At 39.3% G+C, this 72,089-nt stretch overlaps 3 protein-coding genes across 3 annotated transcripts; 1 reads left to right on the top strand and 2 right to left on the bottom strand.

Moving 5' to 3' along the window:
- Positions 1–18,525: 18,525 nt before the first annotated feature.
- Positions 18,526–18,927, top strand: LOC108510830 (uncharacterized mitochondrial protein AtMg00820-like). The gene has a single exon (XM_017840982.2). It carries the CDS (start codon positions 18,526–18,528, stop codon positions 18,925–18,927), a length of 402 nt encoding a protein of 133 aa, XP_017696471.2.
- A 12,986-nt stretch (positions 18,928–31,913) lies between these two features.
- Positions 31,914–32,825, bottom strand: LOC120105444. The gene has a single exon (XM_039117920.1). It carries the CDS (start codon positions 32,823–32,825, stop codon positions 31,914–31,916), a length of 912 nt encoding a protein of 303 aa, XP_038973848.1.
- A 10,118-nt stretch (positions 32,826–42,943) lies between these two features.
- Positions 42,944–48,589, bottom strand: LOC103714424. Its single transcript, XM_008801665.4, has 4 exons — positions 47,911–48,589; positions 45,707–45,859; positions 44,697–45,389; positions 42,944–44,357 (listed from the first exon to the last, which is right to left on the bottom strand). Exons 1-4 carry the CDS (start codon positions 48,223–48,225, stop codon positions 43,281–43,283), a joined length of 2,238 nt encoding a protein of 745 aa, XP_008799887.2. The 5' UTR covers positions 48,226–48,589; the 3' UTR covers positions 42,944–43,280.
- Between the last annotated feature and the right edge of the window lie 23,500 nt (positions 48,590–72,089).

The following is a 72,089-nucleotide window of genomic DNA, read 5'->3' as shown; positions in this document are numbered from 1 at the left end:
CAATCAAATAGAAGGCATATGTGGGTCGCGGAGAAGAGAGAGAGAGAGAGGGGTGTAAGAGATAGACCCTCAAAGAGTGTATACATAGACCATTTGATTTCTGTTTTCCCTCGAAGCTCAGCACAAAAGCCCAATATAAGCCACAATCTATTGAAACCAAAGCAAAACACGAGAAAGGAAAACCATTTCCAGAATCCATTTTTAAAGAAAGAAATGTAAAAAAAAAGGATAAACCCCATCATCAGCAACCAAGAACACATATATTAGATGGGAAAAAGATCAAAATTAAAAGGCCGAAAAAGGATGGAAGGATTAGCAACGGTAGATCTCACTTCACGTTAGGGCATTCCCTAGCGAAGTGGCCCAGCACCGGCCGGAATGGCGGCCGCCCCGGGCGGTGATCGGGATGGAAGCCCCTCCTCATACGCCGGCCCGGATTGGGCGCAACGAAACCCTAAAAATTCTCTTAGGGATTTCGCGAAGAAAGATGGAAGCCAAGAGAGAGAGAGGTCACGACGAGTGGGACTGAAGAGGGAGAGACGGTGGAAGGAACGAAACACGAGGGCTAGCGTTTTACTTGCCGAAAGCGGGAGGGAAACGGTTGAACAGAAACGGTGGGGAGCAGAACAAGCGAGAAGGAGGGAGAGGAGGGAGGAGAAGAAAACTACCTCGGGAGGGCGGAGCGGGTTGGGGTCGGTCGGTCGACGCCGGAGAGGAGGGAGGAGGAGGAGGTAGGAGTCGGACGATCCGCACCAGAGAGGAGGAAGATGGGGGCTAAGGCAACGCCGAGAGGAGGAAGACGAAGGCCGCTGGGTTCGGTGGCTTCAGCGCCGGAGAGGAGGAGAAAGAGGGGGCTCGGGAGTAGCTAGGGCAAGTCTGCGGGACGGTGGGTTTTAAGGTGCCTTCGGCGACGCTTATAAGCGTCGTTTTACCGTTTGGATTAACCACGCATATACGCGTCGTCTTAGGCCATCAACAACGACGCTTTAAAGCGTCGTTTGGCTTCAGTCTACGACGACGCTTTTAAGCGTCGTCTAATCCCTCAATTTTCCCACACACACTAAAAGCGTCGGTAAAATTTAGCGCGGGAGAAGAATTTACCGACGCTTTTCAATAGCGTCGGCATTTAAGCGTCGGCGTTTCCCCCTTTTACTGTAGTGATTGCATTTATCCAATTTACATCTTTTTCAGCTTCTTCTATGTGTTTAGGTTCAAAATGTGAGACAAATGCTAGATGATTATTTAAGTTCCTAAGAGATGCTCTAGTCCTAACAGGTTGAGATGGATCATCTAAAATTAATTCCTTAGGATGCCCATGAGCATACCTCCAAGCCTTAGTCAGCCCATGATCCACAATTGCCTCTTGGCTTGATGATGCATTTCCAATTAATTTTTGTTCATCTTCTTGTAATGTCATCTCATCAATCTTTTCTTCAAGAATTTCAGCATCATCATCAAGATCAACTCTCTTGCTAGAAGAGATATCACTAGAATCATCAAAAACAACATGTATAGACTCTTCAATAACAAGGGTTCTTTTATTAAAAACTCTATAGGCTTTACTAGTTGTAGAATACCCCAAAAATATACCCTCATCAGATTTTGAATCAAATTTACCTAGGTTATCCTTCCCATTATTATGAACGAAACACCTACATCCAAAAACATGAAAATAGTTTATTTTGGGCTTTCTATTTTTCCAAAGTTCATAAGGTGTTTTCTTTATAATGGGTCTCAATAAAACTCTATTTAATATATGACATGAGGTATTAATGGCTTCTCCCCAAAAGTACTTAGGGAGGTTACTTTCACATAGCATGGTTCTAGCCATTTCCTTAAGGGTTCTATTTTTTCTTTCTACAACTCCATTTTGTTGTGGTGTCCTAGGTGCAGAAAAATTATGAGATATTTCCTTTTTACTACAAAATTCATCAAATAGATGATTTTCAAATTCCGTTCCGTGGTCACTTCTAATAGCTATGACTGAAGTATCTCTAGCATTTGCTACTTCCTTATGAAATTTCTTAAATACTGAAAATGCTTGATCTTTATGAGCTAAAAACATGACCCAAGTATATCTAGAAAAATCATCTACAATAATAAGACCATATTTATTTCCACCTAGACTTGTGGTTCTAGTTGATCCGAATAGATCCATGTGTAGGAGTTCAAGAGGTCTAGAGGTAGAGATACAATTTATGGATTTAAAGGAGTTCCTTGATTGTTTGCCATATTGACAAGCTTCACATATTTTATTCTTTTCAAACTTTAGTTTTGGTAAACCTATCACGGAATCTCTTTTAACTAGTTTTGATATTGTATCCATACTTGCATGACCTAACTTACGGTGCCATAACCAACTTGCATCAATATCCTTAGTTTCATTAACAACTAAACAGGGGTTATGTTTGGCAAGATCCTCAAGGTCTACTACATACACATTGTCACGTCTTATTCCTTTAAAAACTAAACTGTTATCATTTGAGTTGGTTATGATGCATAAAAAAGGTTTGAACAAAACATCAAAACCTCTATCACACAATTAACTAATGCTAAGTAGATTATGCTTAAGACCATCAACAGATCGAACATTATCAATAAAGGTTGAAGGGGTGATTTGTACTTTACCTATACCAATGATGTGACCCTGGTTATTGTCTCCAAATGTCACAGCACCTTCCTTCTTAGGCTCAAGGGTGAAGAATTGGTCTTTGTCACCCGTCATGTATCTTGAGCAGCCACTATCCAAGTACCAATAATTTTTGTTGACCTTGGCTGCAAGACACTCCTACACAAGCAAATCATACAATTTTAGGTACCTAAGTTTTCTTGGGTCCTTCATGCTTAGTAATGTTGGTTCCTTTTGGAACCCAAACCCTTTTTATTTTTTTTTTTAGTTTTTTCTTTTTCTATAATCACACACATTTGCTTTATGTCCTAATGTTCTACAGCAAAAACATGTTATTTTCTTAGTTTTGCTTTCCCCTGCTTTTACAAAGAAATTACTAAGGAGCTTTTATTTATTTTTAGGTTTATACCCTAAACCAGCTCTATTGAACACAGCTCGTTGACTATTAAGTATCATTTTCAATTTTTCAGAGCTATATGTAAACTTTTCTACAAAAGGCTTGTACTTTTCAAGTTCTAGTGCCAACTTTTGTTTTTCTGTTTTTAGTCCATTTAGGTCTTTTGTGAGACTCTCTTTTATGATTTGTTTATTGTTTTTAAGTTCTAATATTTCTTTGGTCAGTCTTTCATTATCTTTAATTAAGGTATTAGTCTTTTGAATTAACATTTGGTTGCTTGTCTTAAGTTCTGAATTTTCTTTAATGATAACATCTTTATCCTTAACTAATGTATCATACTTACGGAGGTGAGTTTGGTTAGTTAGTTTCAATTCTTTGTTCTTAAGGTTTATTGTCTTATACTCGTCCATTAATTTATTGAAAGCATCATATAATTCATCGAAGGTAAAGTCTAAATATGTTTCGGATGTTACCTCATTGTCGTTAGCCATAAAACATAGGTTGGCCTTTTCTTCTTGTTCCTCATCCGATGATGATGATGATGTATCGGAGTCCGATAGGGTGGAGACGAGGACTTTCTTTTTCTTGTGCTTGCTCCCCTTCTTCAACAAAGGACAATCAACTCTGAAATGCCCGGCTTCTTACACTCATAACATCCGATCCCCTCATTTTCCCTTTTCTTACCTTTATCCTTGTGATAGGAACTTGAGGGGCCTCTCCTTTAATGAGAGGACTTCTTCCGGTTGATGAATCTACGGAATTTTCTTACAAGAAGAGCCTCATCATCATCTCCCTCATTGTCTTCCTCTTCACTGCTACTGCTGCAAGACAAATGTTTGTTAGTAGAAACAGATTTTAGGGCTATTACCTTTTTCTTGTGAGAGGACTCTTCTTCATTGTGTTGTTTCATTGTTAGCTCATGCGTCATGAGGGATCCAAGTAGCTCCTCGAGTGGCAGCTTGTTCAAGTACTTGCCTTCTTGGATTGCCGTTACCTTGGCTTTCCATGACCTTGGTAGACAACGAAGAATCTTCCTGACAAGTTCACTGTTAGTATAATTTTTGCCAAGGCTTTTTAGGCCATTGACAATGTCAGTAAATCTAGTGAACATGCAAGTGATTGTTTCATTAGAATCCATCTTAAATAATTCATACTTATGAACTAATATATTTATTTTAGATTCTTTTACTTGATTTGTGCCCTCGTGGGTCACTTCAAGTCGATCCCAAATCTCTTTTGCAGAAATGCAAGTAGAGACTCTATTGAATTCATTTCTATCTAAAGCACAATAAAGCAAATTCATTGCTTTGGCATTTAGTTGTGCCTTCCTTATGTCATTGTCATCCCAATCCTTTTCAAGTTTGGGTATAGTGACACCCTCTACAAAAATGGATGGGATGTATGGTCCATTAAGTATGGTGGTCCACATCTCATAGTCTTAGGCTTGGATAAATATTCTCATCCTAGCCTTCCAATATGAGTAGTCGGATCCATTAAAGAATGGAGGTCTATGGGTTGTTGCCCAGTGGATACAACCCAAGAGGGGGGGTGAATTGGGTCTTTTAAAATTTTTAGGCTACTTCTAACACTTTTCAATTAATTATGCTAAGTTGTATAGATGCACAGTGGAATTTAAACTTAGCAACAGTTTGATTTATTGAGTGAGACTTGATTAAGTAAATTGAATATGCTTGCAACTAAAGGATGCGCGGATAAGAGTTAAGCAAGCAATTTATCTAAGTAAGTAAGTGAGCAAGTTAGACAATCACAAACACAACAAACATATAGTGGTTCAGTGCACCCCAGCACCTACATCCACTCCCCAAGACCTCTTGGGAATTTCACTATAATCCTCCAGATTACAGTCCGGTAGTTTTGCGAGTGCACTACCCAACTCATTGTTTTACACCGGGCTAACAACGAACCCTACAATCCGGTAGTTTTTCGAGTGAACTACCCAACTCGTTGTTTTACCCCGGGCTAACAACGAACCCTACAATCCCCCAATTTTAACTTAGGCTTGGGACGCCTATCCCTTGTTCCAAGTCCCTTGACTGAAACAAGCTCAATATTCAAACGTTTTACAAAAGATTTGAAAGCTCTTAAGAAGCAAATATAACAATGAGAAACAATAAAATCGGAAGAACCCTTTTTGCCGTTGGAAGCGTGGATGATGGTGGTTCTTCTGATGTGGATCACGTTGGCTTGAATGCAAGCTTTGATTGCCAAGTGGGAGTGAGTAGATGAGCTCGAAATCAGATGGGAAAGCTTGAATGCACTTGATTTCTCCTCTTGAAAGCTCTAACTCCCTTGAACCTCTTTTTCTTTCTTCTTTCTTGAATGATCTTGTGTTGGGTTGGTTAGAAGTTGTTGAGAAGCACTTAAGAGGTCCCTTTTATAGCCCAAAAAGCAAATATAGCCGTTAGACACAAAGATATGACCGTTTGAAATTCAAATCTACCTGAAAACGTTGTCAGTCGCGTCCCAGGCGCTCCGGGGACGTCTCCGCTTCAACGAGAGACGTCTCGGCTTGTTTGCGCTTTTTGCATGGGGACGACTCCGCTGCTTTGGGGATGACTCCGCGCTCCGGGGACGTCTCCGCGCTTTACGGGGACGTCTCCGCTTGTTTGCGCTTTTTGCATGGGGACGACTCCGCTGCTTCGGGGACGACTCCGCCGTTATATCTCCGAAAAACAAGTCTTCTGGAATTCTCTGAGAGAGTCGACTCCGCTTTTTCAGGGGACGTCTCCGAACGTGCCAGTTCTTCCTGTTTGTGCCAGAGACGTCTCTGAGACAACCCGGAGACGTCTCGGCTGTCCCTGATCTGTTTTCTTCAGCTCAAAAATTCTTCAATAAATTCTTGAAAAATATGGGAACTTGCCTAGACATTTCTTAACAATACTCTTAATTAACCAACTAAAATCCTCAAATAACTTGTTAAGATAAAGGGAATTATGCTCTAGTGTTTTGTATTCATCAAAATCCATTAGAGGATCAACAATCTCCCCCTTTTTGATGATGACAAAACTTGGAGTATGTGCAATATAAAATATATTGTGTTCTAGGACTAATGCATAGCTAAGTTGCATGAATTAGAAAACATATATATTTAAAACATACTTCATGATAATGCTTTCGATTTAACCAGCTTAACACAATCAACATATTTCAATTAACACAATCAACATATTTCAATTTAAGCTGATTTGTATTCAATTCAAAACATACAGCATTATGAGCATATACTTAGATATTTCTCCCCCTTTTTGACAACATCAAAAAGGTTGCAAGATAATGAAACATTAAGCACAAAGATAAGAATACTCAAATATTTCTTTTTCTTTTTGTACTCTGATTTGCATGTCAAATTATTGCAAGAATATGAATCATATAACTCAAGGCAATAATATTAGAAAAAGATTAATGAGCATAAATCAGAGCCAATTATAATGAGAACACATCGAATGTGGTTCCAAAGATAGTTTTCAAATCAAGTGTAGGTGGAATCTTTCTCAAGTTAATTCAAGAAGTACCAAGAATGATATTCAAGGAAAGCACGAATGGAAATTTAACTTTTTTTCAATAATAAGTATGAAAGCTTGTTCATTTAAGATCTTTTGCCCAATATATTAAGTATTTTAGCAACATGAGAGCAATTGAACTAATTTTCAGAATATAAGAACAAAAATATTGTGGCATACATATCAAAATATGAATTCATGAAATTTATGATATATCTTAGAGCATTCATAAAATGCAAGGCTTTGAAAGTTCTTTTAGAGTTCTTTTAAAGACTTTCTTTTATTCCTTAAAAAATAATCACAATTTGATATATAAGAATATGAATTGGCACTAAATTGAAGTTCTAAAGAGCAAGCCAATTAGGACTCATTAGTGAATTCCAAAATAGATTTTCTGAGAGACACTCAAGAAAATTCAACACATTATTCTTCCCCTATTTCATTGAACTAGAGGCTCTTAAGATCAACTGTTTGAATTGTAATTTGGTTCATGATTGATGCATAAGATATACTAACCAAATAACAAGCCTCAAGGTGTATCATAAAGATTTTCAGATTTAAATTTCAAATGATACATATTGGAGAGTATTAGGATCACTTCTCATTTAGTATTCTTTCTCTCTCCTCTAGTTATAGATTTATGCGATTAAGTTCCATAAGATCTCTCCTTCTGAAATTTTCTTTCTCCCCCTCAATTGATCATTCCATTTAAGAGTTTAGAATTTGAAGATAATGTTCAATAAAATTGTCAATCTCAAAAATATATTTTCTATAAGTTTCAGCTTATTTTCATAAGACTCAAGGTTTGAGATAAGACAACCTTTATAGAACTCATCTCAAGGTATAAACTTATTATATAATTAAAGCAAGTCTTGCAATATAAGGAGGTTCATCAAAATCAATCCATAAAAATCAAGGTATGCTTCAAATTAAAGTAACTTTAGGATAGGATACTGAATATCTAAAGCTCTCCCTCAAAAGATGCATTCTTCTTTAATCATTCTTTTCTATTGTTGAATTTCAGATTTTAATGATAAACGTGAATAAAACTGAAATTCTATGATATCGAGAATGTAGAGTAATCTAGCATTATTCAAAATTTGTAGCAATTACTCTTTCTAATCCTTCAAGAACAAGTTATGCTTTCTCTTAATCTTAGAGAAAATGTATAAAAATATTAATCAGAAAATGATTCATTTGAAGCTCAGTTTCTTTCAAAAGCATTTACAATTTCTTTCTTTTAAGAATCATTTGAGTGAGCTGAAATATTTCTAGCTTTAAGATCATTCACTCTATATATAAATTCTGATGGAAGTCTTTAAGAATGTAAGAGAGAAAAATATATAGATGATCATTGAGGTATATATATTTATAGAACTCAATTTCTTAATCATAGTTTTTCAGCAATGTATACATGAAACACAATAAATCTTTTTAATATCTAAATAAAATCATATATTTAGAAACATTTGTTCGCAATCAAGATCGTTGAAAAATACATCACTTAAACCAGTTTTAGTACATTTTAAAGATAAGAAATGATATGTTTCGGATGCGTATCGGAGCAATCAACCAAGGCATCAAAATTAATTCTGTTTTTCTTATGTTAAAGTTTTCATTTAGAAGTCATATTGAGTTATTCTCCTAAATGACACGATCATTGAAGCATATGACTAAGGTTACAAAGATGTAACGATATAAGCATTTTTAAGTTAAGTTTAAGCTTTTATACAAAATCAGATTCTGAATTTTCATAAGAATTTCCAAGAAGGATCTCAAAATTATAATTTGAGACATGTATCTTCTACATTGTAGTTCATCTTAAATTACCAAGATTGAAAACACATATTTCAATAACATTAGATCACTTTCAGAGTCTTTGTATTTAATATTGAGTTTCGATACAAAATGGAGGATATTTTAACAAGTATTAGGATATTATATATCAAAGTTAGGCAAGTTGAGAGATAGATCAAGATCAATTCATTTTGCCTAAATAGAGATATCTTTCTCTTCTTCTTTTTATAGATTTTTTCAACTTTCAGATTTTAAAGATGATTGTGACCGACAAATCTGAAATTTCTTTTCAATAATACCAAAAAAAGAAAAATTTATGCAGTATTTCAAACATTCAATCAAATTATCCAACCATGAAGCATTACAAAATATTCAGAACCCATAATTCAAAACATCATGCCACATGCATTAAAATATTAAGAAAAAGAATGTCAAGGATCAAAATCAATTCTTTTCAAATAAACTTCCCCTATATAATTTTGCACTGATTTCATCCTTAAAGTGTGTTTTCAAGTGATTAAAAATTTGACTTGATTCTTCTTATATACTTTCATTTACTTTGTCTTTCATTTTTAACTTTCTTATGCTCTATACTCTATTTGCTCCCTATCCGGTGGAGTTGGGAAGGGGCACGAGGTACTACCACTAGCCTCCCTCTTGTGCCGTCCCTAATATGCCCTACACCGAATAGTTGGGTCAAATAGTGCCGGGTACTACCACTAGCCTCCCCATTGGCACCATCCCTATGATGAGCAATATAGAAATGTTAAAATGTTTACTTCAAAATCTTCCTGTTTAGGTGTAATTAATTACGAATTTTATCCCTTCCAAAAGAATGCTCACACAAGTCTCACAAATGTGCCGAATATATTATGCTTGTTTTGCTTTTCCTTAAGATTGGAGTAATTGCCTTTACTTATATTTTACTTCTCTTGAATAATATCCATTTTCTTTTCTTTATCTCTCTCTCTTTTTGTTATTCTCAAGTAATTTGCATGAAAGAGCAGAATAAGGAAATAATCTTATGTATCATATAGATGTATATCATGCAAACAACATTTTCATTGTGCTCAAGGATTCATAACTTCTCACAAGTTATTTTAAATCAAAATTTTAAGCATTTACTTGTGTATTTCATGGTTATGATATAGGCAATGAAATATTTTAGTTTGAGCAAACCATGAAACAATTGTCTAAAAGCATAAGTCAATTAATGCATATACAGACATGATGTCTAGAAATTAATATTTAAAGATTTTAATCATGCCACAATAAGATTTAAGTTATTGACTTTGCTTAGCTAATTTATGAGAGAGGTATCTAAAATTACCGATTCATTCTGCATTCTTCAAGTCAAATACCTACTAGATTTCTTATGTATGAACTTTTGGCTGAAGAAGGTCCTCTCTCTTGTTTGCATGTGAATGTTTATTATATCTTATGTGGAGGTGTCCTTCAAGTTGAAATCTCTCATTTTCTTACTCAAGGATCCTGCATTATTAACAAATTCCTTTTCTTTCTTGAAAGAAAGTCTTTAGTTTTTTTAAGATACAAACCATTCATCCAACATATTTTTAACTAGATGACTCAATATAAGATATGACAATAGTTGAATATTGAGTCACTTTACTCAAGAGATTGCCTAAATATAAGCAAGCACATATCACTTGAACTAAAGAGATAGTTTCATTAACCAAGATGGTTCAAGGACAAGCACGTGAAGCAATAGGAAGATTTATCAAGGTCAAATCAATTTCTTATTTTCAAAATCGATTTAGTTTAGATTTTATTTGCTTAAGATAATTATCAATAAGACACGCTAGCTAAGTTTTAATCAACTTATCTTAAACAGTTGTTTCTATCAAAATTCAGATTATGATTTATTTGTTATCAATAAAATATGATTCATTAAAGTTAGATTGAAGTCTTGCACAAGGTCACATAATGAGCATACAATCTGGTCTACTAGCTGTATGATAAAATAATTATTCTATCATGCTTCAATACAGCTTTAAAATAATAGATCTACTTTGCTCATCCTTTTCAAATTCTACAAGATGGGGTCATAGACATACCTTCTTTATGCCAATCTTCTATAAGAGTTTTCTTGTGGACTAACTTTGGTCAATGGAGATCCCCTTTCTTGTTTGTCTTAATTTGGAGTTTGAGAGAAGATGTTAATTCATTCATCATACATATTTCAAACTCACCTTACATGAGCTAAGTAAAATCTTCATATAACTCTTCATTAGTAGAACTAAAAATGTTGTCATCAATGCATACTTTGAGCAAATAAGATATCACAAATTCTTCTTTTTGATGTATAGATTTATCATTATTACTTTCTATCAAAAAGGTTACTTAAGCTTTTATATCATGCTTTTGATGCTTGTTCCAAATTATATATTGCTTTAACATATTTGTAATGAGTGTTTTCAAATATGGTGGTTATTTAACATAGATCTCCTTTTTAATGAAATAACCACATAGGAGTGCATTCTACACATTCATTTGACAGAATATAAAGCTCATGAAGCAAGCAAATGATAATGGTGATCTTTACTTCTAATCATGCAAGGATTTCATCAAGATTTAATTCATCTTTTCTTGATTGAATCTTTTAGTAGTCACCAATTTTTCTTCATTAAGTGCATTTCTGAAAACTCAATTTGGTTCTAATTATTAACAAGTTTTCCGATTTTATCGGCAAGATTTCAAATTCTCTCTCTTTTAAAAAATGATTTAGTTTAACTTGACCAATTATAATCTTGCTCATTCTTCTTAAGGTGTTTTAGTTTTAGATTGTTATATGCAAGCAAAAAGATTAACATATACACATATAATCTGATTTTAGTGACTTGATGAAAGATCATTAGTCTCATAAAGAATAAAATGAATTGATATTTCTACAACTAGGATCTTTTCATTGAATATTCTATATGCATTGCTTGATGAATGATATCCAAAGATAGAAGTATCTTTATCAGATTTGGCATTATTTTCAAAAGAACATATCAAGCATAACGTGTATGACTGAAAAATATGAAAGATATGCAATGGTTCATTTTCTATTTTTCAGAAGATCAAAAGGAGTTTTCATAAAAAAAATAGATCTAATAGAAATCATATGTATGACAAGCAGTGATGATAGCTTTTAAAAATTATTTAAGTAGATAACTATCATACACAATTGTCTTTTTCATTTCTTCAAGAATTCTATTAACCCTATTTTACTTAAGGTGTCCTTGGTGCTGAAATAATTAATTTCTGTATAAACTTTATCAGGATTTTGGTTTTCAACGCTGTGCCATGATACCTTCACAGTTTGGAAACCTTTATCATTTGAAACACTTTTACAAGATTTAGCAAATACAGAAAATATTTCAATTTTATTTGCCAAGAACAAATCCAATGTAAGCTTTTGAAAACCTAGTGATGGAAACAACATCTTTAGATTTAGAAATTGATTCTTGTTTGTTTCCTTAGTTAACATGCATAGCAAACTTTGACCTTTCAGAAGATAATCTAAGTAAGGCAATGGCAAGGTCTTTTGAGATTAAGTACATACTAGCATGAGTTGATTTTATATGCCAAAGATGGTTTCTTTAATCTTGGTATTCATAGTGCATATATTCAAAAGCATACCAAGTACACATTATCATATCTATGATCAATAAACAATAATGCCATGGATAAAAACTCTCAATCAAGCATATAGAGAATTCATAGAGTTATTCTTAATAAATTGATTAATCATTTAGCAACTTATCCAATAGTGAGTAAAGCATACTATAAAATGAAGTGATTTGATTATATTTCCAAAAGTATTTTTTATATCACAAAATTGATCAATACTTGCAATTCAGATTTTAATCAAATACTAAAGCAAAATAATGATGAGATGCAAGGATTACTGATTTCATTATTATTATTTTTTTATTTAAAATTACTTTTCATAAGTATATTTTAAGTTTCATTTTTGACGTGTGTCTAGAGCACCCATTTGTATGAAAGTTCTATTTGTTCCATGGGTATCTTGGTACACCTATGTCTACATCCTCATAATTTCATTTTGGGTACCCAAGCTTGCTTGGGTCCTTGAGAGTTAGGACATATGGTTCCTTTTGGAACCCAAATCTGTTTAATAGTAATAACTTTACCATTTGATTTAATTGTGTTAGAACGATGGAAAAAGTTGTTATGCCCATTCTTTTCATGTTTGAAATAAGTTATCTTATTTAATGGTTTGCTTGATGCATTGATAACCTTTTTCTCTAGAGATTTATTGTTAAGTAAAGGAGTCAAGCCAAGTTTTGATTTATCATAAGCAACATATTGGCTTTCAAACATCAATTTTAATCGTTCTGAACTTACAGTGAATTTGTTAATAAGAGATTTTGATTGGTTAATTTCTTCACTTAAGTTTTGATTTTCTTTAATTAAATTTTGATTTTTCTGAATCAATTGTTCTGAATTTAACCTTAAGCTTTCATTTTCAGAATTCAGTTTGTCATATATTTTAGCAATAGAATTTCTTTCTTTTGAGATTTCCAGATTTAGCTTTTTAAGATTTTTATTTTTGATAGCTAATTTTCTACATTCATCATACAAATCATGAAGAGCATTTAATAGTTCATCATAAGAATATTCTTCATAAAATTTATTTGGTGTAAAATTAGATTCAGATTCTACTTTATCTTCTAATGCCATAAAACATAAGTTAGTTACCTCTTGTAGTTCATTGTTGCTTCTAGCTTTCAATTTTTTGCTTGACTCTTTCTTGGTCAAGGCTTTCTTGCTTTTTATCTCTTTCTTCCTTTCTTCTTGCTTCCTCTTCTTCTTTGTCTTTAGGAAGCTTTTGAATCTTTCGGTGTTCGGAAATGGATCCTTGTTTCCATCACCGTACTCTTTATTTTTTGAACTAATCTGCCTCTGAGTCGACTCGGGCCTTGTTGGAGTCGACTCGGCTATTGTGGAGGATTCTGCAATCTCATTGTTAGTACGCAATTGAAACACATGTGAGCTAATTTGAGATTTGTCATAAATAATTGTTAAAGTATCCCAGATTTCTTTAGCAGATAAGCATGCAGAAATCTTATAAAATATGGATTCATGGATAGCACAATATAGAAAGTTCATAGCATTAGCATTCAATTGTGCTAAGTCTTTTTCATTGACATTTTGAGAAAGTGTGTGAGGTCCATTTATAATAATATTCCACATTTTATAGTTTTGTGATTGAACAAAAATTTTCATTCTAGCTTTCCATTGAATATAGTAAGTTCCATCAAACAGTGGAGGTCTGTTTATGGAAAGTCCCTCGGCAAATAATATGTTATGTGGGGTTGTCATAATCTTTAGCTCTAGTCGGTTAAGACTATAATCAATAGAAGAGCACCTGCTCTGATACCACTTGTTGCCCAGTGGATACAACCCAAGAGGGGGGGTGAATTGGGTCTTTTAAAACTTTTAGGCTACTTCTAACACTTTTCAATTAATTATGCTAAGTTGTATAGATGCACAGTGGAATTTAAACTTAGCAACAGTTTGATTTATTGAGTGAGACTTGATTAAGTAAATTGAATATGCTTGCAACTAAAGGATGCGCGGATAAGAGTTAAGCAAGCAATTTATCTAAGTAAGTAAGTGAGCAAGTTAGACAATCACAAACACAACAAACATATAGTGGTTCAGTGCACCCCAGCACCTACATCCACTCCCCAAGACCTCTTGGAAATTTCACTATAATCCTCCAGATTACAGTCCGGTAGTTTTGCGAGTGCACTACCCAACTCATTGTTTTACACCGGGCTAACAACGAACCCTACAATCCGGTAGTTTTTCGAGTGAACTACCCAACTCGTTGTTTTACCCCGGGCTAACAACGAACCCTACAATCCCCCAATTTTAACTTAGGCTTGGGACGCCTATCCCTTGTTCCAAGTTCCTTGACTGAAACAAGCTCAATATTCAAACGTTTTACAAAAGATTTGAAAGCTCTTAAGAAGCAAATATAACAATGAGAAACAATAAAATCGGAAGAACCCTTTTTGCCGTTGGAAGCGTGGATGATGGTGGTTCTTCTGATGTGGATCACGTTGGCTTGAATGCGAGCTTTGATTGCCAAGTGGGAGTGAGTAGATGAGCTCGAAATCAGATGGGAAAGCTTGAATGCACTTGATTTCTCCTCTTGAAAGCTCTAACTCCCTTGAACCTCTTTTTCCTTCTTCTCTCTTGAATGATCTTGTGTTGGGTTGGTTAGAAGTTGTTGAGAAGCACTTAAGAGGTCCCTTTTATAGCCCAAAAAGCAAATATAGCCGTTAGACACAAAGATATGACTGTTTGAAATTCAAATCTACCTGAAAAAGTTGTCAGTCGCGTCCCAGGCGCTCCGGGGACGTCTCCGCTTCAACGAGAGACGTCTCGGCTTGTTTGCGCTTTTTGCATGGGGACGACTCCGCTGCTTTGGGGACGACTCCGCGCTCCGGGGACGTCTCCGCGCTTTACGGGGACGTCTCCGCTTGTTTGCGCTTTTTGCATGGGGACGACTCCGCTGCTTCGGGGACGACTCCGCCGTTATATCTCCAAAAAACAAGTCTTCTGGAATTCTCTGAGAGAGTCGACTCCGCTTTTTCAGGGGACGTCTCCGGACGTGCCAGTTCTTCCTGTTTGTGCCAGAGACGTCTCTGAGACAACCCGGAGACGTCTCGGCTGTCCCTGATCTGTTTTCTTCAGCTCAAAAATTCTTCAATAAATTCTTGAAAAATATGGGAACTTGCCTAGACATTTCTTAACAATACTCTTAATTAACCAACTAAAATCCTCAAATAACTTGTTAAGATAAAGGAAATTATGCTCTAGTGTTTTGTATTCATCAAAATCCATTAGAGGGTCAACAGAGGTCTATGGGTAGACTGGCCCTCAATATGAGAAGATCCAAATGGGGTTGTCATTTTGATCTTTTACTCTTTGGGTAATAGAGTTCCGGCTCTGATACCACTTGTTGCCCAGATAGAAAACCTAAGAGGGGGGGTGAATTGAGTTTTAAAATAATTATTGCAATTAAAAGGTTTGTGAATAACTAATTAATACTTTTTCTAAGTGGATTAATTAGATGCTATGTGCAGTGAATGAAATGAAAGTAAGAGACAACAAAGCAATCACAAACACAAGAAAATTTATAGTGGTTCGGAGCTAACCCTTGCTCCTACGTCCACTCCCCAAGCCTCACTTGAGAATTCACTATAACTCGTTGGATTACAGCCGGTTGTTTTACAAGCTCACAACCTAACTTGTTGTTTTACGAGATCACAACGAACTCGGTCGGTTTTTCTAGGCTCATCAACTAGAACCACCCGATTGTTTTTCCGGGATCACAATCAAACCCTTACACCATTGGTTTCAACCTAGGCTCACCAACAAACCTTTACACCCTTGATTCAATTCCATGATTGAATCAAGTAAGGAACAAATGGTTTAAACAAAAGCTAATAGAAAAATAAAGCTTCTTAACAAGCAGATATTCAGCGATATAAATAAGAGAGAAGTTAAGAGCCCTCAAACAAATTTATGAAGATGTAGAGGAGGGCTTCTCGAACTCGGGGTCTCCTCTTGAGTGTCTCGAAGACTTGATGACTAAAGGAGACTTCTTTAATGCTGGGAAGAGTTGGTTGGATGGAGTTTAATGCCCCTCTTCCTTCTTTTCCTTTGAAATCCTTTGGTAGGTGAAGATTTTTTGTTTTCTTTGAATGGAATGTCACTTCTCTACCTTGCTATAGTTCTCTGTGGCTATTTAAGCCATTCCCCACGGAAACTAGCCGTTAGACACAATCTCCTAGCCGTTCTGCACATTCTGCACATCCTGACAATGTTTCTGTTGGGATCGGAGTCGACTCACGCGATCTGGAGTCGACTCGTGCTTTTCTGGAGACGGCTCGGCAACTGTTCCAGATTTGAATTAAAGTGCTGTCTCGACTGGGAGTCGACTCGACTTAACCCGGAGTTGACTCCCCAAAGTCTGGAGCTGACCTGGCACTTTTGGAGACGACTCGACGTAAGGAATCCAGGGATGCATTTTTCAAGTTTCCTCACTCGAGTCGACTCAGAAATTCTGGGAGTCGACTCGGCGCTCAGAGTCCGAACTCCCGATCTTCTGTCTTTTGACTCGTGCCGTCTTGGAGTCGACTCGAACTGTTTCGGAGTCGACTCGGCTCTCAGTATCCGAAAAACAGTCTTCTATCTTTTTGGGGTTGCGCTGCCTTGGAGTCGACTCAAACTGTCTTGAAGTCGACTCGCCTCTCAGAGACGAAAATACCGTCTTCTGTCTTTTGGGGTCGCGCTGTCTTGGAGTCGACTCGAACTTTGCGGGAGTCGACTCGGCTCTCAGTATCCGAAATTTGCTCTCTGACTTTTGCCTTGTATCACACTGAGAGTCGATTCTCGCTTCCTTTGGAGTCGACCTGCCAACCATCGGAGTCGACTCGAGTTCCTCGGGAGTCGACTCGGCTCTCAGGGTCCAAAATAACTTCTCTGTCTTTCTGTATGTAACTTCCTGGAGTCGACTCGTACTACCCTGGAGTCGACTCGGCAAGCATCGGAGTCGACTCGCGCTCTTAAGGAGTCCACTCGTTGACAGGTTCTGAGATGGATCTTTCTGTCCGTCTGTCTGTTCTCAGTCAGAGTCGACTCGTAATGTACAGGAGTCGACTCGAGCTTGTGCCAGTGCTTCTGATATGCTTGGAGTCGACTCGTAATCTTTCGGAGTCGACTCGAGTCTCAGACTTTGGTTCAAATTGAGTTCTTTACTTATCCAAAATGTATTGAACCAAATCTAGAGACACTTAACCATAAATTTATAAGTATTTGACTGAAACACTAGATTGAATTCATTAGTACAACATAAGATATACTCAAATGCTTTGAGCTCATCAAAATCAAATAGGATTATAATCAATCACTCCACAACATGTCTGCCCTATATGTCCTTTGGCTAAACACACTCGGTTACCTTTTTCTTCCAGCATGATACGTACTAAATCCCCATTTGAATTAATCCATAGTGATGTTTGGGGACCATATCCCATTCCTGCAAGAGATGGTTCCTGCTATTTCTTATCATTGTTGATGACTTCACCGAAGCACATGGTTATACTTAATGAACGATAAGTCCCAAACAGAACAATTCTTTTGCAATTTTAGCATGCTGGGGCAAACAAAATTCAAATAGCAAAATAAAGGCCATTAGGACAGACAATAGAACCGAATTCATCATGAAAGACTTTTTTCAAAGCCATGGGATAATCCACCAGTTAACATGTGTAACCACTCCACAACAAAACTCAGTCGTTGAACGAAAACATAGACATCTTCTTACGGTGGCTAGAGCTCTTAAGTTTCAAGCTTCTCTGCCTTTAAAATTTTGGGGGAACTATATTTTAACCGCAACATACATCATCAACAGAACTCCTTCTAAAGTTTTAAATGGCAAAACACCGCATGAACTGTTATTCTTATCTCCACCAACCTATGATTGCATGCAGATTTTTGGATGTCTTTGCTATACCTTAGCTCATGATAGAAAAAAATTTGACACTTGGGCTCGGACCTGCATATTCATTAGATATCCTTATGGAACAAAAGATTATCGTCTTTATGATCTACATAATCATTCTGTGTTTGTATCTAGAGATGTGGTCTTCCATGAGCATATCTTCCCATATGCTTCAGATTACTCTCATTTATTCTTCATCTCCGATACATCTCATACTCCTACACATATCATGCCTTCCCCTGTAATTGTTGATACATCAGTACCTACTTCTCCAGCTACAATTCCTCCAGAAAATACTTCAACACAGACTTTCACTTCCACTGAAAGCCTTGATGCAGATTCTCTTTCATCTAAATTTTCATCGTTACCTGACCCTCCAGCATCTCCCACAATCCTTAGGCGATCTGAGAGAGTTAGAAGATAGCCTAGCTATCTTGCTGATTACTACTACCACTTAGCTACCTCCTCCAAGGATCTTCCTGCGGCTATAGGTATAAAATTTCCTCTTCATTCAGTTCTCTCATATCATAGGCTCTCTGCATCTCACAAAGCACATACCTTTGCTATCTCTACATATCTCGAACCAAAAACTTTTGAGCAAGCTTCTCAATCACCCGAGTGGCAAGAGGCAATGAGGCTTGAGATTCAAGCTCTCGAAGAGAACAAGACTTGGTCATTGACTGAATTACCAGTAAGGAAATCAGCAGTTGGTTGTAAATGGGTATATAAAGTGAAGCATCATGGAGATGGGAGCATAGAGAGATTTAAGGCCCGCCTTGCAGCTAAAGGTTACACTCAAATGGAAGGGCTGGACTACTTGGAAACATTCTCTCCAGTTGTCAAAATGGTGACAATCAGAACTATATTGGCTTTGGCATCATATTTGAACTGGCATTTACACCAACTTGACGTGAACAATGCTTTTCTTCATGGGGAGTTGGATGGAGAAGTTCACATGAGCTTTCTACCAGATTTTCAATCCACAAATCTTTCACAGGTTTTGAAGCTACACAAATCACTGTATGGATTATAACAGGCATCAAGGCAATAGTTGTCACGCCCCGAGCCCGAGGCGCGGCAGACGCCGCACGCCCGCACGGCGGGCCGCACAAGCGTGCAAGGCATCGGATCATATCAAAGCAAATACAGATATTCAAAACTGACATAATTATTTGAATTTATTCAAAAGCAGTCTTACACAATTTCAAAATAACATTTGCTAACATAATTCAAATGTCCAAACTAATCTAACTGAAATGCCAACAACTAATGGAATCATCGGAAATCTAACGCACTCCCCAATCCCGTGCGATCAAGCCTCTGAATCTGAAAAACAGAGAAAATAAAATAATGAGCTACACTAGCCCAGTAAGCAATAAAATACCCCAAAGTGGGGTCAGAGCATATCAGATCAAAATACAGGATAATGTCTGGAATAAATCATAAATAACATCGTTTTACTGTTTTCAAAACTTATTATCATTTTTCCAAAAATCTGATACCAGAATCTCAACATGATAGGCTACGGCCACGTAACCCAGTGGCATGGGTTGCACAAGGTGCCAAACACCACTATTATTAAGCACCGGTGGTACGGTGTTCAAATACCACTATTCTAATCACCGGTGGTACGGTGTCCAAATATCACTATTCTAATCACCGATGGTACGGTGTCGAAACCGGTTCCTCACAGATTACAAGTCGACAGGTCCAACGTATAATCCCCATTGGCGGGGCCAGAACAGAACAGAACAGATCATAGCCATGCTGAGAATACATATATATAAAAACAGTTTTCATAAATTTTCCAGTCATAGTTTACGGATTTCAGAGCATAATTTTCAAATGAAATTTAACATGCCAGACCCATTTTACTAAATACAAAACATATTTCAGAATTTAATCTACTAATAATTATTTTAGAAAAATGCACTTTGAAGCATTAAGTTACTTACCTCTTCTCGCTTAATCCCTACTTCAGATAGGCGAATCAGGTTCACCTGTTTAAATTTAATTAATTCCTTGTTAATTTCAGAACTAAGCAAAATCCAAAAATAATTCTATTGGACACGGCCCAACAAGGCCTAGAGTTGGCCCATAATGGGCATGGCCCGATAGGGCCCATATCGGACACGACCCAATGGGCCCACATAGACCCAGCTGAATAGGGCCCAAGGTTGGCTTTTAATTAGTTCATTTATACAATAAAATTTATTGTAGGGACTAATACTTAATTACAGGGTACTGTTCTATAATAAAACTTTAGTGGAGGGACCAATCAAATATATTTGGGGACCCTTATTTAATAATCTTTCTTATAGGGAACAAACATAAATTGCAGAAGGCTCTTTTGTGAAATAATATACTGTCAAGGGCTTAACTGCAAAATTCCATTTATTGGCCAAACGGGTTCGGGTTTCAGGTGTTGGGTTCCGAGTTTCGGGTCGAGTTTCGGATTTTCGGATTTCGGGTTTCGGGTTCTCTCCCTTTTTTTTTTTTTTAACCGGGCCCAATTGGGCCCAAAGTGAACCAGGCCCAAGTCGGGCCCACGATGAACAGGGCCCATGCTTGGCCCCGTTCGGCCCGTAAGGGCCCTCATCTTCCCCAAAACCCCCTCCCCATGGACAGGGGAGTTGGAAACCGAGAGAGGAAGGGGGAAATCGGCGGGGTGGTCGGCCGGCCTAGGCGGCTGGGGGCCGTCGCCCGATCGACGGCCAGCCGATCACAGTGGCGGCCGGCGGCCGCTGCGGCTCCCGGCGTGAAGAAGCAACCGAGAAGATCTCGGTTTGGGGCCAAAGCAAGGGAGGAAAGCATGCTGAATAAAGGGCAAAAGAGGCTTACCGGTGGTGGCAGAGGCGGCAGAAGGAGGATCTCGGCTCGGCCCGGCAGCTAGCAGCGGCGGCGGTGCTCGGAACCGAGGGGACGGATCTCAGAACAGGGGAAGGCTTGCGAAGGGGATTCGGACGGCGCTTGGTCGGAAAGAGGACACCGGTCACTCGGGAGGCAAGAACAAAGAAAGAAGAGGGAGGAGAAGGAGGAGAGGGAGGAGGAAGAAGCTCGGAGGTGGCCCTAGGGGAAGGTAAGATGGGGTTTTATCGTCCCATCGTAACGGCCCTCCGCCGCGAAAATCGCGGCGGTCGAGCGAGATCCGCGGCCGCGGTTGGCCGCGGATTTACCGGAGGGGGGGGTGCCGCGGGTATCCCGCGGCGCCCTTGCCCCGTTTGTCCCCGGAGGAGCCAGAGAGGATCGCCATCGCGATCCTTTGTTCCGGCTCTTCCCAAAAGAAGAGTCGGGCTGAAGTCGGCTGGGGCTGCCGGCTTCAGCCCGTATCTCACATTCTCTCCTCCTTAGAAAAATTTCGTCCTCGAAATTTAACATATCTCAGTTTGCAAAAAGGTCCGGATATTTTTTTTTTTCATCTCGTCCTCTAGTTCCCATATAGCCTCACGTTCTGAGTGATTGCTCCACTGGATCTTGATATAGGGAACTATGCGCCTTCTTAATACTTGTTTCTTTCTATCAATTATCCGTACAGGCTGCTTAATTTGCATAGCAGAGACAACTCGAGGAAAAGTGTAAGTACCACTACCTACGAAGTTAAATTCATTGTCTTTAGGGGTCTGAAATTTTACTTGCTTTTCATGGCAATTAATGGTAGCAAAGTGTGACGCTGACTAGTCTATACCGAGAATTATGCCAAAGTCATGCATATCTATAACTATCAAATCAACAGGCAAGTCTCTACCTACCATCTGAGCTGGACAAATTTTGCAAATCTGATTACCGGTCATCCCATTCCCGACGGGGGTGCTTGTTGGGAACCCGCCCATGCCGCTGATATTTCAAAATTTTTCAGATGGCAGCGGAATCGGCATGCACGAGTTCGACGTTCATCGCATGAACGTTGTTTCGAGACCTTTCGTAATTAGGTAAGAATTAAAACTTTTAAAAATAATAGGAAGATCAAATATTCACCTTGCGCGGGTAGATGATCACCGCGAATCTGAATTCGTGGTTTTAGGGAGAGGGTTCGCTTGAAGCCGTTCAAACGTCCGGCCTCTACGGGTATCCACACGAAGTAGAGAACCGATCAAAGCTTTCTTGTCTTCCCGGGGTGCTAGCTCCCTTGCAAAGACTCCTTTGATGGCTGATCTCTTCTCTTTCTTTCAACTCTTGAAAGTGCTTGAGAAGAGGAAGAAGAAGGATGAAGAAGAGGAAGTAGATGAACCCCTGCACAGCCTTCTTTCTGTTGCTTGCGCAGGATGAAGAAAAGGAAGAGGAGGAGGCCGCCAACACTTGGAGGTTCCTTCTTTCTTGCTTGCGGCTGCAACTAAGAGGGAGGAAGAGGGTGGCCACGGCACAAGGGAAGAGGGCTCCAATACCTAGGGCGCCGGCCTCATGGTGCTTCTTATAGCCATCAAGGGCTCCTCCAAAGTAGGAGCCCTAGATGGTTTTCCAAAGAAAGAAAGGGGGGGTGCGCCGGCCCCTCTCTCTCCTTCAATCCACACCATCCAAGATGAGAGGGGCTGATGCCCCTCTTACTTGGTTAACCTAATCCTCTTCCAAAGAGGATTAGGTGCCTCTCTCATGGTTTAATCCTAATCTAATTAGGATTGGCCAAATTGGGTTCAATCTATACTAGTCCTAATCCAATTAGGACTTGAATGAACCATGACTCAATTGAACTCTTCAATCCTAATCCAATTAGGAGTCATGTTGATTCATTAGATTAATAATTAATTTAGACTTAAGGAATCCTAATCCAATTAGGATTTGTTTAATTTTAGTCCTAATCCAATTAGGACTCTACTTGAATCCGAAGTCCTAATCCAATTAGGATTTCTAGGAATCCTACTCCAAGTAGGAATCCAATTTTTTTAATTCAAAACTCCTAATCTCATTAGGATTGAGGAATCCTATTCCAAGTAGGAATCCCAGTCCTAATCCAATTAGAACTCTAGGTATCCTACCCGAAGTAGGATTCTTGTTTCAAGTCCAATTAATTAATTCCTTTTTCCTTCTTCAACTTCTTATCAATCAAATTGATTTCTTGTGATTCCTAATCACGATTTCAATCATCGGATCGGTCAATACTTCTAGTGTGTGTGACCCCATAGGTTCTATTCTGACTGGTAGTGAGATATATTGTGATCTCTATCACTATATCATTGAAAACTCCTTTCAATGGGTTGGAACGATTCCAACTCAACTCATTAGAGTTTATCGATCATCAAGATAATCCCTATGAGTCCCACCATCCACCAGTGACACCTAGCAGCATGTAGTGGCTACCCAGCAGAATGGAATGATGAACCTCTAGGTGCAGTTAACATGTGATACAGTCCTACTATCGTGGATCCCTACAGGACTGAGGTCATGGACAACTCGTCAAACCCCATCGTCTGTCATATGTCAAGATTTATTCGACTCGAGTTCGATAGTGAAAAAACTCTTTCTCCACTGTGCATACTGCCCCGGTCGAGGTCTTACGAACTCAGTCTTATAAATCACATAGGATCTCTCCTTATCTATCAAGGTCGATAGATTCCATATAGGTGCATACCCTACTCCTACAGTGAACTTACTGCAGCCAATCTACACTGCATGGACCCATATGGCTAGAGACCATGTATGTGTGCAGTCAAACTACAATAACCTCACTGTGAGTAGCCGAAGCACCGCAGGTCAAAGGACCAGTCACACTACTACAACATCAAGCAAGTCACTGACGAGTGGATAGACATCCAAGTGACTTCTTGTATTGGTCACGCTCAGTACCCTTGTTCTCTAACAAGTACCTGCACTATCACTTCAGTGTCCCTACACTGTGGACTCAAGTCTCGTCCATCCAGAAGGAGAGTGATCTGTGCACTGATCGGATCGATCACCGTCCTCGTGATGATCCTTTGATCAGGAGCATTTAGAAATTAATCACCAATGATACATGGCTCAAATTCTCAACTCTTGAGAATATGTATCATCATCTTATTAATTTCTTGGACGATTCATAGACACATAAACAATATGAATGAAAAAGATGCCTTTTATTTATTCAATAATAAATAGTCAAGTACAAAATTATGTCCCTAGAATCAATAATGTGTCAGCCAAATTGGCTTCTAGGGCATACATCTAACAATCTCCCACTTGCACTAAAGCCAATTGGTCATATATCTTAGGCCCATCTTCTCAAGGTGGGCTTCAGTCTTTTGCTGACTCAGCTGCTTAGTGAAAGGGTCTGCCACGTTATCCGCGGAGTCTACTCTCTGCACCTCTACATATTTCTTCTCCACATAGTCGCGTATGAGGTGAAAGCGCCGCTCTATATGCTTAGACTTCTGATGAGACCTTGGCTCCTTAGCAAGGGCTATGGCGCCATTGTTATCGCAGTAGAGTGTTATGGCATCTGATGTCATCACATCCAGCTCTGCAATGAATTTCTTGAACCAGAAGCCTTCCTTAGCAGCTTCAGAGGCGGCGATGTATTCGACTTCCATAGTAGAATCAGCAATGATCGGTTGTTTAGAACTCTTCCAATTCACCGTACCACCATTGCACAAGAACACGTATCCAGATGTTGACTTCCTGTCATCGACATCAGTCATGAAGTCTGAATCTGTGTACCCTTCTACCTTTAACTCTGATGATCCTCCAAAAACCAAGAATAAATCTTTAGTTCTTCTCAAGTACTTAAGAATATTCTTCACAGCTGTCCAGTGTTCTTCACCTGGATTCGACTGATATCTGCTTGTGACACTCACAGCAAGAGCTATATCAGGTCGTGTACATAGCATGGCATACATGAGGCTTCCTATTGCCGATGCATAAGGAATCTTGCTCATGCGTTGAATCTCCTCAGATGTGTTGGGGCACATCTTCTTGGAGAGATGAATTCCATGCCTTAGGGGTAAGAGGCCCCTCTTGGAGTTTTCCATGCTGAACCTCTTCAGCACCTCCTCTATGTACATTTTCTGTGACAGGCCAAGCATCCTTTTAGATCTATCTCTATAGACTTTTATTCCCAAAATATAGGATGCTTCCCCAAGGTCTTTCATGGAGAATTCTTTTGACAACCAGACCTTGACCGAGGTTAGCATGGGAATATCATTCCCAATCAGGAGAATGTCATCTACGTACAGTACGAGAAAAATGACAGCACTCCCACTAACCTTTTTATAAACACATGGTTCCTCCTCGTTTTTGATGAAATCAAACGTTTTGATTGCATCATCGAAACGAGTGTTCCAACTCCGAGAGGCTTGCTTTAGTCCATAGATGGACCTTTGCAGCTTGCAGACCTTGTGATCTCCATCACTGGAAGTGAAACCCAAAGGCTGTTCCATATAGATATCTTCATCAAGATATCCATTCAGGAAAGCAGTTTTCACATCCATCTGCCAGATTTCATAATCATGAAATGCTGCAATGGCAAGCAATGTTCGGATGGATTTTAGCATGGCTACAGGTGAAAAGGTCTCCTGATAGTCAATGCCTTCGCGCTGACTATACCCTTTCGCCACAAGCCTTGCCTTATAGGTCTCTACCTCTCCATCCGAACCTATCTTCCTTTTGTAGATCCATTTGTATCCAATAGGTACAATACCTTCTGGTGGATCTACTAAGGTCCAGACTTGGTTGGAATGCATGGAGTCTATCTCTGACTTCATAGCTTCCAGCCATTTCTCAGAATCGATATCAGATATCGCCTCGTTGTAGGTTTTGGGATCCTGTATGTGATCCCTATCTCCCACTAGGAACATTTCCTCAGTATCCTCTTCAAGTATACCTAAGTATCTATCGGGAGGATGGGAGACCCTACTAGATCTACGAGGTGGTTGAGGGACATTGTGTACTGGCTCTGTATGAATGGGTTCAATAGGATCCATGACTCGTTGCTTTTCAGAGACTTTCTCTTCAAGCTCAATTTTCCTCCCACTGCCTCTATCAAGGATAAACTGATTTTCCAAGAAGATGGCATGACGGCTCACAAACACATTGTGATCCTCTGAGACGTAAAAATTGTATCCTAATGACTCTTTAGGATATCCTATAAAACGAGCACTTATGGTCCTAGCCTCTAACTTGTCCGCCTGTAGTCGCTTGACGTGGGCCGGACATCCCCAAATCTTGAGATGACCCAGACTTGGTTTCTTACCATGCCATATCTCATACGGTGTGGTAGGAACGGATTTAGAGGGAACTTTATTCAATAAATAAATCGCTGTGAGTAAGGCATCTCCCCAAAGGAACATAGGTAAATCAGTGAAGCTCATCATGGACCTGACCATATCCAATAGGGTCTGATTTCTCCTCTCTGACACCCCGTTGAGTTGAGGTGTACCCGGAGGTGTCCATTGTGAGACTATGCCGTTTTCTTTGAGATAGTCCCGGAATTCCCCACTAAGGTATTCTCCTCCCCGATCTGATCGAAGAGCCTTAAAAGGTTTTCCAGTTTGTTTTTCTACTTCATTTTTGAACTCTTTGAACTTTTCAAAGGATTCAGACTTGTGTCTCATAAGATACACATACCCATACCGTGAATAATCATCGGTAAAGGTAATGAAGTAAGAATAACGTCCCCTGGCTAGCACATCGAATGGGCCACATACATCTGTATGTACTAGGGTAAGTATTTCAGTGGTCCTCTCCCCATGTCCTACAAAGGGCAGTCTAGCCATTTTTCCTTGAAGACAGGACTCGCAAAATGGATATGACTCGGAAGTCAATGAGCCTAAGAGCCCATCTTTATCCATTTTGTTCATTCTATCTTCTCCAATATGGCCAAGTCTGAGGTGCCACAAATATCTTTGGTTTATCTCATCCCTGGATCTTTTGGATCCTTTGGCACTCACATCTTGCTCGGTAACATTTACAGATACATCCATATGTAAATGATAGAGACTGTCAATCATAAAACCACGTGCTACTATTTTATTTCTCAAATAAATAGAACAGCAGTCTTTGTCAAATGTAAAAACATGACCTTCCTGTGCTAGACATGAAACAGAAATCAAATTTCTGCTAGCAACAGGTACATAATAGCAGTCTCTAAGTACTAAACTAAATCCAGACGGTAGTCGCAGATGGTAGGTGCCCACAGCCACAGCAGCAACTTTTGCCCCGTTGCCAACCCGAAGGGTTACCGCACCTTCCGCCAGCCTTCTACTTTCCTTTAGACCCTGCATGGTAGTGCACAAATGAGCACTAGAACCCGAATCTATAACCCAACTAGAAGTAGAAGAAACCGTTAGATTAGTTTCAATTATGAGCAAGTCTATACCTTCTGAAGGTGTGTCACCTTTCTTGTTCTTTAGGCTCTCGAGGTATGAAGGACAGTTTCTCTTCCAGTGGCCTTCGACATTGCAGTGGAAACATTTTCCTTTGTCGTTAGCCTTTTTCTTTTGAACTTCCTTCTTTGGCTTCTTGTCTTTCTTCTGCTTCTTTGCAGGCTTCTTTTTCTTCCAAGTAGACTTTCTCTTGGAACCAGAAGTCAACTCAGCAGCGAGGACATTGCCCCTTGAACCTTTCAAGGCTCCCTCAGCAGTTACCAACATGTTGATTAGTTCAGTCTTAGTGCATTCAATCTTATTCATGTGGTAGTTTACTATAAACTGACCAAATGAATCAGGAAGTGACTGTAGGATCAAATCCACTTGCAATTCCTTGTGCATGTCCATACCGAGCTTCTCAAGCTCCTCTAGGTCCTCGATCATGGTCAGACCGTGATCATGAACAGACTGCCCTTCGCGCATCTTCGCTTTGAAAAGCCTCTTGGACACTTCAAAACGAGCTGTGCGACTCTGCTCACCATACAACTCTTGCAGGTGTGCCAGTATGTCCCTAGCAGTCTTTATATTTTCATGCTGGCATTGGAGTTCATTAGACATAGATGCCATCATATAGCATTTTACTCTAATGTCATCGTCCAACCACTTTTTATGCATCTCACGCTGAACATCAGTGGGACGTGCTGGTAATGTGGGGATATCTGAATCGAGTATGTAGCCTATCTTCTCACAGTCCAAAACTATTTTGAGATTTCTAAGCCAGTCCTTGTAATTGGTTCCGGTCAGTCGGTTGGTCTCAAGAATACGGGTCAAAGGGTTTGAAGCCGACATTGTATCTGCAGAGAGTAAAGATTCTAGTTAGACTTTTGTACTTGATCCTAATCTGTCCTAAGGTCTTTTAGAACAAATGTGACTCCCACTATTTTCTCGAATTCCTCACACTCCCCTGGTGGGAAAACGGAAATCCCACACGACTAGGGTTTCTAGTGGTACTGCGGTCCCACCAATTTACATGCCACCTCACCTAACAGTTATTGGTGACACATAGATGGATGAGTGTACAACTCTTGTACAATGCTTTTCAAGCATGTTGCAGTGCAACTTGGTCTCTAAGCCATGAAGACCTCACCTAACAGTTATTGGTCCCATTTCTTAGTTAAGTCAGACCCACCGTATAACCGTAGGAATAAAGTCGTCATTGGGTCCTCACCTAACAGTTATTGGTGCCCAACCCCACCTTTACCCTACAACATCTCATGTCTATAGAGAGGTCCAGCCCCCCAATGCAACTTGACCACTGTATCCAGCCGAGACAAGTCAACATCAGAAAGGCCTTAGCAGCTCTACTACAGTGGAAGACCTATTGACTTAATATTGGTTAATCAGGTCTTAGTGTTTGCAACTTGAGCCTTTCATAAGAGGTAATCGAACAATTGGCCAGGTAAGCAGGTGGGAGGCTCCCCTTACTCAGAGAGTAAGGTCCTAATTAAGTAACCACCTTTCATGCTTTCCTAGACACCAATTAGATCAATTAATCTAATATGACTTGCTCATGTCGGTTCACTCTCGACTTGATTGAGGAGATTTTGATTTAGGTCTCAATTGGGTTTGCTACATCACATGTAGACCTATCTACCCGACTCTCATTCACATCACATGCAAACGGCGCATTGCAGGCAGTTATAATCGCGGCAATAATTAAAGCTAAACTTTAACTAGGTGATGATCATGGATTCTAATTAGGTCGTATTACAAGCACATGCACATCAATCGATCAAGTGGTCTTCAACTCTTGAATTGATTCCAAGCTTCCTTGATTCGATCCTTGATCAACTCTTGATCCCATCGCCATCAACCGCTTAGATCACCTTTCATCTCATGCCTTTGCTTCAACTTGATCGATGATGTACATCACATCACAGAAATACAACCAGATGTAAAATAAAAATAAAAATAATTTACATCTCCTTTTAGGAGGCACGCAGGCCTCTCAAAACATCAAATAAGATGCATGCAAGCATCTGAAAAATTACATGACATCGCAGATCACATCGCAGGTCATTACATTTGATACCAAAAGGGGTTGAATCCTATGATCATCACCGTATGCTACAATTATAATTTTCAGATCTGAAAACTAACTGATTATATCATGACATAGGTCGCTGATCATGCTAATCATGATTCTAAACTTTGTAATCCCATTAACAATGCAATTAGAATCATCTTTTTATCACATAAAAATCAGCATGTAAAAAATCAGCACCCCTGAAAAATCTGCATGCAGAATTTTTCAGCATGCATGATCATTTAATTTTCAGATCTAATATGCCTTTAGATATTTAATTCTTACCTTAATCTACCAAGCCTAGGCTCTGATACCACTGTTGGGAACCCGCCCATGCCGCTGATATTTCAAAATTTTTCAGATGGCAGCGGAATCGGCATGCACGAGTTCGACGTTCATCGCATGAACGTTGTTTCGAGACCTTTCGTAATTAGGTAAGAATTAAAACTTTTAAAAACAATAGGAAGATCAAATCTTCACCTTGCGCGGGTAGATGATCACCGCGAATCTGAATTCGTGGTTTTAGGGAGAGGGTTCGCTTGAAGCCGTTCAAACGTCCGGCCTCTACGGGTATCCACACGAAGTAGAGAACCGATCAAAGCTTTCTTGTCTTCCCGGGGTGCTAGCTCCCTTGCAAAGACTCCTTTGATGGCTGATCTCTTCTCTTTCTTTCAACTCTTGAAAGTGCTTGAGAAGAGGAAGAAGAAGGATGAAGAAGAGGAAGTAGATGAACCCCTGCACAGCCTTCTTTCTGTTGCTTGCGCAGGATGAAGAAAAGGAAGAGGAGGAGGCCGCCAACACTTGGAGGTTCCTTCTTTCTTGCTTGCGGCTGCAACTAAGAGGGAGGAAGAGGGTGGCCACGGCACAAGGGAAGAGGGCTCCAATACCTAGGGCGCCGGCCTCATGGTGCTTCTTATAGCCATCAAGGGCTCCTCCAAAGTAGGAGCCCTAGATGGTTTTCCAAAGAAAGAAAGGGGGGGTGCGCCGGCCCCTCTCTCTCCTTCAATCCGCACCATCCAAGATGAGAGGGGCTGATGCCCCTCTTACTTGGTTAACCTAATCCTCTTCCAAAGAGGATTAGGTGCCTCTCTCATGGTTTAATCCTAATCTAATTAGGATTGGCCAAATTGGGTTCAATCTATACTAGTCCTAATCCAATTAGGACTTGAATGAACCATGACTCAATTGAACTCTTCAATCCTAATCCAATTAGGAGTCATGTTGATTCATTAGATTAATAATTAATTTAGACTTAAGGAATCCTAATCCAATTAGGATTTGTTTAATTTTAGTCCTAATCCAATTAGGACTCTACTTGAATCCGAAGTCCTAATCCAATTAGGATTTCTAGGAATCCTACTCCAAGTAGGAATCCAATTTTTTTAATTCAAAACTCCTAATCTCATTAGGATTGAGGAATCCTATTCCAAGTAGGAATCCCAGTCCTAATTCAATTAGAACTCTAGGTATCCTACCCGAAGTAGGATTCTTGTTTCAAGTCCAATTAATTAATTCCTTTTTCCTTCTTCAACTTCTTATCAATCAAATTGATTTCTTGTGATTCCTAATCACGATTTCAATCATCGGATCGGTCAATACTTCTAGTGTGTGTGACCCCATAGGTTCTATTCTGACTGGTAGTGAGATATATTGTGATCTCTATCACTATATCATTGAAAACTCCTTTCAATGGGTTGGAACGATTCCAACTCAACTCATTAGAGTTTATCGATCATCAAGATAATCCCTATGAGTCCCACCATCCACCAGTGACACCTAGCAGCATGTAGTGGCTACCCAGCAGAATGGAATGATGAACCTCTAGGTGCAGTTAACATGTGATACAGTCCTACTATCGTGGATCCCTACAGGACTGAGGTCATGGATAACTCGTCAAACCCCATCGTCTGTCATATGTCAAGATTTATTCGACTCGAGTTCGATAGTGAAAAACTCTTTCTCCACTGTGCATACTGCCCCGGCCGAGGTCTTACGAACTCAGTCTTATAAATCACATAGGATCTCTCCTTATCTATCAAGGTCGATAGATTCCATATAGGTGCATACCCTACTCCTACAGTGAACTTACTGCAGCCAATCTACATTGCATGGACCCATATGGCTAGAGACCATGTATGTGTGCAGTCAAACTACAATAACCTCACTGTGAGTAGCCGAAGCACCGCAGGTCAAAGGACCAGTCACACTACTACAACATCAAGCAAGTCACTGACGAGTGGATAGACATCCAAGTGACTTCTTGTATTGGTCACGCTCAGTACCCTTGTTCTCTAACAAGCACCTGCACTATCACTTCAGTGTCCCTACACTGTGGACTCAAGTCTCGTCCATCCAGAAGGAGAGTGATCTGTGCACTGATCGGATCGATCACCGTCCTCGTGATGATCCTTTGATCAGGAGCATTTAGAAATTAATCACCAATGATACATGGCTCAAATTCTCAACTCTTGAGAATATGTATCATCATCTTATTAATTTCTTGGACGATTCATAGACACATAAACAATATGAATGAAAAAGATGCCTTTTATTTATTCAATAATAAATAGTCAAGTACAAAATTATGTCCCTAGAATCAATAATGTGTCAGCCAAATTGGCTTCTAGGGCATACATCTAACAGTACTAACATGCAAATCATACTCTAATAGCACACAAAATAGGTCATGTTTTTGCACAAATATCGATGACACAAGAAATGCGTAGCAACAGAATCAAACAGTATATAAGCATAAACATAAGCAACCGGTAGTGTACCTGACACCACAGTATTGGATGCCTGAGCATCCTGCTGAGTCAGTGCGTAAATACGACCCTGTGTGCGCGGTCTCCCCCCTGTCCGCTGCTCAGAAGAAGAAGGCTGAGCCGACTGAACCGGAGCAGGATAAGCTTGTACTTGTTGGGTCCCTGTAGCTTGGGGCCTCTGATCTGATTGTGATACTTGTTGATTATAAGGGCACTCCTTTATCCTATGACCCTGTTGTCCACATTTGAAACAAGTGCCGGACAATCGTCTACAGAGTTCTGTCTTATGGGCGCCTCCACATGCTTCACATTTAGGCTTCTCTTGTTGGATAGTCTCGCCATAAGATCCCTGCTTTTCTGATTGCCCAGACCTATTACGAGATTTTGCTGTCCTGCTAGAATTCTGTCCACTATGAGTATCATCATCTCTGCTCCTCTTCTTTTGTATTCTATCTTTTGAATCTTGTGTTTCCTTCCAGACAATTTCCATATTCTTGGCCCTATCTACCAAGTCATCATAGTTTGTTGAGTGCACTGCGGCCAAACCCCGACGTAAGTGAGGCTTCAATCCTTCTTTAAATCTCCTTATCCGGGACTCTGCATCTATGACGAGGGTGGGAGCAAACCGAGCTAACCTGTCAAACTCTGCCTCATACTCATCCACGGTCATAGTTCCTTGAGACAGATTTAGAAATTCCCTCTCTAGCTCCCTAAGGCGACTTGAAGGGAAATACTTGGAGTAGAAGGCTGTGCGGAATCTCTGCCAGGTAAGTGCCTCCTGCTCGGGTGCCAATGTGCGCTCCACAGACATCCACCAATGATGAGCTCGGTCCTGAAGCATATAGGTGGCAAATCTGACCTTCTCTTCATCGGTGCACTCCATTGCCCTGAAGGCTTTCTCCATTTCATCTATCCAGGCTTCGGCCTCTTGAGGACTAGTGGTGCCCTTAAAAGCTGAAGGAGCCATTCTTTTGAATTCTGCTATACTCTTTCTTTGCTCAGGAGGAGCAACATCCTGTTGGACTGGTTGCTGAGGTTGTTGCCTCTGTTGGCGTACTAACCCGACGACCTCCTCGATCAGTTCGAGCACCCGAGTTTGATTTCCAGCGGCAGCTTCTGGAGTTGATTGACCCTAAGGCCCTGAGCTATGCGATGCCTCGCCCGCTTGGTTAGTGGGGGCTCTTCCCCGAGAGCCCCTAACCATCCGATTCAAGCTACGGACACGGCGAGGCGGCATTCTGATTCAGTAAAAATGTAAATGTTATAAAATCATCTAAACAGAATAATACATAATAGTTAACAAAACAAATGAATATTATCCTCTTATCTAGTTCCTACCCATCTCTCAACCTTTCTGACGAATTCTAAAGATCCTAAAACTTAAGCTCCATCTGACTATTTCAAAAACAATCCCTAAGAATCTGAAACCTGAGCTCTGATACCACCAAATCTGTCACGCCCCGAGCCCGAGGCGCGGCAGACGCCGCACGCCCGCACGGCGGGCCGCACAGGCGTGCAAGGCATCGGATCATATCAAAGCAAATACAGATATTCAAAACTGACATAATTATTTAAATTTATTCAAAAGCAGTCTTACACAATTTCAAAATAACATTTGCTAACATAATTCAAATGTCCAAACTAATCTAACTGAAATGCCAACAACTAATGGAATCATCGGAAATCTAACGCACTCCCCAATCCCGTGCGATCAAGCCTCTGAATCTGAAAAACAGAGAAAATAAAATAATGAGCTACACTAGCCCAGTAAGCAACAAAATACCCCAAAGTGGGGTCAGAGCATATCAGATCAAAATACAGGATAATGTCTGGACTAAATCATAAATAACATCGTTTTACTGTTTTCAAAACTTATTATCATTTTTTCAAAAATCTGATACCAGAATCTCAACATGATAGGCTACGGCCACGTAACCCAGTGGCATGGGTTGCACAAGGTGCCAAACACCACTATTATTAAGCACCGGTGGTACGGTGTTCAAATACCACTATTCTAATCACCGGTGGTACGGTGTCCAAATATCACTATTCTAATCACCGATGGTACGGTGTCGAAACCGGTTCCTCACAGATTACAAGTCGACAGGTCCAACGTATAATCCCCATTGGCGGGGCCAGAACAGAACAGAACAGATCATAGCCATGCTGAGAATACATATATATAAAAACAGTTTTCATAAATTTTTCAGTCATAGTTTACGAATTTCAGAGCATAATTTTCAAATGAAATTTAACATGCCAGACCCATTTTACTAAATACAAAACATATTTCAGAATTTAATCTACTAATAATTATTTTAGAAAAATGCACTTTGAAGCATTAAGTTACTTACCTCTTCTCGCTTAATCCCTACTTCAGATAGGCGAATCAGGTTTACCTGTTTAAATTTAATTAATTCCTTGTTAATTTCAGAACTAAGCAAAATCCAAAAATAATTCTATTGGACACGGCCCAACAAGGCCTAGAGTTGGCCCATAATGGGCATGGCCCGATAGGGCCCATATCGGACACGACCCAATGGGCCCACATAGACCCAGCTGAATAGGGCCCAAGGTTGGCTTTTAATTAGTTCATTTATACAATAAAATTTATTGTAGGGACTAATACTTAATTACAGGGTACTGTTCTATAATAAAACTTTAGTGGAGGGACCAATCAAATATATTTGGGGACCCTTATTTAATAATCTTTCTTATAGGGAACAAACATAAATTGCAGAAGGCTCTTTTGTGAAATAATATACTGCCAAGGGCTTAACTGCAAAATTCCATTTATTGGCCAAATGGGTTCGGGTTTCAGGTGTTGGGTTCCGGGTTCCGAGTTTCGGGTCGGGTTTCGGATTTTCGGATTTCGGGTTTCGGGTTCTCTCCCTTTTTTTTTTTTTTAACCGGGCCCAATTGGGCCCAAAGTGAACCAGTCCCAAGTCGGGCCCACGATGAACAGGGCCCATGCTTGGCCCCGTTCGGCCCGTAAGGGCCCTCATCTTCCCCAAAACCCCCTCCCCATGGACAGGGGAGTTGGAAACCGAGAGAGGAAGGGGGAAATCGGCGGGGTGGTCGGCCGGCCTAGGCGGCTGGGGGCCGTCGCCCGATCGACGGCCAGCCGATCACAGTGGTGGCCAGCGGCCGCTGCGGCTCCCGGCGTGAAGAAGCAACCGAGAAGATCTCGGTTTGGGGCCAAAGCAAGGGAGGAAAGCATGCTGAATAAAGGGCAAAAGAGGCTTACCGGTGGTGGCAGAGGCGGCAGAAGGAGGATCTCGGCTCGGCCCGGCAGCTAGCAGCGGCGGCGGTGCTCGGAACCGAGGGGACGGATCTCAGAACAGGGGAAGGCTTGCGAAGGGGATTCGGACGGCGCTTGGTCGGAAAGAGGACACCGGTCACTCGGGAGGCAAGAACAAAGAAAGAAGAGGGAGGAGAAGGAGGAGAGGGAGGAGGAAGAAGCTCGGAGGTGGCCCTAGGGGAAGGTAAGATGGGGTTTTATCGTCCCATCGTAACGGCCCTCCGCCGCGAAAATCGCGGCGGTCGAGCGAGATCCGCGGCCGCGGTTGGCCGCGGATTTACCGGAGGGGGGGGTGCCGCGGGTATCCCGCGGCGCCCTTGCCCCGTTTGTCCCCGGAGGAGCCGGAGAGGATCGCCATCGCGATCCTCTGTTCCGGCTCTTCCCAAAAGAAGAGTCGGGCTGAAGTCGGCTGGGGCTGCCGGCTTCAGCCCGTATCTCACAATAGTTCTCCAAGTTTTCCTCAACATTGTTGCCTCATGGTTTTTTACAATCTGTAGCTGACAGTTTTATGTTCATTCACGATAGTGGTGCTTTCTTTGTCGGGCTTTTGATTTATGTCAATGATATAGTTCTTTTCACCAACAATGCAGCACAAGTAGATGAATTTGTTGCATTCCTTCACAGGCAGTTCAAGCTCAAAGACTTAGGGCCTCTAAAATATTTTTTAGGCCTTGAAGTGGCTCGATCTGCACAAGGGATCACCATCTGCCAGCGGAAATATGCCTTAGAGCTTCTTGAAGAGACAAGTTTACTTGCTGCCAAACTTGTTGCATGCCCTCTTGATCCAAAGCTAAAACTTTCTAAAGATGTTGGAGAAGAAATTCAGGATGTCGCTCATTATAGAAGGCTTATTGGGCGTTTGCTATATCTCACAACTACACGACTAGACTTAACTTATGTAGCTCAAACTCTTAGCCAGATTATGGACAAACCTTGCAAGCCTCATTTAGATGCAGTTACTCGGGTGCTACACTATATCAAGAAGGCCCTCACATAAGGCTTATTTTTTTCCAGCAAGTCTCCTCTACATCTGAAAGCTTTTTCAGATTCTACTGGGCTAGATGTCCCGATACTCGTCGCTCAGTTACTGGCACAAGCATATTCCTTGGTGAATCTCTAATTTCTTGAAAATCCAAGAAGCAACACACTGTCTCTCGGTCTTCAGCAGAGGCCGAGTACCATGCAATGGCCACTACTTCCGCAGAAATTGTCTGGCTCCTTCAATTACTCAAGGAGCTTGTCATTCCCCATTAGCAGTCTGCACTGTTATTTTGTGATAGTTTGGCTGCGATACACATAGCTAATCCTGTATATCATGAATGTACCAAACATATCAAGGTTGACTGCCACTTCATCTGAGGACGACTCACTATTGGCCTCATCAAGACTCTTCATGTCTCCACCAATGACCAATTGGCAGACGTACTCACTAAACCCCTTGGAGCTGCACAGCTTGATCCACTCCTCAGCAAGATAGGCATTCTTAGTATTCATGCTCCAACTTGAGGGGGGATATTGGAAAATTACAAACTCACATGCTTCACCCTTGCACATGTACCACCTTACGTAGCTGGCAAAGTTCGTTATATTAGAAGTTTGTTTTGTCTGTTGCTACCAGAAGTTTATTTTTTCTGTTGCTAGTTTGTTGCTAACAGCTAGGAAAGATAGTCACTAGAAGGATCATCGGCATCTATATATAGAATCCTTGTATACTACAATGAAGAAGTAGAGCCTATTCTTTTTTTTCCAGCTCAATTTCCATTTCTTTATCTATTTTGTATTATACCAAACTTATGAGTTAACCAACTGCCTTATGCTGCAAGGCATAGAGTTTTTATTTGGCACCACAAATTGGGCTAGAGTAGCATTACTCAAGACTGAATTTGATTGGCTTGTACCAAATATAATTGCTGATAACAAAAACATAAAGCTTATTTGATTGCTTCTTTAATGGCAAATCGACTATAGGTGGCGAGTCTGGCTGGTCAGGCTCGGAGTTGGTCTTCGATCCACACTCCAATAGGGCATGATCTGCATTTTGGCTCTACAAATCGAGTCCGAGCCTTGAATTCCTCTTCAGTGCAATGTTGTTCGAAAGGAAGAAATGAAACCAGGTAGGCCATGTTGTTTGAAGTGATGATCATCATGCCATCCCTTTGCCTTGAACCTATTGAAATAGAGGAGCACTGCATAGGATGGCTATTTTCATGTTGATTAATGTGTGGACTTAATTTCAATCTTGATGTATGGTTCTATTGGCCAGCTAGGGCACCAAGGGCAGAAGCTTATTCTATCCAACAAAATGGAAAGAGAGGAAACACTAGAAAACGAAGAGAATGGAGCAAAGATAAAATGCTCCCATAGCTGTGCGAAATAAAAACTCTGTGCCTTGCAGCATAAGGCAATTAGTTAATTCATAAGGTTGGTATGATATGGGGCACTAATATAAAGCACCAGTCTCCCTTATATACTCAATCATTTCTTTATCCCCTTTCATTTACCTATAAATTACAGTCATAACTTTAATGTGAAACTGAATTCAAGATCTCTCACAAAGTTTCATGTTTATCCACAAAACTGAATAAGATTTTGACGTACAAAAGAAATTGTATTTCTACTTGTGGTTGTTGCACTCAACAAAAGTCCACTAGATTAGTCCATTTTTCCCGCCTGAAAATATAAATATGAAGTTTTAAATTTATTCCAGCAAAGTAAATAAATAACCAACAAAAAGATTTAATTCCGATCAAGTTCTCCCTACAATATGTAGAATAGTGCTCTACAATGTTAATATAAAGCCAAAACCAAGTGTGCTATCTCCCTCTCTCATCTTTGGGTTAATTCAACTAGTACTTAGTATATCCAAAGTAGGTGCATTTCAGGAGATGGGTGAAACAGAACTAGGAGAAAATATCAAGCATGGATCATAATGGTGATGCTATGGTCTGATGCTACATTAGATGACCTACTTATCCAATAAGCATTAGACCTAAATTGCTCCTGTTGCTGAACTGATAAGCAGATAACCTAAGCACTAGGATAATCATGTTGGTGCATGGCTCAGAAGTTTATTACAATTTCTTTGATCTTATATATGCAACTCCTCTCATTTTCCTTGTCGGCTTTAATTCTCATACACCTAAAACAGATTTGAAGCAAAACTTCAAATAAGAAAAGCCAAACCCATCAACCACACTTTGCAGGACCATGCATGGGACCAGCGACACATCCTGTTGTAGTTTCGGCACATCCTGTTGTAGTTTTTTTATTTTAATATTTCACAAAGTCCTCACCTAAACTATCCCCCCATGTACCCCCTAACCCCGCACCCCCCCTCCGCTCCCTCCCTCCCCCGCCGCCCCCCCCCCCCCCCCCACCAAAAAAAAAAAAAAAAAAAACTAATCTGACAAAGGAAAAAAAAAAGAGAAAAAGAAAAATCAACTAGTTATCAACTAGATTGATGTTGGCTAATTTTTGGGAAGATCATGTGGATAGAAGGCCATGAGGGGAGCACCTAGAAATTAGGAAGTTTTTCTTTTCTGACGTAAAGAAAGGTGTCATGACTTTGAAGAAGATGCAATCAAGTGTCAACCCAAGAAGGCTGAGAGTGGAAACAACTTCAAACTGAGCTAGAGCTAGAAGAAAGCAAAACCTACTTGAGCTATTATCCTCTATCACCTAGTCCCTCAAGCTAGCGTCAACCTCCAACAAGCTAACATCTCTCATCCCTTCTTCATCTTGCGGGCTGACATGAATGCATTGATAGCTAATTACAAACAAAAATCCTATGATGCGCGCACCAGAGGAGATCGTATGGAGTGATCTTTCTTTCTTGGTATGTATTAATCGCATCTATCTTAAAGTGAAAACTGAAGAGTCGAAGTGGAACGAGACTCCTCCTACATATAGAATCCATTTGTCCTATGACTTAATAAAAGAAAATATGTGAAGCATTATCAATGAGACTATCCGCTCGTATCCCTCTATCCTTCCTCATCATGCTATCCTTCCCTCTTTATCCATCTGTGAGGCTTTCCTTCTCGTCCCGAAGTTTGTTTTCCTCCGAAATACGAAGTTCCTTCCTCCTTGTGGCTATGGACTATGTTCACCTGTATATGTATAGATGGTTTACAACTAGCAAATTAGTTATCCAACAACTCATACCCACCTCCAAGCAAATTGATTTATAGTTTTCAAAACATTACATTCACCACTACATAGTACACGTACAAGTAATACACTCAATAAGTTTTTGGTACATACTTTAAGCTTCTTTTATACATATTCAGTAGCAACCTAATGCATATCTCTAAGTAAATTAATGCATATCTAGACAAGTTGATACACAATTTTTAAAATATTGTATTCACCAGTATATAGTACATATCCAGGTGATATAAACTCAATAGATTTCTGATACATACTTTAAACTTATTTGATACATATCTAATAACGATCCAACATACACCTTCAGGTAAATTGATACAAATTCAAGCAAATTGATATGTAATTTTCAGAATATCGTGTATATCAGTACATAGTATATGTCTAGGTGATGCACACATGAAGGGTTTTTGATACGTTTTTTAAACTCAACAGCGACCTAATACATACCTCCAGGTAAATCTATAGAACATGGTGTTCCCTAGTAAATATTCGATGGTCGTGTAATGCACAATTAGGACAGACGCCTTCACGAGGAAGAAGATTCGAAGAAGGGGAGAGAGATTTGGGGAAAAGGAGGAAGGCCTCGTGGAAGGATAAAGAGGAAAGTACAACTTGACAAGAAAGAACAGAGTGATATGGGTGGAGAGCCTCATGTTGTTTTTTTTAATCACAAGATGGACTAATTCCATTAGTAGGAGTCTTATCCCACAATGACTCTTTGGTTTTCACTTTAAAATAGATGCAATAGGATACATAGCAGCAAAGAAAGACTGCCCCATATGATTTTCTCTGGTGCGCGGTAGAGGAATTTTATTCCCTAATTACTTATTTCTTAAAATTTCTTTACTGATACTGCATGGAACTTAGAATTTTTTTGGACTTTGAGTTATAAATGGATCGATGATTTCTTATTAATAGAGCTTCCAAGCCAGTTTTGCTAGCTATAATGCCCATCTCTAACCCAAAAAAAAGTAATGCTTGTCTTAAGGGGTGCTCTCTGTTCTATGTATTTTAATAACAAATGGCCCCAACTAGATGTATTGTATATGCAGCTTTATATGTGAAGTTACTTCAAATCATCTACTTTCCATATTCCTAAATTAAACATCATACTAGTTTTACCAAAAGAAAAAATGATAGTAGATTACCAATCTCATTTATTTTTAATACTAGTTACAGAATATGTAATCTTATAATATCTTGAGATCGATTGTTTTGCATTATTAACTCAATCAGCCTTTCAATGCATTTACAACTGGTTATACCAACCTTATGAGTTAACCAACTCCCTTATGCTGCAAGGCATACAATTTTTATTTGGCACCACAAATTGGGCTAGAGTAGCATTACTTAGGACTGAATTTGATTGGCTTGTACCAAATATAATTGCTGATAACAAAAATATAAAGTTTATTTGATTGCTTCTTTAATGGCAAATTGACTATAGGTGGCGAGCCTGACTGGTCAAGCTCGGAGTTGGTCCTCGATCCACGCTCCAATAGGGCATGATCTGCATTTTGGCTCTACAAACCGAGTCCAAGCCTTGAATTCCTTTTCAGTGCAATGTTGTTTAAAGGGAAGAAATGAAACCAAGCAGGGCCATGTTGTTTGAAGGGATGATCATCATGCCATCCCTTTGCCTTGAACCTATTGAAACAGAGGGAGCACTGCACAGGTTGGCTATTTGCATGCCGATTAATGTGTGGACTTAATTTCAATTTTGATGTGCATGGTTCTATTGGCCAGCTTGGGCACCAAGGGCAGAAGGTTATTCTATCCAAGATGGAAAGAGAGGAAACACTAGAAATGGAAGAGAATGGAGCAAGAGAAAATGCTCCTATAGCTGCGAAATAAAAACTTTGCGTCTTGCAGCATAAAGTAATTAGTTATTTCATAAGGTTGGTATGATATGGAGCACTAATATAAAGCACTAGTCTCCCTTATATACTCAAATCATTTCTTTATCCCCTTTCATTTACCTATAAATTACAGTCATAACTTTAATGTGAAACTGAATTCAAGCTCTCTCACAAAGTAGGTACACGAATTAACCCTAACAAGATTTTGACGTACAAAGGAAATTGTATTTCTACTAGTGGCTGTTGTACTCAACAAAAGTCCACTAGATTAGTCCATTTTTCCAACCTAAAAAGATAAATATGAAACCAAATTTAAGATGTCTCGTGAAGTTTTAAATTTATTCCAGCAAAGTAAATAAATAACCAACAAGAGGTTTATGCTGATCAAGTTCTCTCTACAATATGTAGAATAGTGCTCTACAATGTTAAAATGAAGCCAAAACCAAGCGTTCTCTCTCCCTCTCTCATCTTTGGGTTAATTCAACCAGTATTTAGCATGTCCAAAGTAGGTGCATTTCAAGAGATGGGGTGAAACAGAGACAGGAGAAAATATCAAGGTTACCTTATAATGTACGCTGGATGCGGTAGAAGATCCCATTGCCATCAATGCCCAAGACATGGACTAAACCTTGCCAAAGCAAGAATCATCAGTCAGATAGAGTCTAAGTTCGTACATGGAGCAAAAGACGACATGAGCAAAGGAAGATGCAACCAGATGGTTGCTGTGCTGATCTTCCACCCAACCTACATTATCAGCTGGCTCCTAAATAGCAAATTGTAAGCCGTTTGTATTAAATTTGCATTAAATTTATTATGAGAAGATTTAGAGTTCCAATGATTTCAAAGAGAATCCTTCCGATGCTCAATGTCATTTCGGACAATCCATATCTCGGATCCATCTCCTAACTCTGAGCAGCAAATGCCCAGCAATCTTGTGGGCCATGTCACAATCCTCCATTTGCCCCCTCTATGTCAACTACAGAGGAATTGGAGAAAGGGAAGACATGAATAGAAGGGTGACAGGGGAACTTCCGATGCTCCGTTAGAGTCCTGAAGTCAGCTCCTCCGCGGTGGTTAGGGGAATGGGTCGAGTAGAGAGCAAAGGCATTAACGGGCCGAATCTAGGCCCAAAAGATTATATTTTCCAAATATGCGGAACGGCAAATTCTGCAGGCTATATTTGCAATAATTTAACATTGAAAGTTCTGCAGGCTGGTCGGCAAAATCTAAGTATGCAAATTCTTTTAACAATCGATTTCAAGTCGTAAATGCATTGAAAGGCTTGATTGAGATGATAATGAGATATCAGAAAATTACATCTTATGTAACTAATATTAATCATAAATGAGATTGGTAATTTAGCATCATATTTAATTTAGCGATACGGAAAGCAAATGATTTGAAGCAACTTCCCATATAAAGCCGCATATTTAACAAACCTATCTGGGGGCATTTGATGGAGAGCATTACAGCTTTTTGCTTATAGATGGGCATTTCGGCTAGCAAAACCAGTTTGGAAGCTCCATCCACAAGACAATATCGATCTGTTTATAACTCAAGGTCTGAACAAACTTTAAGTTCCATGCAGTATCGGTAAAAAAATTTAAGAAATAGCAGCTCGTAAAACCGGCAAACGATAAGTCCATCCATTAAGGATATTTACATGCCACTATGCAGTTTATCAGGCACTTGGATAAGTCCAGACAACTAAAAACCACTTTACAAAATGAGGGCTGCAGATGACATATAACAAGAGCATAAAAATCAGCTAAAATCAATGCAAGAAAAAGAAACATAGAAAAGATAGGACCACTCTTTGATGGGCATCGTTGCTTTAGCCCATCCATCTCAAATAGACAGCAGCTACCTATAATGTAACACACTTAATCCAAGTTAAAGGAAAGGACAGCCAGCCCTACACCAAGTAACTCTCCATTCTCTATACGACAACTGCTGGTGTTAGGTTAAATGCTGCTATCGGATCCAATGGCCACGAAAACTCAGGGACTGTCTCCGTTGCTGCTAGTGGCAGCACCGCTGCACTCACCTCCTTGAATGGCTCTGTGTAATGGAGCTCAATCTGGAGTCGGTGATGGAGAGGTGTCGAAGACATCAGCCCCTTCTTAATATCAGCCTGCAGTTCCCTAATTGGGATTGCGGCTAAGAAGCTCTTGATGTACTCCTTGCAGGACTCTTTCCCCCTGCAGACAAGCTCCCCCTCCGAAAATTCATTTCCACTATGCTGCTCTTGCGTCAAACCATCCGCACCACCAGCTCCTGTGGCCTCACTATTAGCAGTCTTCTTCTCGCCAGAAAGTTTGTGAATTGTTGTGCTTTCATCAAACTTCAGAATGTAAGCCTGGTCACACCCTTCATAAAGCCTCTCACCAAGTGTGTCTACTATATAATAGGCATCATGTTCAACTTTGAGAACAAAAAAGTGATCATTCCAGCTCACAATATAGAGGTGAGGACTTCCATCAGTCGGAAAATCTGGTCCACCTTGGTTGATCTCGTCCCAGATGTTGTCGAAAGACATGGCACCATTCAGGAAGTCAAAGCCACTGTTATCATCACTGCCTTCAGGGTGAAAGAACCCAATGAAAGACTTCCTTGGAACAACAGAAAGTGGGCGGATCTCCGCCTGAAGAACTGTTTCAAGATCAAAATGCTTGTCAGGGAAGCGCTCCCGGTATGTTTGGTTCTCACAGAGGTTCCTCCACTCACGAGAACCTTCTCGAATAAGGCTGTCAAACTGAGACTTGATAGGCATCATATCTCGGTTTCTTTGAAACCAATCTGCAATGACAGCAACTAGAGCTGTGCATGCACTTTCACCAGAAGCTCGCTCGCTCCTCTGGTCAATCGATGCAAAGAAGACCTGGGTGGAAAGCTTCATGTGACCATCACGGCTCACTAGGTCCTTTGACTCCCAGCTGCCTACCACAAAACTGTCATCACCAAAATCAGAAACTGATGAGCGATTTGTAGCACCATCTTCGTCCACCTTTTGTCTCTGCAAACAAAATCAACCAAGAGACTTAAAATTCCTCCTCGCTACTTCCTATCTATTTATGAACAAGAAAAAACAAATAAATTGTGACGAATCCATAAAACAATGAATACCCACATTCAACAACCTTCTCTATACCTAAAAGCAATCTAAGAGGCCACCTATTAACATTCTTATAACTCAAAAAGATGTTAAAAGGACAGTTTCCGCATTAAGAAGAAACATAGCATAGCAAATCCGAGATCAAAGAACAACAATGAGTTCAGCTAAACATGTCCTACTTCTGTCCCATAGAGAGATTATGACAAGGCAATAACAAAATATAGCAGCAAAGAAGCATACCACCACAGAGAGAGATTCATCAGAAGAGCTCAGCAGCCGACGGTCATAGTCAATGTCATCTCCTCCCTCTTCTCCATTGGTTTTCTTTAATAGTGGCTCGCCTTTGGCCTTAGGAGATCTAAAACTTAGCTTCCTCTTTTTCCATGGGAGGATACTCCTTTTTGAAGTCTGCAACATAGATTGTTCAGGAACAGGTGATGCCGTCTCCTCCACATGTGAGTAGCCCACATCAGATCTTCGATGACTATAGTAGACCCAGTCCTCGTATTCCCCATCTGTCCTCGCATCACAGTACAACGAACCCCCAACACAGTTAGCAGATGCCAATGTGCCATAACTGAACGACTTCCTAATACTAGAATCCTCTTTCCCATCTTCCAGTTCTCCTTCATCAAGATCATCATCAACAGAGTCCGTGTCAAATGGGTATGTTTTTTCTGCATCGTCACTCCTCGCAGAGCACTTGCCTTCACTACCTTCATCATCCCGGCATGCCTTTTTAGACTTCCGGGTTGACACAAACTCTGTAAGAATTTTCACCTTTCTCAATCCCGCTTTAAGAGCAGAAAGCTCATCTTTCTCTGAAGAGAGAGCATCTCCAGATGAAGGGGACAATGGAGCAGGCACTATTGGCCTCTGCACCATCTCTGGCAATTCCTGGGATGTTCTCAATTCCAATAAGCCAAGAACCAGCTGGAACATGAATAGCTTCCCAAGTCAGAAAACTATGATTTCAGTGGAGACAAAATTTTGAAACCTCAGATCAAAACTGGGAACTAAATACACATATAATAAAATCAACAATGTATTAAAATGATAGTACAATTATGCTACAGAGTACCGGAATGATCACCATAACTATATTAAGCAGCATTAGCCTTCTTGTAGTAAACTAACTGGGAATCATATGAGCAATCTTGTTCAGGAAAATACAAGAAGAATGCTCAAGAAATATCATTATGTCGTACCATGCAATAAGGTATCACAGCATAATAAATAAATTGACGTACACGAAGTGATGGAGGAGACCCAGTAGCAACACCAGGCAGCAACAATGGAAGGTTCAACTCAATCCCTCCTTCAGCTGAAGTTGTGAACTCTGCCAGATTGAATGAAGCCATTCCAAGAATAGATGCCTTGTTTTTCGATCCTTGGTTCAAACCCTAAAACCCAAGAAAAACGAGGTCAATACGATATATAAACAAGATATGCATGCAACACAGACACACTCACACAAAAGGGCCAAACGATGAGACAATGAGCACATTTGTAATACAAAAATCAGCAATTAGCATGTTTCCCTCTAAGGCCCTGTTTAGGAAGTTCCTGACAGATCCAGCAGGATCATCCTGGAAGAGAGCAGGAGAAAGGAAGGGAAGAGGAATGAGACCAGGAAAGTGAGAGGAAGAGGGAGAAGGAGAAGGAGAGGATAGGTGATTGCAAGTGCCTGTCCCCGCAGGGAAAAAGAGAAAAAAGAATTCAAGAGGACTTTTTCATTTTAATCCCACTGTGATAAACCCTGGTGACCCCTACATTCTCTCTCTCCCTCTCTCATGCCCTCCTCTCCCACCCCAATGGTATTTTCATGATGATCCAGCAGGATGCAGTGGGAGTTTCAAAAAAGGCCCTAAGTTGATAAAATGATTTCAAAGCCCAAGATGAACTTAAACAATGTTATTCAAAAGATTCATTTTTCAGCGAACAATTTGAACTTTAATGTCTCAATTCAATCATAGAACTCAAGGTTTGAAATACCAGGAATAAATGCTAATTATTTTTTGGTTATTTTATTACTTTCTTGCAACATATCTTCAGTTCATTTGTAATTTAGTCATGACTTATTCCATTGCAGTTTTTTAAGTTATCTTGTTTTATGGATAGTGATAACAAGATGAAAAGGATGAAATGTTTTTGTGAAGAAAAAATGTTTAGAAACTATGATTGTAGAAGTTGCTTAAATAAAGTAAGTTTCCTATGTTTCAGTTAGGGTGAATGAGAAGGTCCTTCAAAGGGAAAAGGTGATGACCATGTGCAGGCATCAACTTAGGTGAACTTGTGCATTTATGAATTTGCGCATGACTGGCCACGCATCCCACAAATCACATTCATGGAACCTGCAGGAGGCCAGTTGAGTGCTATCCATGGCGCATGCACAGATTTTGGAAGGCTGGCTACAAAATAATGATCTTCAGTGATAGTCCTTTTTACATTTACAAAAGATTTTATAGCTGGTTATTGTTGTTTAGCAATAAGACTAATGAATCCCTGAAAAGCCCGAATTACAATTTCCAAATTAAGAAGAAAATTCCAGCCCTATGATCTTTCCCACAATGTCATGATGTAATTTCTATTTTTAGGCTCCCTTTCTTTAAATACCCAAACCTCTATTAAATATAAAAAGGCTCAAAATTTTTGGGGGAGGGGGGATTCTCAACCAAGGACAGAATCGTGTTTCTAAAACTAAACAACATTTAACAAAATAAAAATTCTAACACTTTAACCTCTTGGTCCGAACTCTAGATTATGCATCAAGATAAAAATTTAGATACTTTATAAGGACTTGCAATCATAAGTGCCAAAAAAAGGCTTAAATGAAGGGGCAAAATTCATAAAAGATAAAATTAGAAACCTTTTTTCCCGTTGATAATCCAAAGAATATCCATATTGGAGAAGAGGAGGCATCTAAAAGAAAAACTTTTCAATCAACAAAATTTTTGATGGATGGAAGATTGATGCCAATAAAAGGGAGAGTAAGATTGAAAAATCAATCATCTTCTCAAGCACATCAAACAGAAAAAATACCAAAGAAATACATGCCAAGATAAATATTCATGCAAGGACAGAAAAGATCATTGACCTTGCAAATAAAAACCCTAACTTCCAGCTGTAAGATGTCATTTGTATTAAATATTTAAATGTACCAAAAAGATGGAGAGAGAGAGAGAGAGAGAGAGAGAGCATTAGCTGTCACAAATTGGTCAAAAAAATCAGATAGAAAATCTCTAACATATAATGAAAAATGTGCATATAGGTTGCAGCAAAAAAAAAGCCAACTATACTACTCAAAATAGAAAAAAACATGCATCTAAGGAGAAGCTAAACCTCCTTAATAGAAAGACAAATTACAAAGAAAACAAAAACAAGAGAACTGAAAACGAGTAAAATATAACAAAGAATTCAATTGAAACATCAAAGGGCTAAAATTAGTACTCACATTGAAGACGGCGAACGCGATCTCCCACGGATGGAAGGAGTTCTCCCTGTGGACCGTGAGGGAGCACACACTCTCGAACTCCTCGTCCCACTCCACCGACCCATCTCTCACCTCCTCCTCCCTCGTGCAGTTCCTCTTCATCGTCCGCCGCAGCTTGCTCAGCGCCGCCTTCGGTCCCTTCCACCGCACCTCCGCCGTCACCCTCTCCGCCGCCTCCGCCTCCACCCCTTCCATCCGCCGCAACACCAGCCGCACCTGGAACTTCTTGGACATCAGCGGAGGCCACGGGCGCCACCTCATCATCCTCGCCACCATCCCCGCCGGAAGCTTGAACCCTCCTCCTCCTCCGCCGCCCAAAAACTCCAAAACTCCACCAAAACGAGCCCCGTAACCTCGAGCAAATCCGCGTCTTCGCAGCAAAGTCGGCAAAGAAACCCGGAAACTGGTGCAGATCGCTCGCCGGAAGGGGATTTGGGGGAGAAGATCTGGGGAAAGACCGGCGAAGACGGGAAGAAGAAGGGGGAAACGCGAGGGAGACGCGGATATACCGGGAAGGCGATACGCATTTACACAGTAAGTTTACAAAAAAGAAAAGAAAAAAAGAGAACAATAAAACGAGAGAGAAAGGGCGTTGGAGATCTCCGAAACCACGGCCGGTTTTATCTTCTCGTTTTCTCCTTTTTCGGATCTTCCTTTTATCTTATCTCCTATTTAACCAAAGGGTAATGGCTGAGCTAAGAGCAGTGAGGCCAACCTGGGTACCTTTGCAATTACTAAAATGACCCTAAATTGAAACTATTAATTATTATAGAGGCTCGGATTCCTGAAATGTCGAGGGGCGCATTTCAGGAAACGGGTGAATTTCTTAAAGGGGTCCTCAATTCGATGGAGGACTTCCATTGGGGATTATGATCCAACGGTTCATATTGAACTGATGACGTGGGGAGATAAGGATGGGAAGTGGGGTAATTTGGTAAAAGAAGTAAATCCACAATACGCGCAACCTGATTTAGTAAAACAAATCATCCGGATATCAGAAATTATTGGATACCATTAAATACTTGGAGGATATGACCAAAAACGGTTGGCCTTGGAGCAACAAAGTTATTAACACGGGATATGTTTTGTATTTGGCATTAAAACATTTCCAAAAATATTCAAAAAAATGATCATCAACAATTCATAGAGCCGTAGTAGACTTAAAGCTACCAAATTAATTATCCACGAACTATCTTTAGTTTGTTTTAAGATAGAAGTAACAAAAAAAAAAGGAATTTCTATGGGAACATGATAAATTATTATTTATTGATGAGATAAGCGATGGAGGAGGTTTGTTGGGCATGCTTCATTCGTTGTACATGGTTAAATAGCACTAGGGAATTACAATTGCATGAAAAAAAGTTAGAGATACACTTTACAATTACAAATTCAATATATGCTTACAACAAAATGATTATAGGAGACAATTAGTGGCACGGCAAATATTATTTCCAATGGCATCAAGCATGGCCCACAAGTGTGGTTCAAGCTTAAAAAAAATTATAATTAGGGATGGCAGCCGGACGGTTTTTTTTGAGTATCTGACCCATCTCGAACCTTAATAGGATTCATTTAGCAAAATTTTATAGGACACGTGATGAATTTCTCCTTTTTTGATGGGATGGTTTGAAACTTTTGGGCAAATTCGAATTTCCAATGGGTTCGGATAATAGAATTTTAAACGGATTCGGATACGGGTAGAGCAAATTATGCGGGTACCTAATCTGCTACCATTCCTAGGTATAATGAGCCATTATTCGAATAATCCAACTAGATGCAACTTATAGTTAAGTAATAAATTTTTGTTCGTCTTTTTTTTTTTTTTTTTTGCTTTCTTGGTAGAAGAGACCCTATAGATAATGGTCTACACACTATGATGTATTCCTCTCCCATATAATCCTAAGTCCTAAACCTCACAAAATCTTATGAAAATGGAATTTGAAGTAGAGGACTCGTGGTATATCTATTAAAAACTTTACCAACTTGGCCATTCATACCACTTACTTGGACATGATATTGAGATTATGCCAAGTTAAATAACTTGGAATTAGCCTATAGGATTTAACTATGCACCATTATTAATCGAAATATTTTGAAAGTAGAAAAGCCCTAATAAGAAGCAAAAGTTTTCTTTGAATGTGAATTTTGTGGCTAAATCCTTGTGACTACATAGTAGGAGATTAATAATGATGGTAGCATTATACCACTACCACATCTCATCATGCGAGCATAGATTTTGGCAATAGAGAACACTTAATCTACATGAATATAATAACGAAGCACACTATTATAACCCAATAAAGTAGAACAAATACAACATACATACAATATGGAAACCTTCTTGTAGACTACATAAATTAATTTTAGAAAAATATTTGGTCATTATTTATACTTCATAAATAGATTCTAAAAAGTATTTGGTGTCATATTGTATTTTAGAAAGAAAAAGTATGGTATAGAATCAATAAAATATTAGTTTATGGAATAAAATTGAGTTTACATGTATTAAAACAATGGAATAGATTTAGCTGCATAAGATATTAGTAGAGGCATCATTAAAATATACTTTTTAGATGGATTATACTAGCACATATTTAACATATGTAAGTTGTAATATAAATTTAAATTAATATTATTGCATATATAATCAATTTTTATTTGTTAGGAAAATTGTAATTTTTTGTCCATTTATAAGATAAATTTAAGTTTATTTTTTTTTAATCATCTTAAGAAACGCTCAAAAAGTGTTAATAGTTTCTATGCTTTTAGATCATTAGTACATTGAGAATAGAACAAAGAGATAAAAATATCCTAAAACTTCTAATATAGTTTTCATCAATGTTTCATGAAAATAATTATATATTTTTTTGGCTTAGAGAGGATATTATCAAAATATCAAAAATTAATAGATGCAATATTGTAATAAGATATCTTGGGAAATAACTAGCTTTTTAGAAACTGTGAAGAAAAAGTTAATATAGGATATGTTTTTCATTTGTATTAGAAAACTTCCAAGATTGTTTGAACTTAATGATCCATCAACAATTCATATATTTTGTCTACAAAAGACACTATATCTTGTTGTTTCTTTATTTTAGAATAGAACGAAGCACAAGATGAGGTATCTAAAAAGTGGGAAAGTACATTGGTGGTGATTATACTAAAAATGAAAAGAGACATGAATGGATAAATAGCTAATTTCCATATTTCAGAATATGCTAAATAAATTAAGTGCTATTACTGAATAAGAAGAGTTTATGATAATACATTAGATCGAGGAGATTTCATGGGCATGCATTATGTTCTATGAGTGATTGACTAGCAGTAGACAATTACAATCACATATAAGATGAGAGATCATTTGCAATAACACTTTTGCAAAAAGAAATGATAAATTACTTTATTGGTACAATTACAAAATGTGTTTCTATCAAAAACAGTCACACAAGGTGATAATTTGCATGGAAAGCTTGATTTGCAATGTTATCAAAGCATGGCTGATGTATTTAGGTTAAGTTCAAATAAAATACAATTAGCCGTAGTTTAAATAGTCCAAATAACTGCAATTTATAATTGATTTGTAGGTGTTTATTCATGCTTTTATTTTTGATAGAAGAGATCCATAGGCAACAAATTGCATAATGGGGGTAGTTCTCCCCGAGATATCTTTAACCCTCCAAAACCTAATGAAGGCAATATATGAACCTAAGTCTCTTGGTACAACAACCAAAGACATCACCAGCTTGACTATTTATACCAATTATAGAAACATAGTTTTATGGTGGCATCAAATTAAATAATCAAGTCCTAGGCTATCGGACCTAATTATCGACCACTTTTTTACCCAAATATTAAGAAAATAAAAAAAGCCTAGATGCGAAAAAGAACATGGATATGCCTATCAAAAATATAAAGGAAACTTAGAAATATTTAATTTAATAAAGAAGACTTGAAAATTTACATGTATAGAAATTTTGTGTCCAAATTGTTGTAATCTTATATTGATAAAATGTTATAAACATAATATTATGTCCCACTATGAGGTTTTAGCAATCTACATGCATATATTATTGAAAAGGACATTGTTGTAATAAGAAAAAGGCAGCATATTTGTTGTATATATCACATTGATCATAGTAGAGATTTCCTCTCGATTATATAAAGTGATTTTGATAAACAATTAAAATTTATTATTTTTCATAAATCATAAAATAAATGTGATATTAAATTAAGATTGATTTAGATATTTATTTGGTGGGTGTCATGGAATCAAAAACATGTTAGCTTATACACTAGAATTGAACTTTAAGTCTTTCCATGTTCGCAGACATTAAGAAAACATGATAATTTAGCTACGAAGATGTTAGTTGAGCCATACTTGAAATACTAAATTCTAATTGATTATACTAGTTATGTAGTTAACATATAAACTATAAGATAAACTAAAACTAATTTTTTTATCATATGTGTGTGTGTGTGTGTGTGTGTGTGTGTGTGTGTGTGTGTTTTATATGATAGAATAGGAAATGATTTTCTTCAATTTGTTCAACTTGAAGCTCTTAAAAGAATAATGAAAAATAAGAGAATTTCAAAAGTAGGGTGTTAGATCCTCTTTTGCTTCATTAATTATTTGATAGAGATTATAATGCCTCTATTTATATTAGTGAGGTATGCCAAATAAAATCTAGGTCATATTACTCTTCTAGTTGGAAGAGGTCTACAACTTTCTACAATAGTTATCACTAGTAAAAATAATCATAAGAAAAGCTAAAAAAATTTTAGAGATAGATTTTGACTTGTATGTCAACTTTGTATGCTGCTATTTTGCCTAATTTTTCTTGGATTATGAGATATTCTTAATCGAAGTTTTTTCTAGAAAAAATAATTTAATTTGCTAGATATATTTTATAACCCAAAAAATAATATTTGCCCTCAATCGCTAGGTACACCAAACCCTTTAAGGATGGGCTAGCATTTTATATCTCAAAAAATTACCTAGAATAAAAGGGGCAACTCAAACAAATGTTGTACATGCAACTAATAGTCTATGAAAGTTTACGATTGGAATCGAGCCTTGGATATGGTAGATCTTGCATCAAAACCATATCTAGACCTACTCGACATAGTCAAGGTGGTCTACAATGAGTTTGATATTCTTCTTTGATCAATTTTGATATTATATATTTATGACTTTTCAATTTGTTACGAAAAATAAAATATTTTCATCCATTTGTATGGAAATTATATGTCTATAGTATTTTTCCAATACTTGAAAAAATTTAAAAAGTGCTCAAAGTAGCGTAACTTAATACCAAATTGAAAGATAGCATTAAACTTATGTTACCATTAACTGAGATACTAATGAAATTCAATAAAAACTAGTTCTCTAGTGATTTCTTGATGGATATTTAAGATTTTCTTCTGCATATTTTTCAATATTCTTATTTGTTTCAGGTCAACGGTTCTTATTTGCTGATTTCAGTACCTTTCTTAGCCAACATTTTATTCTATTAATGTTTCTTATATCAATTTCCCCTTATGGCAATTATTTGTCAACAACTAGAACCCGTAACATTTTTTAAAAAATAGTTAATAGAGTATTTTCTTGTTATTACTTAAAATTTTTAAAATTATCTAAAATCAAAGATCCATCATTTATCTTTATAATTTTATAAGATAAGTTATTATTTTAAGATAAATTAGTAAAGTAATATAAGATAATTGATAATAAGAAGTACTTTGATTCTAGTGTGAAAGAAAAGCTAGACTACAATTTCAGTTTAAACCAAATTACAAGCTTGGTAATGCATCATTCTTGCTCAGAAAAGGATGCATAAAGAGGCAAAAATTTGGTAAAAATACACCCAATAAATAACAAGGTATTATAAAAAGGATGGTAAAGAATTGAAAACTAGATATGGGAGGTTGTGGGGGAAGATTACAAAAAATTATTAAGATATTAACAAGAGGAATGATGATTCAATGCAAACCGGATGCAAACAAACATGAATAAATTTTAGGAAACAAGGGAGAGAAAGAGTGAAGGGATTTTTTTTTCAACCTATTGAACTCTAAGACCTTCTCTTTGGTTTTCATTGAACTAAACTTGAGACTACCATTACCATCTTACCATCTTTTGTGTGTGTGTGTGTGTATTGCAAATGCTTATAGAAAAAGATTGTATTGTCGAGTTTGTTTGTTTGAAATTTAATGCCTGAGATTTAATAATGCAAAAAGTCTCTTAAAAATTTAATAGATAACAAAGCAAATTCCTCATTGCAGTTTGCTGGAAAAGTGGTTCTCTCTAATCACCGCAGGGAACAAACATGATTTATAAAAAGCATGCATGAGAAAAACAAGTATAAGTCAAACATGGTGGAAAGTAATTAATGCAAGTTATATAGCCTATCCTCTTTATATTTATAAATTTTTATATACTACATGTATGCAGTATATATTTGTACTTGGATTATCGTGTATTACGTGATGGCCTGGGATTGGCAAATGTATTCCAAGGCTGCTGTCCCATGTATGGCACAGATCCTGTTTCATCATAGGTCATCATGCAAAACATGAATGGCCATGGATGATGGCGGGGACCTCTCTAGGCTAGGGGACCAGAGAGAACACTTTGTATGGTTTAGGGTTCGGGTTGCATATTTTGCACGAACAAACGATTCATGTTTCTTTACGACATCAAACGTTGGATCGTGAAATAATCACTTTATAATCTATAAAAAAGAAAAAATTTTGAATGCTCTAAAATCTATGCAAGATGCGATGCAATAATTGATGTTGTGAACGAAGTTAAATCATTCTTTCGTGCAAGAAAGATAAGACCCGAACGATAAATTAGGGCCATTTATGGGTGGTCTATGCATCCTAATGTCAACTCGGAAGCAGTTCTTTTAAAAGTAAACTACAATAATGGAGGCCAGCTTAATAATCCTCATCACATCCCAGAAGTCTTCATTACTTGGATTGCATATTTGAAAGAAAATAAAAGAAAGGCAAACACTTTCGACGTGCGGGTGTTGACATAAGGGACGAGACTGCACATGCCTTAGTGGTGACGTTTAACTTGAGATATTGCTTTGGAATGGCCTACAAGTCATCTACAGCGATGGCCATTTACTTTGCTTGAAATCTACGATCTTTGTTAGTTGTATTAAAGTAACTAAACCATTGTTGTATTTGAAATTAGCAATAGACAACAGTAATACCTCTTTATAATTTTAATAGAATTGGCAGAGATTTGCCGATAGAGATAGCAACGGTCATTCATCGAACATCACCGAAGAGTTCATGCTGTTTTCAAAAGCTTGGGTTTCTTTCAATCACATTCAATCATACCTTTGATCTTCGCAGTATTCATGATCGCCGGTCATCGTATTCCCATTGACTTATCCTACATAACATGTACAAGAGGCTTTACCACCTCAATCCATTGACACCCTCTACATAATTGATGTGTCAATGTCTTCTAGAATGAAGTAGTAAGTCCATTGTCTCTACTATTTTTATCAAGGAATATATATTGCAGTCCTTAATCTTCCGTCATCTTAGCCATGCAAAGCATGACATTCAACTAGTCCTTTCCTTCCACACATAAACTACTCTTGTTTAGGAGCATGACATATAGTTTTGTAAGATTAAGCAAGCATGAGCTCATCGAACAACAACGTAAAAAGAAGATATAAAATAGTAAATAAAAAAATAATTTTGACAAGGTTGCAATTCTAATCCCCACCTCGTAGCATCATGTAATTAATGGCCTTTGGACCACCAGGGCAATGATTCTGGCCATCTTACAAATGGATGGATGCCTTGGGATATTGGTTTATGCTCTGCTGTCGATCATGTAGACGGTACAACGACAGGTGGAATGAGGTGGAGCCATTTATTTTTTCCAACCACCATATCTCTGTATCTTTACAACAAAGAAAAATCAGAGATGAGGGCAGGTAAGTAGTCTTTCTATGCGTTGTTTTCTACCAGATTTACTTGTTAAATTGAACCACGTCACGTGAGTTAGGTCCCCCATGCCACGGGTGACGGTTCCCACCAACAAACAATTTTGGAATCATTCTTTTTTTTTTTTCGTTCTTTTTTTTGGATGCCGGAGTGCTTAGGTACTAAATAGTAATATATACATTGTGCCTGTAGATACGGCATGAGGCATGCAGGAATCAGAATCTTCGGCATGTTTTGCACCACAAAGGATTAATGTATAACCATAAATAGCTGCCACAGAAGGTATATACATTGTGCTTGTAAGTACGGCATAGGGCATGCAGGAATTAGAATCTTGGGCATGTTTTGCACCACAGAGGATTGTACAACTAATGAATAGCTGCCACATCATCCATTTTGTACATGGGTGGATGATGTGATAGCTATCCAGACCTATACAACATTTTGTGGCACGAAACACGTCTGACCTTGATATACAAAACTCATGAATGCTTTAGCATGCAGTTTATAGGACTTCATGTTAAATGGAGAATAACGCTGTCACCTTGACCTGCATGTAGATTTAGCACCAATTTCACTATAAACTTAAACTTATTTTGAATATAGATGTGCAGTACGGAGGATCCGAACCTAGCATGCAAAGCTCATGAAAGCTTTAGTGTGCAATTCATAGGATTGCATGCTAAGTGGAGAATAACGTTGTCAACTTTACCTGCATGTAGATTTAGCAATAGCACTAGTTCCATTATGAATACAAACTTATTTTGAATATAGATGTTGTTGATGCCCAAATACCATATTTTGATTATCTGAAGGGATAGAGGGCACAGATCAATCCGTTCAATCCACGATGGTGGAAGATGGGGGACTAATCTATCATAGAGAGTCGTGAATAGGGAAGAGAACATTAGACTGTAGTCGGGCGTCCTTCGATGCTTAAGTTAGATAATGTGCTTTGAAATAATAGCGAGAAATAGCAAAAGAAGATATAATGAAAAGCATTAGTTCCTGGACCATTAGGCTTTGAGTGTATGGCCTAGAGTGCAGGCATGGGAGATCAACTCATTAATTATTTCAATACCTACATCCTTACCAAATCTCAAAAAGAACAATTACACGTTTTTAATATCAAAATAGAGAATCAAACTCATTAATTGTTGGAAGAGTTCAGCTCCCTTCCAATTTTAAAATTTATCATGAAAGAACTTCATAAGTATTGAAGTGTCCAATACGTATTTGACTCATATTTATATCCAACATGAATTTTTGAAGCTAGATTTGAGTGTTCAGATAAATTGAATGAAAATAAGAGTTGTAATTGATATCTTACCAGATGTGAGGTTATCTAGCTCTTCGATTGTCATGAGGAAACACCTTCTCATCTTCCATGGATGTAGTTACAATAATAGAGGAGCTCAATCCCATGATGTTTAGATAAACTTAGCAGAGGTTGTAAGGAACTAATCTTTTCTATATTTGACAGAGATATAAGAAGCAAATCTTTATCCAATTTCTTTTTTTTTTTGAGAACCAGGACAATCTATTAGAGCTATTTATCTTAAACGTATTCTTTTACAGCAATTTCAGTAGTACGAGGTTTCATGATGCCCATATCAAGCACCAGCTGGCTTGTCACCAGATCTAATGCCAAATATTGTGCTTCTGAAACATTGCGTCCACTGAAATCAACACCAAGAATAATGACTATAATGGATTATTTTGCTTTGTTCTAGCCTTTTCAACACCCAAACAATATCAAAGTCTCAATAGTCAAAGTCAAGCGTGAGACAGGTATAATAGCCCAGTCCTTGAGCTTGTAGGCTAGCCCGAAGAGGCTAGGCCTAAGCCCATCGGGCATGCCCTGTTGCACACGATGGAGGAGAAGACTCCTGATGTCACGACCCCCGCCCCGTTCCCGGCGGGCCGCCGCGACGGTCCTAGGGTGCGGGTAGGCATAAGGCCACCAGCCACCGCGTAGAACCCTACTACCTATCAATCATCAATGAATCTTGAAAAATTTGGCATGATGCATGCACAAAATGATCACTTTTCCTATAGTGACCTGTCAGGATTATCTCAATACATACAACACACTACCTGTCAGAGCAGCAATCACATAATCCGTCACATAATGAACCTGGACAATATATATCAATACATTATCTCAGGCATATAACTCATATGTATAAAAATCTGGTTCCCATTCCATCCATGGTCAAACCCATATCCACAACAGGATCTATGAATGTAACTATACAATATATACAACAGAAGGTTTATAATACACCAAAAGGGTATAAACCTCTATCTACATTATACTATACTATACTATGGAGCGGCACAGTAAGCAGACAATCTCTAACCCTGCTCCTCTCTATACAATACCTGCCCTGCAATCAAAAACACCAAACTGGGGAGTGAGTATATGAATACTCAGTGAGTGGAGTAGAGAGTACTATGCACGTGAGACAGAATATAATCATGGCTCGAGATGAAATCTCAAGATCAATAACAACATGAACATGAACTCAACATAGAGAATATGGAATAAATCATCAATATCACCACAGTCAATATCAACTCATCTGAAGCGTATATGGAATAATCAAGCAAATATATATGCTACTCATGAATATGCTCAACAGATCATAATGCTGGAACATACAAATCAGGTGTCAATATGCTGAAATCATCACTAGACAGCTGTCGGGAGGTGGGTTTTACGCCCCAGGCGAACCAGCAACAACTCCTTACTGTCACATGCATATGTAGGATAAGACACCACACTAATCATGTAAATGCCGGCCAGTATCCAGAACAGAAATCCATCTCACATCTACATACTAAACGGCACCTCGCGGGAATTCTACATCCGCGGAAAGCCATACTGCACCTCGCGGGGTCTTACTATGCCCGGCGGCAAGCAGAATATAAGTCGTAGGACCGGCCGATCCTACGCCTAGGGCCGTGTCCCCCCTAGGAAGGGACTGGGCTCCGCCCACCCAGAAGGCTACTATGTGCACAAAGGCCGATGTTCAACCCCATCGACTATAGGTGTCCTGCAGATACTGCCAAGCCATGCATAAATGCCATAATGCACCCTCCCAATACTCTACTAAAAAGGAGTATAATCAAGATTACCACTCACTCGATCATGACCCAATCATAAACTAACATCAGGGTTAGGAGTGAGGGTCAAGGAAGTGCAATGCAACTCAATATACCATGAGAAGGGCTCTACAAGTCTTTGAAATAGAGGAAATGAAATCAACTTACAAAAGAAGTCATTTCACAATTCAGATCCAATTTCATTACTCATAAAGGAGTATAATCAAGCTACGACTCACAAGTCTTTAAAATAGAGGAAATGAAATCAATTTACAAAAGAAATCATTTCACAATTCGGAATCAATTTGATTACTCATCAACCCCTCGTAATTTCTCTCAATGTTCCCTCAAATGCATGTACAGAATAATCAAGCATGGAGAATCAAGATTATAGAGGTATCTACTACAATATCAATCAATATGCTCAAGTGGAATCAATTCACACTTGGCGACATTCATGAAAATGAATTAAGGATGCTCATGGTGCAAAGTACATGACTCCCACTCACCTGCCAATCCGGCACGGCCTCGATACGCCTTTAGAATTCTACAGCAGGCAGTGGGGAACTTCTTCCTCTCGTTCCCTAGCTTCTTGCCCAACTGTGACATGCATTTACCATACATTTAGTCTTGTATCAAGGTCATAATCTACGTGCCAATTATAATATAGGGAACTTTAATTGATTCAACTCCCCCGTTCCCTAAATCTTTTCTTTTCTTTCTCTTTTTCTTTTTCTATTAATTAACTCATCATTTATGTGTATTAGGGACTCCCTTGCACGAGTACAAGGTCTCCCTTAGCCTAATCTAGGCTTAATACCCTATTATGGCATGAAATCCTTTATTTTCCACCCGGATGAACAGTAACCCGAACTGACAGTGGGTTACTTCATCCCGGTTTTGATCCACTTTCAGGACTCCAAATTTGATGAAATTTTTACCTAACATTCTACACTCATAGAGGATTCCAAAGAGATAACATGCATCATCATCGGAGGCCGTTTGACCCCCTAAATAATTCGCCGAAGTTGGGACTTCGACACAGTTTTTCCGTAGTGCCGGAAAAATTTGTTAAAATCCGATTCTTCCTCTTTTAACCACCTCTACAACCCTTATCCGACCCCTCTAGACTATATCCACCCTTTATATAGCCTAATGTCATCAAAAGACTAGATAGGGACGGATATTTACCTTTTTCTTTTTGGAAATCGAGGTCTTTGCGTAGAGGGGAAGGAGATCTACGATTTTCCCTTCAGCTGGAAGTGCAACCGGGATCCCCCTCCTCCTCGAATCCCCTTCCTCTTCTTCTTTCTTCTTCTTCTTCTTCTCCTTTTCTTTCCTTCTTTTCCTCCACGCCTGAGAACCCCCTCTCTGTGACTCTCTCTCGGTTTCATTCCCGTGAGCCACCAACCACCCCATTTAAATCACATCAAAGCACTATTCACCTTTGTTTAATATTATTAAATTCCCATTTTGCCCCTAACACTTCAACATATCTACAACTATGCCATTATCTTTTGATTCCTTCCAATTTTACCCCTTATATCAATTTTAAAGGACTATTCTATCCCTTTTTATATAAAAAAAAATTTTGGGGTTATTACATCCTCCCCTCCTTATATAAAATTCGTCCTCGAATTTAAAAGAGTAAATTACCTGATTACTCAAAGAGGTGAGGGTATTTGCTCTTCATACTTTGCTCCGACTCCCAAGTGCATTCTTCAACATTGTGCCGGTGCCATTGGACCTTTACCATACATATTTCCTTATTTCTCAGCTTCCTGATCTGAGTATCAAGAATAGCGACAGGAAGTTCTTCATAAGAAAGATCTTCTTCTACTATAACTTCCTGCACTGATAGCACATGAGATGGATCCGGCACATACTTCCGGAGCATAGATATGTGGAATACTGGATGCACATGGCTGAGGTTTGGAGGCAGTGCTAATCTGTAAGATACATTGCCAACTTTATCTAATATTTCAAAGGGGCCAATGTATCTGGGACTAAGCTTGCCCCTCTTTCCAAACCTCATTACCCCTTTCATAGGAGAGATCTTTAGGAACACGTGATCCCCCGTGCCAAACTGCACATCTCTCCTTCTGACATCTGAGTAGCTTTTCTGCCTACTGAACACTGTCCTCAACCTTTCCTGTATCATTGGCACTTTTTCTGATGTCTCTCTGATCAAATCTGGTCCTTCTAGGTGCTTCTCTCCAATCTCAGACCAGCACAAGGGAGATCTACATTTTCTCCCATAAAGTGCCTCATAAGGTGCCATACCAATAGTGGAGTGATAACTGTTATTATATGCAAACTCCACTAAAGGTAAGTATCTGTCCCAGCTACCTCTGAAATCCAGTACACACATTCTGAGCATATCCTCGAGGGTCTGAATGGTTCTCTCCGATTGCCCATCTGTTTGAGGGTGAAATGCTGTACTGAAATCAAGCTGAGTTCCTAATGCCTCATGGAGTTTCTGCCAAAATCTAGAGGTAAACTGTGAACCTCTATCTGATATAATAGAAACTGGCACTCTATGCAGAGATACTATTTTATTCACATATATTTCGGCATACTGAGCTACTGAATATGTGGTTTTCACCGGTAGAAAATGGGCTGATTTTGTCAATCTATCCACAATCACCCAGATGGAATCATATCCTTTTTGTGTTCTGGGCAGCCCGACCACAAAATCCATAGTTATCCTTTCCCATTTCCACTCGGGCAAAGGTAACTCTTGCAAAAGCCCTGTTGGCTTCTGATGTTCAAATTTCACTTGTTGACAAGTCAAACAAGAAGCCACATATTTGGCCACATCCCTTTTTAATCCGTTCCACCAATATATGCCTTTGATATCATGACACATTTTGGTGGAACCAGGATGAATGCTATAGGGAGTATTGTGTGCTTCATGCATAATCCTCTGTCTCAGATCTTCCACATTTGGCACACATAGCCTACTGCCACACCTCAACATTCCATCTACAATCTGAAACCTTTCTGACTGTCCTGATTGCACTTCTCCTTTCAGTTTCACAAGGATTGGATCTAAATCCTGTGAAACTTTGATTTCATCTATCAACCTCGGTTTCACCTGAAACTGTGCAATCAAAGGACGAACCTCTAATAACTCAAAAGATAGTCCCTGAGCAAATAAATCTGCCAGATCTCTGACTATCTCTCTCCTCTGGATGGAGATGTGAGATAAACTGCCCATTGACTTCCGGCTTAATGCATCTGCTACTACATTAGCCTTGCCCGGATGATACAGGATTTGGCAGTCATAATCCTTCAACAGCTCTATCCATCTCCTCTGTCTGAGATTCAAATCTCTTTGCTGCTGAATGTACTGGAGGCTTTTATGATCAGTATATATTTCACATTTCTCACCATATAAATAATGCCTCCATATCTTTAGTGCAAATATGACAGCAGCCATTTCCAAGTCATGAGTGGGATAGTTTACTTCATGCTTTCTTAGCTGTCTGGATGCATATGCAATCACCTTGCCATTCTGCATCAACACACATCCCAATCCCACTTTAGAAGCATCACAGTAGACTACAAATCCGCCTGTATCTGTGGGTAGAGTCAAAACTGGAGCTGATGTGAGGCAATCTTTCAGCTTCTGGAAGCTCTGTTCACAAGAATCTGTCCAAGTGAACTTAACCTGCTTCCGAGTCAGCTTTGTTAATGGGGTAGCTATTTTTGAAAAGTCCTTTACAAACTTCCTATAGTACCCAGCCAGACCCAGAAAGCTCCTGATTTCTGTTACATTTGTTGGTCTCGGCCAATCCATAACTGCCTCAATCTTCTTGGGATCCACCCTGATTCCTTCCTTACATATTATGTGTCCCAAGAATCCAACTTCTTGTAGCCAGAACTCACATTTGGTAAGTTTGGCATACAATTCATGTTCTCTCAAGGTTTGTAGTGCTATCCTCAAATGCTCTTCATGATCAGCCTGACTCTTAGAATATATGAGGATATCATCTATAAAGACTATCACAAATCTGTCAAGATAGGGTTTAAAGACCCTATTCATCAAATCCATGAATGCTGCTGGGGCATTTGTCAGCCCAAATGGAAGCACTAGAAACTCATAGTGCCCATATCTCGTTCTGAATGCAGTCTTCAATATATCTTCCTTTCTGATTTTTAACTGATGATACCCAGACTGCAGATCAATCTTCGAGAAGTACTCAGCCCCTTGTAATTGATCAAACAGGTCATCTATCCTGGGGAGTGGGTATCTATTTTTGATGGTCACTTTATTCAGCTGTCTATAATCTATACATAATCTCAGCGATCCATCCTTCTTCTTCACAAACAGAACTGGGGCACCCCATGGTGATGTACTGGGCCTAACAAACCCCTTGTCTAGCAGATCCTGCAACTGGACCTTCAACTCCCTCAGCTCTGTAGGTGCCATACGATAGGGAGCAATCGATATAGGGTTTGTACCAGGAACAAGTTCAATACTGAACTCAATTTCTCTATCAAGTGGCAATCCTGGTAATTCTCCTGGAAATACATCAGGATACTCCCTAACAACTGGAATCTGCTGCAGATCCACAGACTCTACCTAGGTGTCCATCACATAAGCTAGATAGCTTTGACACCCCTTTCTCAGCAGCCTCTTTGCTTTTACTGCAGACACCAAATTCATTGGGATCTCACTCCTGTCCCCTTGATATGTAAATTTCCCCTTATCTAAAGGTCTGAAAATAACACTCTTTTCTTGGCAGTTAATGGTGGCACGATTGTCTGATAACCAATCCATGCCCAGTATGACATCAAAGTCTAACACTGCCAACTCAATCAAATCGACTGGGAGTGTCTTACCTTCTACCTCTACCACACAGGTAGGATACACATATCTCACTTCTATATTATCCCCTACAGGTGTGCTAATAACTAAGGGAATATGCATCAATATCTTATCCTTAGCTAACTTTTTAGCAAAATAAGGGGACACAAATGAATGGGTAGCTCCAGAATCAAATAACACTCTAGCTTTAATCTTATCAATGAGGAGCATACCTGTCACAGCTGCATTTGATGCCTGTGCCTCCTGTGGATTTACCGTGAACACCCTTCCTTGCCCTCTGCCTGCTGGAGCTAACAGCTGAGATGGTCCAACACTCTGCTGTGACGTTGGTGTCTGACCTCTGCCTCTGCCTACAGGCCCCCTACTACTAGGCCTGTCCATCTGCACAGAAGGGTAGGATGTTAAAGGCACAAACTGCTGGGTGGCACCCTGCGGGCATTCTCTGACAAAATGACCCGGCTGTCCACATCTGTAGCACACTCCCTGACCCATTCTGCATCTGCCAGGGTGCTGCTTCCCACATATGCCACACATTGGCCATGATTGGAACTTAGATTCAGTTCTGGCCATAGTGACCGGAGGACGAGGTGCAAATGGTAAAGAAACATCCTGTGACTGACCTCTTCTCCTCCACTTCCTCTTACGTGGGGCAGGTGGAGCTAAGCGTACAGACTGCTCTGTCGGGCCCTCCGGGAGACTTGCTCCCTCAGATCTACCTCGGCTGCTTTGCCCTTTCCCCTTACTCATTTTTCTCTGTTCTCTTTCAGCCCTTTCCTCTTTGTTTCTGATCTCCCACTGTTTTGCTTTATCAATCAGCCTAGACAAGGTGGGGACCTCTACTGCCAGTACTACATTATAAAGCGGGGAAATCAGACCCCGCCTGAATCTTTCTATCCTGGCAGCTTCAGTGGGGATGATGTAAGAAGCATACTTCCCCAATCTAGTGAACTCACGAGCGTACTCAGATACGCTCATTCCGGGCATCTGCTTCAGCCTCTCAAACTGAAGAGCCCGATTCTGCCTCTCAGCCGGAGACAAAAACTCATCCATCACTGCTTGCCTGAACTCTTCCCAGGTTGGAGGATTCCTACTGTACAATCTGTCCTCCACGTGCCTCTGGTACCAGCCCCAGGCATCTTCTTTCATTGTGAGCCCTACAAGTTCTATTGCCCTTGCATCAGAACAGGGCAGTCTCCGTATCATCTTTTCAGTCTCCTCCAGGAATCTCTGAGGATCTTCACCTTCTTCCCCCTTAAACTCTGGGGTTCTGAGCCTCAGAAATTCCTGTACAGTAATCCCCTCATCATCTAGAGCCCGCCTGGCCAAACTTCTTGGCACAACTATAGGAGGTGGGATGGATACTACTGACGGGGCAGGAGATTTCCCCCGAGCAATCTGCTCCCTCAGAGCCTGATTCTCCGCCAGTAACTGTTCCATTAATGCATCTCTACTTCCTACCTCTCCTTGATCATCAACCCTCCGTCTATCAGCAGGAGGAGATTTTTCTCTTTGGGGCTCGACATGTGCGGAACCCGCATCCAATGCTATATCTGGCTCCATTCTCCTTGGAAGTATTCTTTATATGTCTCTAAAAGAGTCAAAAAGAGAGGACAGTCGTTACACAGAGCCATAATATATTTTACTGAATTGTAAATGACTCATAAATTAATATACAGAAAAATCCTATGCTCCATAGTATAATCCTATACTTAATCCTGACTCACCCTATTGCTCTGACAGGACTCTTGTTTAACCTTTGCTCTGATACCAAGCTTTGTCACGACCCCCGCCCCGTTCCCGGCGGGCCGCCGCGACGGTCCTAGGGTGCGGGTAGGTATAAGGCCACCAGCCACCGCGTAGAACCCTACTACCTATCAATCATCAATGAATCTTGAAAAATTTGGCATGATGCATGCACAAAATGATCACTTTTCCTATAGTGACCTGTCAGGATTATCTCAATACATACAACACACTACCTGTCAGAGCAGCAATCACATAATCCGTCACATAATGAACCTGGACAATATATATCAATACATTATCTCAGGCATATAACTCATATGTATAAAAATCTGGTTCCCATTCCATCCATGGTCAAACCCATATCCACAACAGGATCTATGAATGTAACTATACAATATATACAACAGAAGGTTTATAATACACCAAAAGGGTATAAACCTCTATCTACATTATACTATACTATACTATGGAGCGGCACAGTAAGCAGACAATCTCTAACCCTGCTCCTCTCTATACAATACCTGCCCTGCAATCAAAAACACCAAACTGGGGAGTGAGTATATGAATACTCAGTGAGTGGAGTAGAGAGTACTATGCACGTGAGACAGAATATAATCATGGCTCGAGATGAAATCTCAAGATCAATAACAACATGAACATGAACTCAACATAGAGAATATGGAATAAATCATCAATATCACCACAATCAATATCAACTCATCTGAAGCGTATATGGAATAATCAAGCAAATATATATGCTACTCATGAATATGCTCAACAGATCATAATGCTGGAACATACAAATCAGGTGTCAATATGCTGAAATCATCACTAGACAGCTGTCGGGAGGTGGGTTTTACGCCCCAGGCGAACCAGCAACAACTCCTTACTGTCACATGCATATGTAGGATAAGACACCACACTAATCATGTAAATGCCGGCCAGTATCCAGAACAGAAATCCATCTCACATCTACATACTAAACGGCACCTCGCGGGAATTCTACATCCGCGGAAAGCCATACTGCACCTCGCGGGGTCTTACTATGCCCGGCGGCAAGCAGAATATAAGTCGTAGGACCGGCCGATCCTACGCCTAGGGCCGTGTCCCCCCTAGGAAGGGACTGGGCTCCGCCCACCCAGAAGGCTACTATGTGCACAAAGGCCGATGTTCAACCCCATCGACTATAGGTGTCCTGCAGATACTGCCAAGCCATGCATAAATGCCATAATGCACCCTCCCAATACTCTACTAAAAAGGAGTATAATCAAGATTACCACTCACTCGATCATGACCCAATCATAAACTAACATCAGGGTTAGGAGTGAGGGTCAAGGAAGTGCAATGCAACTCAATATACCATGAGAAGGGCTCTACAAGTCTTTGAAATAGAGGAAATGAAATCAACTTACAAAAGAAGTCATTTCACAATTCAGATCCAATTTCATTACTCATAAAGGAGTATAATCAAGCTACGACTCACAAGTCTTTAAAATAGAGGAAATGAAATCAATTTACAAAAGAAATCATTTCACAATTCGGAATCAATTTGATTACTCATCAACCCCTCGTAATTTCTCTCAATGTTCCCTCAAATGCATGTACAGAATAATCAAGCATGGAGAATCAAGATTATAGAGGAATCTACTACAATATCAATCAATATGCTCAAGTGGAATCAATTCACACTTGGCGACATTCATGAAAATGAATTAAGGATGCTCATGGTGCAAAGTACATGACTCCCACTCACCTGCCAATCCGGCACGGCCTCGATACGCCTTTAGAATTCTACAGCAGGCAGTGGGGAACTTCTTCCTCTCGTTCCCTAGCTTCTTGCCCAACTGTGACATGCATTTACCATACATTTAGTCTTGTATCAAGGTCATAATCTACGTGCCAATTATAATATAGGGAACTTTAATTGATTCAACTCCCCCGTTCCCTAAATCTTTTCTTTTCTTTCTCTTTTTCTTTTTCTATTAATTAACTCATCATTTATGTGTATTAGGGACTCCCTTGCACGAGTACAAGGTCTCCCTTAGCCTAATCTAGGCTTAATACCCTATTATGGCATGAAATCCTTTATTTTCCACCCGGATGAACAGTAACTCGAACTGACAGTGGGTTACTTCATCCCGGTTTTGATCCACTTTCAGGACTCCAAATTTGATGAAATTTTTACCTAACATTCTACACTCATAGAGGATTCCAAAGAGATAACATGCATCATCATCGGAGGCCGTTTGACCCCCTAAATAATTCGCCGAAGTTGGGACTTCGACACAGTTTTTCCGTAGTGCCGGAAAAATTTGTTAAAATCCGATTCTTCCTCTTTTAACCACCTCTACAACCCTTATCCGACCCCTCTAGACTATATCCACCCTTTGTATAGCCTAATGTCATCAAAAGACTAGATAGGGACGGATATTTACCTTTTTCTTTTTGGAAATCGAGGTCTTTGCGTAGAGGGGAAGGAGATCTACGTTTTTCCCTTCAGCTGGAAGTGCAACCGGAATCCCCCTCCTCCTCGAATCCCCTTCCTCTTCTTCTTTCTTCTTCTTCTTCTTCTCCTTTTCTTTCCTTCTTTTCCTCCACGCCTGAGAACCCCCTCTCTGTGACTCTCTCTCGGTTTCATTCCCGTGAGCCACCAACCACCCCATTTAAATCACATCAAAGCACTATTCACCTTTGTTTAATATTATTAAATTCCCATTTTGCCCCTAACACTTCAACATATCTACAACTATGCCATTATCTTTTGATTCCTTCCAATTTTACCCCTTATATCAATTTTAAAGGACTATTCTATCCCTTTTTATATAAAAAAAAATTTTGGGGTTATTACACCTGATCAGGTTCTTCTTCCTCCTCTAATATCGCTGAACTCCGGGAGTCCCAAAGCAATCCCAACACTAGCCAGAACCTTGGGTTTCAATCTATTTAAGGCTCCTTCCTCCCCTTTGTGTTTCACCGACGAAAGCTCGAGATATCGCCGCCAATTCCCAAGCCCTTCTTTTGGATTTTCTCCTTCGATTCGTCACCGGAAAGGGCCATCGAAACCTTGCTGGATTGAGATGAGTGTCACCTGCCTTTATCTCCTTTTTTTACTAGGTTTATGGCCGTCCTTGCTTGGGTTTTAGCTGACTAATTGCCGGGATATAATCCGAAACAGGGGTGCCCCATTTCGGCATTTCTTCCTCCCATGTCGCCGCAACTAGCTGCCAGAAAAAGGCCGAGCCTTGCTGACCCTGGGGATTCCTGAGATCATGTGGTGGTGGGTTAGGAAAATAGCCACGATCAGGCTGAGTTTGATTGGCTCTTTGATGGTCTTCTTCCTCTTTTCTTCCCTTCTTCGCATTGGCAGACTACCATCGCTAATAGTGCCACAGTATAATTCTTGTTTCATGACTTGATTGGGCGGAGCCGACCGACCTGGATCACCGGACACTATTACCTGTCAACCCTGTCTGTCCTGCACCCGATTGTTGTCAGATACCATTTGGGGTATGGAGCTACAGTCATCCAAGCAGGAAGAAGTCCAAAGATATCTTATACTCTAGTTTCTCTCTCTTTCTGTTTTATTTTCTTGGTATTTTCTCTCTCTAGCTTGAACCATGAAAATTTTAGTTAAAGAGATTCAAAGGATAGTCCTGGGTCGCTACATGATGGTGGACCCTTTAGTAGATTAGTAAAAGATTCTGAATTGTCGAATACCTCGAATGTTTTTTTTATGTTGATTTGGTTTTGTAGGAAAATAATTTTTTGGACAAGAGACATTGAGTAGGATTCTATGCACCCGGTCCATAGATTGCAATGTGGCAGGTGATTAGTCTATTTGGATTGTCAGCAAAAAAGTAAGAATATTTGTACACCGACCTGCATGATATAGATATTTTTGTACCTATATATATATGATATGCTATGATCCAGATAAATAAGAAGCAAGAATAGTTTTATGACGGTTTTAGTATTAAATCGTATTTTGATTATGTTTGCTTGTGATTGATAGTATAATGGGTACATATATGAGTATAACTTACACTTGCATAATCAATATAATGCATGTAGTGCTCTAAACTAACTATGTTATATTGATTGCCCCATCACAGGCAGAAAACATGACCATGGTTAGTCCAAAGTCAGAAATAAAAAGAAATGTGAAACTGCTGGTAGTCCCATCACAGGCCAAAAATGTGATACTTTTAATTGTCCGATCACAGGCCGAAAATGTGAAACTATTGGTTGCCCCGTCACAGGCTGGAAATATGATACTATTGGCTGCTCCATCACGGGTTAAAAATGTAACCGAAATTTAGCCCTAAGTTAAAAAGATAATTGATCTAGATCAAGTTAAAAAGGAATGGAATGAAAAGCATGAAAACACTAATAAAGATTTATGGGATATCATATAATATATCATTCTTGAGTGGCAAGCTTTCTATTGATCTTTGATGTATATATTTATACTAATTATTCGAGCATTTTTGATAATCGGTTTGTGATTTCATGATGTGTGCAACAATTTCTTGCGGTTTTCAAACTTATGTTATTATTGTATTGGTGTGGATGTGTGGGGATTCACACTGGGCTGTAAAGCTCACAACCCCTTGCTCTTTCTCTTTTTCAGAGTTATAGGTTGCATAGTACATGGCTATGATTGAGATCATATATAGGTTGAGGAGATGATTAGATAGAACATCATTGATACTGGTTGGATGATCAAAGTTTACAATTGGACCAATTTTGTTGTTTGATATGAATTGAGTTCATTGTTGATTATGGAATATTGAGATTGTATTTTATTTTTTTAGGCCTTGCATATTTTCTAGGGCTCTGCCCTAGGGAGTGTGCGGACGTGTCACGCTCCAGACCCAGGTGCTGGGTTCGGGGTGTGACAATAAATTTCAACTAGAGTGATTGAAATGTGAGATTGAGAAACCGATAGATGGAGGGCGGGATATCATGACTGTTGTTTTTCTTTTCTTTTCTTTTTTCTTTTTTTTGTCTAGAAATAGGCCATGAGAGATGAGGTAGAAGGCCCTTGAAAGGAAGAAGACCTGAGAGATAATGATACGAGAGAAAAATGGTGACGGAGAGATCAACTTGATTGTTATCTGGACTGGGATTGATCTCATGCACGGCTTTGTGACTTGGAGAAAATTAAACCCTTCAGTTTGATCTATTATTCAAACATGTATTTCCAAATTAGGTCCAAACTTAGTGGCTCTACTTTAGAACAAATTAAGAGTAAATTAAGGTAAGCTCCTTAGATGCTCAGCTGTAATTCCTGCAGCTTGGTTACATGGCATTGAAGAACAACACGCTACTTAGTGTAGATCAAACGTTCAACCCAACATCCAAAACAAACATCAATTAAATAAATAATAATAATAGAAGAATAAAATTTGGGAGAGATTAAAAAAAAAATAAAAGCTGAAACAATGAGTTCGACTCCTCTCGCCTCACGTCAAGATGCCTCACAACACTCTCGATCCCTTCCATAACATCTCAAATCCCTCTCCTAACCTCTCTTCACATAACTCTCTCCATTCTTAATAAAATTATATACTATTTCAAGATAAAAATATCACCATCTCCCACTAAAAAATAAAACACACAAAAACATCACTATCCCACTTCAACTAAAATACAAACTCAAATATATGGTGCCTAAGACTTAATCTACATTAATCTGAATTAATGGCCAACTATATAAATTTTACTATAATTTGGACTTGGCAATGAATCTCGACAGACATAATGTGATTTGCTTTATATGCAATTCTGCCTCATCCATTTCAGCTGAGTCATTTGATTCTAAAAATATCTGTTTTCTTAGCTAGGGACACGAGCCTTTAATTTATTGGTATGAAGAAAGTATAGTTAACAAATCACAAATATTATTAATCAAATATTCTCCAGAACAAGAAGAGGAGGGGTTACATCTTGGTGACAACCGCAAAGTGAGCAAGCCAAGAGATCTATACTTTATTTTTGGTTTTTCTTGAGAAGTATGATGGAGATGCCACCAACGGCATTCAAATCCAGGACCTCTCCCTGTGGACAAAGAATTCGTTTTACGTACCCAAGGTTTTATGAAACTTATCACCCGTCCAAAATCTAAAAGGCATCCATTCCCAAGATCGAACACCAACCTGCTTGCTATGATGTAGACCCGGTGATCAGGATGGCTGTCACAAATCTATCGGATGCAAGCTAAGACCAAATTATAAAGATAGCGGACATGTTTCTCGATCGTTGCCATCATTCCTCTTTTATTTCCGATATTTATTAATAACTGAACTTATTTCGGATATGTCCAGCTTTCTTGCATATTCTTGTTAGAAACTTCTGTATTTTAATGTTATGCCCATCAGAAATTTTAATAGCTGGACGTACTAAAAGTTCATTGGCATTACTCGTGCCATGCTAACTAGATGGGAGAACCATCCAGAAGTGTTCAATTTAGAGTTAT

This window comes from Phoenix dactylifera, unplaced genomic scaffold (assembly GCF_009389715.1).
Source record: "Phoenix dactylifera cultivar Barhee BC4 unplaced genomic scaffold, palm_55x_up_171113_PBpolish2nd_filt_p 000284F, whole genome shotgun sequence".
In the NCBI taxonomy this organism is placed as follows: Eukaryota; Viridiplantae; Streptophyta; class Magnoliopsida; order Arecales; family Arecaceae; genus Phoenix; species Phoenix dactylifera.
This window is presented reverse-complemented; position numbering and strand designations above follow the sequence as displayed.

What these genes read in the sequence shown, in the direction of transcription:
- LOC108510830 (XM_017840982.2), top strand. Translation starts at nt 18,526, where the DNA reads ATGAGGCTTGAGATTCAAGCTCTCGAAGAGAACAAGACTTGGTCATTG.
- LOC120105444 (XM_039117920.1), bottom strand. Translation starts at nt 32,825, where the DNA reads ATGTCTGTGGAGCGCACATTGGCACCCGAGCAGGAGGCACTTACCTGG.
- LOC103714424 (XM_008801665.4), bottom strand. Translation starts at nt 48,225, where the DNA reads ATGGTGGCGAGGATGATGAGGTGGCGCCCGTGGCCTCCGCTGATGTCC. An exon ending in GGTCTCCTCCATCACTTCGT is followed by an intron (nt 45,390 to 45,706) that starts GTACGTCAATTT and finishes TTCATGTTCCAG; the next exon opens with CTGGTTCTTGGCTTATTGGA. An exon ending in ATGAATCTCTCTCTGTGGTG is followed by an intron (nt 44,358 to 44,696) that starts GTATGCTTCTTT and finishes TTTTGTTTGCAG; the next exon opens with AGACAAAAGGTGGACGAAGA.